Source organism: Motacilla alba, chromosome 15, assembly GCF_015832195.1.
Source record: "Motacilla alba alba isolate MOTALB_02 chromosome 15, Motacilla_alba_V1.0_pri, whole genome shotgun sequence".
Lineage (NCBI taxonomy): Eukaryota > Metazoa > Chordata > Aves > Passeriformes > Motacillidae > Motacilla > Motacilla alba.
This window is the reverse complement of record NC_052030.1, coordinates 185112-236267: the sequence shown is the minus strand read 5'-3', so window position 1 is coordinate 236267 and position 51156 is coordinate 185112. Positions and strand designations below refer to the sequence as shown.

At 59.4% G+C, this 51156-nt stretch overlaps 4 protein-coding genes across 10 annotated transcripts; 2 read left to right on the top strand and 2 right to left on the bottom strand.

The window, feature by feature from the left end:
* Window positions 1–6913: 6913 nt before the first annotated feature.
* PLA2G3 (phospholipase A2 group III) lies at window positions 6914–9640 on the top strand. 3 transcript variants are annotated; one of them, XM_038152788.1, is made up of 7 exons: window positions 6914–7355; window positions 7429–7561; window positions 7631–7765; window positions 7871–8331; window positions 8442–8571; window positions 8682–8816; window positions 8979–9640. In XM_038152788.1, the coding sequence occupies exons 1-7, from the start codon at window positions 6929–6931 to the stop codon at window positions 9175–9177; spliced, it is 1620 nt and encodes a 539-aa protein (XP_038008716.1). In that variant the 5' UTR covers window positions 6914–6928; the 3' UTR covers window positions 9178–9640. The 3 variants fall into 3 exon arrangements, with proteins under 3 accessions (XP_038008716.1, XP_038008715.1, XP_038008717.1); XM_038152787.1 differs by having other exon boundaries at window positions 8976–9640; XM_038152789.1 differs by lacking the exons at window positions 7871–8331; window positions 8442–8571 and having other exon boundaries at window positions 8976–9640.
* Window positions 9641–9729: 89 nt separating this feature from the next.
* Window positions 9730–17898, bottom strand: INPP5J (inositol polyphosphate-5-phosphatase J). 2 transcript variants are annotated; one of them, XM_038152785.1, is made up of 12 exons: window positions 17218–17898; window positions 16255–16365; window positions 14680–14788; window positions 13982–14098; window positions 13735–13910; window positions 13072–13183; window positions 12565–12674; window positions 12067–12256; window positions 11735–11872; window positions 11284–11376; window positions 10943–11047; window positions 9730–10807 (listed from the first exon to the last, which is right to left on the bottom strand). In XM_038152785.1, the coding sequence occupies exons 1-12, from the start codon at window positions 17823–17825 to the stop codon at window positions 10187–10189; spliced, it is 2490 nt and encodes an 829-aa protein (XP_038008713.1). In that variant the 5' UTR covers window positions 17826–17898; the 3' UTR covers window positions 9730–10186. The 2 variants fall into 2 exon arrangements, with proteins under 2 accessions (XP_038008713.1, XP_038008714.1); XM_038152786.1 differs by lacking the exon at window positions 11735–11872 and having other exon boundaries at window positions 17218–17897.
* An 8697-nt stretch (window positions 17899–26595) lies between these two features.
* SELENOM (selenoprotein M) lies at window positions 26596–28204 on the top strand. The gene is made up of 5 exons (XM_038152553.1): window positions 26596–26782; window positions 26854–26889; window positions 26973–27007; window positions 27436–27514; window positions 27604–28204. Exons 1-5 carry the CDS (start codon window positions 26660–26662, stop codon window positions 27814–27816), a joined length of 486 nt encoding a protein of 161 aa, XP_038008481.1. The 5' UTR covers window positions 26596–26659; the 3' UTR covers window positions 27817–28204.
* Window positions 28205–28823: 619 nt separating this feature from the next.
* On the bottom strand, window positions 28824–50791 carry SMTN (smoothelin). 4 transcript variants are annotated; one of them, XM_038152550.1, is made up of 22 exons: window positions 50631–50791; window positions 45531–45691; window positions 45194–45287; window positions 45007–45085; window positions 44630–44913; window positions 43078–43180; window positions 42661–42878; window positions 42473–42536; window positions 41173–41271; window positions 40294–40623; window positions 39243–39346; window positions 37059–37175; window positions 35903–36061; window positions 35736–35811; window positions 35299–35463; window positions 34696–34758; window positions 34468–34531; window positions 33968–34138; window positions 33749–33869; window positions 33526–33677; window positions 32019–32191; window positions 28824–29755 (listed from the first exon to the last, which is right to left on the bottom strand). In XM_038152550.1, exons 1-21 carry the CDS (start codon window positions 50679–50681, stop codon window positions 32047–32049), a joined length of 2820 nt encoding a protein of 939 aa, XP_038008478.1. In that variant the 5' UTR covers window positions 50682–50791; the 3' UTR covers window positions 28824–29755; window positions 32019–32046. The 4 variants fall into 4 exon arrangements, with proteins under 4 accessions (XP_038008478.1, XP_038008477.1, XP_038008479.1 ...); XM_038152549.1 differs by lacking the exon at window positions 32019–32191; XM_038152551.1 differs by lacking the exons at window positions 32019–32191; window positions 37059–37175.
* Window positions 50792–51156: the final 365 nt, after the last annotated feature.

The window sequence follows — 51156 nt, the reverse complement described above, 5'->3', positions numbered from 1 at the left end:
GCACTGGCTGCTGCTGCTACTCCTTCCTTTTGGGTTCTAGAACACTTTGGGTTCCAGTGGGAGCCCAGAGCTTCAGGGAAGCTGGCCTTTAACTTGTGACAAGTCTTGCCACAGCATACAAAGCGTCTCAAATAGACACTAACTTTGGTGCCTAATGACAGTCCCTTGACAGTGGCCCTGGTAGCTCCTCCCTTCCTCTCCCAAACTGCAATGATGTCAGCTTTGCCTGGTCTTGGTTTAGTTACCCTTCATTCAAAGATTCCCGGAGATTTTTTTCATTTGTCCACAATGCACACAGTGATTCCTGGAGGGCTGCAGAAATGCAACAGCAGCAGCAGCAGTCATCTCCTCTGGGGTTTTTAGAAGGAACACCCTCTCAGACAGCTGTTCTGAGCCTTCCTGCAGCCAGGTTTTACTCCTAAAAATGACACAACTGAAAAACTCCAATGATCAGTGACCTAGCTGAGCAGTGATCAAAAAAAGCAATGCTCTTTATCCCACTGAAGCCTAATAGTGATGTTTGTTGGAAAAAATAGCATCCCAATAAGTTCTCTTGTGCCAAATACAAAAGTTTTGCTACAAAAGAAGAAGCTTCTGATTAACCAAATAAAAATGTAAACAAGCAATGAGAGCAGACACTGCTCTGCTCTTGGGGCAGGAAGCCAGAATGTCCTTCTGCTCTGTAAAGGACATCCTTCTCACCCAAATGATCCTAGTTGATGCCTTCAGAAGCACACACCTAATGAGAAGATGCCAAGGGGACAGTGCTGGGTCCTTAGAGGTGCATGGTGATAGGACAAGTGTTGATGGGCACACAATAGAACATAGGGAATTCCAGCTGGGTGCAAGAGAAAAAGCTACCATGAGATAGCTCAAGTGCTGGAATAGGGCCCAGAGAGTCTGTGGGATCTCCATCCCTGGAGACACTAGAAGCTCAACTAGAGGAGAACCTGAGCAACCACTCCTACTGAAAGCTGTTTGGAGTGGGAGGCTGCTCTGGACACCTCTGAAATGGCTGAAAGTGCATGCATGAACAGAACAGCACAAAGAGTCACGTTTACAAAAAGCTTGTACCAGGTTAGAAAATGAAGTGGATTGGGCCCACTCATGCTCTTTTCTCTCCCTTTCTTTTTCACTTTCTGTGTCTCACAACCCCAGCTCTGGACCACCCATGTGGCAAGACCAAGATGGGATCTCCATACTGGTTGTAATCTTTGTTCTCTTTTTCCCTCTTCTGCGTTTATTCCTCTCCTGGGCAAAGCACACTCACCGTATGCCACCCCATACTCTGTACTGCACTTTGTTGCGCAGGTGGGAAGTTCATGGAAATGTTGTGGCTTGTTAGGCAGCACCCTTGGAAGGGTGTTATAAGAATTTACAGGCTTGTTGGCCAACACCCTTTGAGTCTAAGCAGTGGGCTGGTTGCCAGAGCTACAGTGACTGCACAATGAAACATAGGAGTTCCTGACATGTGGCCAGTGGCCTTGTTCAGCCTGGTGAGAATTTATGCTGAACATCATTCCCCTGAGCAGTGGGTCGTGGCAACAGCAGCACAGGCCCAGGCTGCCATCTTTGGCCAGGGGACAAGGAAGCCCCCAAGTCCCAGTTCCCATTTCCCTTGTGTCAGCAGCATGCCATGTCTCCAGGACTCACTCCATGGATTGCTGCTCTGTGTAACTGCCCTTATTTGTTACTGCTGACAACCTTTAACAGCCTGGGACACAGCTGCCCTCATCCTGCTGCTGGCCAACATCTGCAGAGGCTCTGTGGTGTGACTGTTCCTGAGGCTTGCCCTCCGTAGAAATTGCTGGAATTCCTGCCTTGTGTCTAGGCTGGACTACAAATGAGAGCCAGGATGGCAATTTCAGTGGACTGAGCCAGGAGAAGCCAGACTCAGCTGCACCAGACTCAGCTCCAGTGGGAAGGAGAAATTCACCGAGGCCCAAAGCTGCTTCCTTTACCAAAACCAGGGAAAATGGCTCTGCTGAGAGATGTGGGGAGTTCAAGGAGGAACCCTCATGTTTTTAGCTTGTCCTGCACTCACACCCCTTTGCTGAGCCATACAATGATGTGGACGTGGTGTAGGGGCTGCAGGCCAGGCTGCACGGGCTGCAGCCCTGCCAGTCCCCACGGGGTGCCCAGGTGGAGCTGGCTGTGGGCAGGGCCCTGCTCTGCCACCTGGCAGCAACAAGAACACACGTGCTGAGGCTTGCTCGCCTGACTTTGCAGTAAATGATTCACCCAGTGCCATGCACTCCTCCTGCTGCAGGCACCCAACATTCCCAGCATTGTCACAGGCAGAGCTCAGTCACATCTCTTGCACACAATGGGAAGGAAATCTGAAACATGTGGGAATTTTTTCTCTTGTCAAGCTGCTTTGGTCCACTCATTTCCAAAGAGATGATAATACCAGCCCACAGTTTTCCTTGGACATTGAAAGAAAAGCAAATGGGCTTTCCAGAAATGCCTCAACCCTATGAACTTTCATCTCCCCAGCGTGCCAGCCCGCAGCTCCTGCCAAGCCCCCACACATGCTGGGAAGGGGGTCCCTGCTCTGAGCTGCTGCTCCTCCTGCTCCTGGTAAACCCAGCTCCTGCTGATTCACCACTTACCCACTTACCTGACCTTCACCTGGAGTGCAGTGACATGCACCAGTCAGGTACTGCTCCTTGCAGAGCTGCTTCCTCCTGGGTGGTTCCCATAATTTGAAGGGATATGCTCACCAGGGTAGTAAAACCAGGTGCATTGATCACAGTGGCATGGGGAAATGCCTAGGGACTAAGGGAAAACAGAAAATGGTAGGAATTTCCTCCTACCATCAGTAGGAGGAGGAAAGTACCATCCCCTTACAAGGAACCTCTGTGCCTTGCGGTGGTTTTGGGGTGGTTTTCTTTGTGTTCCTTAAATCATGGGGCTTTCTGTATTTTCCTATAGACAAGGTGGTTATTTACTGCTGGAAGCAAGGCACCACTCCTTGCTGAGGGTGGAGGTTATCTAGTCCCTGGTTCAAGCAGAGTCACCCAGACAAGGCTGCCCAGGGCCTTCAGGGTGCTCTAGGACTCTTGGAAAAGAGCTTGAGGGGGCTGCAGCTGTGGCTGAGGACCCAGAGCAGGAGATGGCTCCCGTGAGCTGCAGGACCTGCAGAGTTGCAGAGCCTGACCACCTCCATCGTCCCTACAGCACAGCCTCACACTGAAAATAGCTGATGGAGCCAGCTCTGCTTCTGCAATGAGAATCTGGCAAGAGAGAAGAAAAGTCTGCCCCTGTAGTCCCTTCCCCTACAAAATTAGACAATATATCCTGGAGAGATGGCTCTTTCCTTGAAGAAGTCTGGGCAGATACTACATGATGACAACCAGCACAGCCTTCCCAGAGCCAGGCACATGGGCTGTCTTTGCCCAGGGTGGCCTGTGCACCCATGGGCCCCAGTGCCACCCCAGCCTAAACCAGAGCTCTCCCTAGAGCCAGGACTGCTGGGTGCAGGTGAGTTAAGCCCACCACCCTGGCCTCTGGCCCCACAGGGTAGCCAGGGCAGGCAAATGCCACGAAAGCAGCAAAAGAGCCTGACTCCCACCACATCCCAGTGCCCCCATGTCCATCAGGCTGATGGAAAGCCTGAGCAACCTGACACAGCAGGCTGGGGCACTTCTGGCTGCTGTGTGATGAGGGTCCCAAGCCGTGCAAGTGTGATAGCGTAGCTCTAGTGTGGAGTCCTGGTGCCAAAGGATGGGATCCAGATGGGACAAAGATGTCACATGGGGCCATGGTTTGACCCAGGCTCTCCTAGGCAGATAGGTGGTGGCTATGTTGGCTGCCAGGCTGGGGAGTGCCCACCAACCAGCATGGGACATGTGGGTGTATGCCAGAGTCTACACAGGAGCCCTCAAGGGTCTCCCTGGGTCTGCAAAGTACCTGAACTGATAATCTCAACTCAGGCGTGAAATAACTGCACCATTCCTTTGCTCATTCCGACTTGAATTTTGTCTTCCAACCTTCACAAGACATTTTCTCTCATGAAGTTGTTTCCCTGTTCTGCCTTTCATGTTCAGAGCCACGGATGCCCTGGATGCTCTATTGCTCCCTTCCGCAAAGCTGTTAAGTCCCAGTAAAAAGCAGAGAGGCTTGTATCCAGTGCTGCAGCAATTGCTTTTGCAGAAGGCAGAGCTGTGCATGTCCTCCAAGGGTGCTGTCCCCAGGTGACACAAGCAGGCCAGCAACATGCATGATGCACACACAATGGGAGCCAGTGCTGCTGCTGGCTGAGGCCAAGGGCAAGGCTGGACATGGGGACATCTGGGGGCATGTCAGCACTGAGACATGGATGAGCTCCGGGTCTGGCAGCCACTCACACAGTCTGTCCATCCAGCCGCTGCCTGCAGGATGTCTCCACAGGAGGCATCACCCCAACGCCCATGCTGGCCTGGGGAGTGCAAAAGGAGAAGAAATTAGTCCTGCCATGACTCAGAGTTCAGGGCAGATAAAGTCTGATTTATTCTCTTCTTCAGCCCAAGTAAGCCTAGCTTCAGTCCTGACCAGCTCAGCAGCCTTTACAAGCCCCACTCCAGTATGGGATCTTCCTTGTACTGGGGAGTCCCAAATGGAACACGACATGCAGAAGAAGGGGGAGAGAATTGCTTCCCCAGCCCATTTCTGCACTCTTGCTGACCAGGCTGGGACGCACTCCCTGCATGGACCATGACTGCTGGCATCTTCAGCAGAGCTCAGTGCTCCCCCAGTGCAGGCTCAGCCCCGAGTCCTTGGGAGCTGAGCCACAAGCTGGCCTTGTCTGCAGCCTTGAGCCACGTCAGCGGAGCTGGGTGCAGAGCTGGCAGTGCTGCCTGTTGAGTTGGGTAGCCCAGGGCTCAGGCCCACGTGCTCACTGCCCAGCCAGACACCAGCCTTGTGCCAGCAGTTGGCGGCAGGGCAGCAGCTGCATGATTACACTGTGGGGAGATCTGCTGCAGGGCCAGCCCTGTGAGCCGCTAGCTGCTTGGGCGGTGAAGGCCAGGGCATTAGGCGTCCCTCCTTATCCCCTGTTATCTTCCAGATAAACCCAAACTGGGTTTTCTGTCTCTCACCCAGTCATTCATTTGCAGCCAAGGCTGTCCTGTGCTGCCCCGTGGATCCCTCCTGTGGGGCCCCACAGGGCTGCCAGCACAGCCCAGGCACAGGGCAGCCCCAGGGCGCTGGGACAGGAGTGTGGCAGAGCCCGTGGCTGGAAGGCTCTGTGGATCCCTATGGGTGGAAAGCTGGTTCTCCCTCATCTGGGCTATCCCCGAGCAGAGCCCTTCCCCAGCCTTGGCATGCCAGTCCTGCCAGCCCCCGTCCAGCTTCATGAACACAGCTGCCAGGCCAGGGGAGGCCTTTGTGACATGTGTGTTGATGTCATGGGTGGCACACGGCAGCCCTATCATAGCCCTAGGGTGGACTCTGCCCTGTCTGCTGTGTATCGCTGTCAGGGAAATCCTGATAAGGTGAGATAAGCCTACACTGCCAAGCGCCATCCATCAGGCCCCAGTGTCTCCCAGTTAGGGTTAGGGCACGTGGGGATCCACAGACCACCTCCCCTGTCCCCCCCAGAACCCCAGCAGGGCAGAGCATCAGCCTGGACACAGACATGACTCCAGACTAGCCCTGGAAGAAAAAAGCACACCAGAGGAACCATCCTCCCTTCCCTTCCCTTCAGGCAGAGAAGTGCTTCTGGACCTCAGTGGGCCATTTCTCCTGAGCAGGGCCAGCATCCTTGAGGGATGCAGCAGTGATGCAGCAGGATTCTCAGACACGCTGGCCACCCTAAAGAACACTTCCCTGGGGCACTGGGGCGCTGGGATAGCTGGAGGGGTAAGCTCTGCCCCGCAGCCCAGCTGCCCTCCCAAGGTATTTGCAGGGTAGAGAGATCCTGATTCCCAGAGGGATATTGTACCAGCTAAGTTGTGCCACCAGTTGGAACGCAGCTCTGCAGGGATCCTTGGGCTCCTGCTGGGCACCAGCTGAGCAGAAGCCAGGGATGTGTCCTCATGGCAGCAGGCCAAGCCGGGCAGGGAGCACCAATGGTGTGTTCCAGCTGGGCAAGGCACAGACATGCTGGGTGAGTCCAGCAAAGTGCCGTGATGGTGGTGGAGTGACTGGAGCACCTGTGCTGTGTGAGGTGGCTGCAGGAGCAGGGTCTGCTGAGGCTGGAGCAGAGGAATTCTGAGGGATCCTGCTAATACACAGGCAGGGAGGGTGCAAGGAGAGTTCGTCTCCTCCCAGCAATGTCCAGTAGTGGAACAAAATGCAATAAGCACAAACTGGGACATGGCAGGTTCCTTTGAATATCAAGAAACACCTTTGTACTGTGAGAGGCCGGCCTCAGTACAGGTCACAGCAGGAGTTGCCCTGGGGCTGTGATGGCTCCATCCTCAGGTATCCCTCAAACAGGTCCTGGGCCATGGCGGCTTCTGCCGGGGCTGCACAGGACAGTGCTCTGTGTCCTGGCTGCACACAGGGGAAACTTGAGCAGGGACACGGCTGCAGCCGGTGCGGGGCACACACAGGGCTGGGCACGCACGGCACACGGGCACACACTCACGCTCATGTGTACGGTGTGCGGCAGGTGAGCGTCCGGGCACCTGCGCACACCTGCGCACACCTGCGCACAGAGTCGTGCACGCGGGAGCACACCGGTGAGTGCGCAGGGAGAGCGCGGGGGTGGGCTGCGTGTGGCAGGGGGTGCCGGGGATGGGGGTGCCGGGGATGGCGGTGCCGGGGATGGGGGTGCATGGCGGGTGCCCCAGACGGGGCCGGGAGCCGGGGTGAGGAGCCGGGGTCGGGGTCCCGGTGAGTCCCCGCCCCGCGGGGCGGGGCCTGCGCGGCGCGGGCCAATCAGCGCGGTGCTCGCGGGCGGGCGCGGGGTTAAAGCCGGGCGCGGCACGGCGCGGCGCGCGGGATGTGGGCGCGCGCGGTGCTGGCGGGCGCGGCGCTGTGCGCGTGCGTGCGCGCGTGGCCGGGCGGGCCGGTGTGCGCGCGGGAGGCGGCGGGCGCGGGCGGCGCGCGGTACGTGGCGTTCCTGAGCGCCGGGCCCGCCGGGGCCGCGCTGCTCGAGAGCGTCTGGGCCGCCCCCGGCCGCCTCCGCGCCTGCTGGGCCCGCCGCGACCCGCGCCTCGTCCGCGCCTTCCGCGCCGCCTGCGCGCAACGCCCGCCCGCCGCGCCCGGGGCCGCGCTGCGCCGGGCCCTGGCCGCGCTGTGGCGGCGTCGTGCCGCCTGCACCGACCCCGCGCCGCCGGGACCGCAACGCCGCCGCCGCCGGGGCTGGACGCTGCCGGGAACGCTGTGGTGCGGCGCGGGGAACTCGGCGGGGAACTGGAGCGAGCTGGGTACGGAGCGGCGGGGGGCGGCGGGAGCGCCCGGTGTCCCCCCGCGAGGCCGCGCTCACCGGCGCCTCCGCAGGGCTCTTCCGCGGCCCCGACCGCTGCTGTCGCGAGCACGACCAGTGCTGGGCGCAGATCACGGCGCTGCAGTTCAACTACGGCATCCGCAACTACCGCCTGCACACCGTGTCCCACTGCGACTGCGACGCCAGGTGAGCGCGGACCGTGGGGAAACGGGGCGTTCGGGGAGCCCGCCCTCCTCATCGGCCCGCCGCCCGCAGGTTCCGGCGGTGCCTGCTCGCCATCAACGACACCGTCTCCAATATCATCGGCGTCACATTCTTCAACCTGTTGGAGGTGCCGTGCTTCGTGCTGGAAGAGAGCGAGAAGTGCATCCAGTGGCACTGGTGGAGTGGGTGAGTTCCCGGGGGTGCCCCGGCCCTCAGCGTTTCCTGCCCGGCTGTCTCCTCGGGCACTGGCTCGGTTGGTGTGCAGGATCTCACAGCCCGTGGTGTCCCCAGGTGTGAGCGCTACGGAGTAGTGCCTCTGGCCAGGATGGTGCAGCAGAGTCAGTACCACCCCAGCCTACCAGCAGAGGAGAGGGGCCGCCCCACTGTGCAGCCACTGGGCCAGGGAAGGAGTTTCTCTAGAACAGGGCGTAAGCGGTTTCGACAGGGACTGAGGGCAAAGCCTGGGCGCCGCAAGGCAAGGAGACCTAAGACAGCCCAGCAGCCACAGGGCCCAGGTACCCCTGCGTCGGCCAGGGTCAAGGCTGAGCTCACAACCAGGCACCCGGCAGTGCAGTGGGGGCTAGAGCCTGGCTGTGCAACAGCACTGACAGTGTCAGGACAGGATTTGGTTGGAGCAGAGCAAGGAGCTGGAATCTCAGCACGTCCTCGGCATGGCAGCCTTGGACCCAGCCCAGCCACAGCGCAGTGTGGAGCCACCCCCGTACCAGCTGTGCAGGGGCTCAGGCAGCAGGGTGAGCTGGTGCTGTGGGCAGCATGCGCACACCGCAGCTGGGGCGGCCCAAGGCCTCAGGCTGGTGGGGTCATGTGCTGGGTGTGCCCATTACCTCCCCACTCTCCTCAGGCCCGGGCAGGGGGTGTAGGTGCAACAAGCACCTGGCTAAGTGTGAGCACCAGATCGCACCCCATGAGGTAAGGTACCAGCTACACAACGTGGACAGCCGGACGCTCTTCCACTGCAACTGCACGCGCAGGTGTGAGTCCAGGAGGAAAAGGGCACTGTGTGCATACAGCTGGGCATCAGAGGAGGTGGGATGCTTGCCCTGGCCAGCACCTGGTGACACGTGCGCTCCTGTGCCTGCAGGCTGGCACGGTGCCTCCACAGGGCAAGGGACTGCAGTGACATGGACTTGGCTGTCCTGGGTGACCGCATCACCACGGACTGCTTTGTGCTAGAGCTGCCTGCTGCCTGCAGCCCAGGCAGCGGGTCACAGCGCAGGTAAGTGGGGAAGGCAAGAGGCCACGGCCTGGATGGGGAGGGAACCAGTAGTGCAAGCGTTGGCCCCTGCTCTGCCATGCCACAACCAGGCTGCAGGGCAGGGACAGTGGATGTTGGTGCTGCAGGGTTACAGTGATGCTCACAGCTTTGCTTTTCCAGCAGCTGTACCATGGTGACCAGGGCTGTGCTTGTACCTGCACAGCAGCTCAAAAAGGTTCTAAGACGCTGGGGCCCTCTGCGTGTGAGCTCCAAGGCCAAGCATCTACACGGGAAGACACATGCCAGGGGAGGCACCCTCTGTGAGCAGTGCCAGCATCTGGCTGTAGAGCAGACACCAGCTTGGCCCCACGCAGTGCTTTGATGACACCCAAGCAGCGCTGCCTTGGGGAAGAAGGGGAGGAAGATGTGCTGTGCAGCAGCTGCAGTTGGGACCTGCTTGGGGTCTGGTCCTCAAGTCAAAGGATGGCACTGAGCATGGCTGTTAGCATAACAGCATGGAGCTGGGGACGACAGCCAGAGCAGGCAGAGGGGCTGAGAAGCCTCTCAAGGAGCTGTGGCTGCCATCCATGAGTATCAAAAGCAAGGGGAAAGAAATAGGAGGGCTCAGGAAAGAGGAAACCCATTGTCCTTCCCTGGTGTGCTCTGGGGCAGGGGGGATGGCAGGGCACCCCACCCCTAAATTGGTGACCCTTCAAGTGGGGGGCCTGGGCAGTGAGGTGTAATCCTGACCCTCTTGCCCAGGCAGGGTAGGAGGGCTGAGGTCAGTACCTGAATGCAGCAGAAAAAATAAAGGGTGGGTGGTCAGAGCATGGTGTATGGTACAAGAGTTGAGCCTGCTGTCCCCTCTTTGATGCTGTGACCCCCCACCCCAGGGCTGATCCTGCCCCCAGCAGTGAGCACAGTGCAGCTGGGGTGGGCAGGATCATTTATTTTGTCACTTGCACTATGTTCAGGCTGAGGCACAGTAGTAGAGCAGGGAAGGAGCAAGCTTTGATCTCCAGGGTACCCTGTGGTGGTCCTTGCTCTGTGCCTATCACCATTCCTGCCAGAGCCCTGCCCTGGCCTTTTGTGCCACCTCAGGTGTGAGGCCAGCACTCCTCCCATGGGACAAGAGTCCTGCACTTGGAAGTTCATGAGAGGTTCCCCAAACTGCATTAGACAACTTTGCCCACCCTCCCTGGTGTGGTCCCCTCACAGCCCAGGGCAGGAGCTTGGGCTGGGGGCAGCAAGGGGGGGGCCTCTACCTGCCAGGCACACAACAGGGGTGAGGAGTCACTGCAATAAATAAGGGAGGGAGTGTCTCAGCAGGGAAGTGGCAGAGGAAAGCACACAGCAAGCGCACTATAGGCAGGAGGAAGAGAGCCACTGTCTCAGCGGCCCATGGCACAGCTCTGTCTGTCCAGTTCCTGGGGGCTGTGCCCCTCCTTTGGGGAGGGGCTGCAGCCAGGGGGGCTGGTGGGGCTCGTTCTCTGGCAAGGATGGTAGCCCTGATCTGCGCTGTCCCGCCGCCGGCCCAGGGCCTGCTCAATCATCTCCAGGCGCAGAGCAGGCAGCAGGCCCAGGCTCCGGGGGTCAGCCCTGGGCAGGGAGCTGTCAGCAGAGACACGCCACAGGCCACTCTGCTCCTGCGCAGTCTGGTAGAACGAGCTGCCATCTGGGCTCTCAGCTGCCTGTCCCAGCTCCTTGCTCTTGACTTCACGGTGCCCCAGCTCCTCACGGGGCAGATGGATGGTGGGGATATTCCTGGGGAGGCTGCAGCGGCTCTGGGGCGAGGGACTGCGGCTTGTACCCCTGTCCCGGCTTGTTGGCCGCAGGATGAGGCCCTGGAACTTGGCCAGGCTGGGGCTTCGGCTCCGGTGACGTTTCATCTTGCCCGGGCTGGGACTACGGGATTTGGGAGCCAGGAGGACAAGTGTACTGTCATCCTCTTCTGAGCTGCTGCCTGAGCTGTCTGTAGAGCTGCTGCCCTCCTCTGACCTGGGTAGGGAAATCTGCACCCCTGCATCAGCACTGGTAGCTGACCCTCACAGGGGACTGTAGGGTACCACACCAGCTGGCCTCCCCCATCCAGAGACACACCCCCCCACCACCACAGCCATCCCCCCTTACCTCTTGGGTGTGCTCACCTGGAAGGGCTCAGTCACACCCGCGATGCTGCTGGAGGTGTTGCTGTAGTATCCAAGGATGTACTCTCCATTCCCCTTGGGCAGTGCTTCCTCAGAGAACATCACCTGCAGCCCAGAGACACCTGATGGGCACTGAGCTTGGCACAGGGGTGCCCCCCCCGCCACCTCCAACCCCGGCCAAAAGCACAAATCTCTGCTGCCAATACCATGAGCCTGCCCCATACTTGGCAAAAAGCAATAACAAGGTGCCTGCCTCTCCCACCCAGGGGCACAAAGGGGCGAATGTCCCCCCACTGAGGGGCAGAAGTGCCAGCGGGACAGCAGGGCTGGCCCCAGCTCACCTGTGCACACAGCTGCTTCTCCAGGCAGCGCTCCCCATCATCACTCCTGGCCCAGACATAGGACACGTAGTCTTTAGGGTGCCGAAACCCCACCTGTGCTCAATACATGGGACAATACAAGTGAGTGGGGACAATGTGAGCCCCACTTGCCACAGTCACTCTTCTGTCTCCTGTTGCTCAGCCCGCTCTGCTCACACAGGGTGACCCAAAGCTGCCTTGCACCCCCCTGCAGGTGTGCCCTGGGGCCCTGTGGGGCCCACAGAGCAGGGGGAAGGAGGAACTGCTGGACCAGAGCCTCCTGAAGCAGGACCATATCATGATGCCAGGGGAAGGGAGGGCACAGCTCCATGCCCTCACCATGTTCACTGGTGAGGTGTAGCTCAGAAGGGACCCCACAGTGCTGTGCAGTGCTCCCCACTCCCTCCAGCCCCAGCAGCCCCCAAGCCCCTACCCGGTAGAGTCCTATCCAGTCCCAGGAGCTCCGGTGGAAGCCAACAGCCATCTTGTACCTGACAACTGCTTGCTCAGGCCTGCTCCACTCGTCAGCCACATAAATCTCAACCAGGGGCTTCTCCACCTTGGAAGCAAACTGCCAGAGAAAGGGCATGGCAAAGAGCTGCCTCCGCTGCCCAGGGACCCCCGGCATATACCCACAGCAGCCCCCAGTAAGAGGCAAGGCAGCTGAGCTTGCCAAACCGAAGTAAGCTCCCCCCACACACAAGGCTGGACATTCCATCCCTGCAGCTCCTGCCTGTGTTCCCAGCAGCCCTGGACAGTGCTCACCTGCACGGCAAAGATGGCAGCTACTGGCTTGTGGTCGCTGACTGTGTATTCCATGTGACTGCAGTAGCACAGTTGGCTCACTGACAGCACACCCTGGCTGGGCCGGTGCCCGCCTGTGCCCAGCCCCTTGCTGGGAGGTTTTATCTTCCACAGGATGCGGTCAGTCCAGGCAGGTTTTCGCTTCTTGGCACTGCAGGGCACAGAGGGGCATCTCTTACCTGGCAGGGGCAGTGGGTTCTGACCCAAACTGCCTCCCCCTGGCACTATGGCACACCTGGGCAGAGGATGCAGCTCAGCACCCTCTCATCTTGGTGCTCAGCACAGCTGCAGGGACAGACCTGTGCTGGCACCAGCACTGCCATCCCATCACAGTCCAGCCTGTGCCCACCCCAGCAGGGCTGCTCTCCCCACCCATCCACACCAGCACCTGCACTGGCTCTGAGTCCCACAGCTCCTGCATCTCTCAGCCCCACCTCATGCCCAGCTCTGCTCTCCTACCTGCTGTCATACTTGTTGGTGCCCACATCAAACTTGAAAGTGGGTGGGAAGTTCAGGGGTCCCTCCTGGAAGCCTCTGAGAACAGGCCACGTACTTTTGGCAATGTTCAGCTGTGGGGAAGAGAGCACATCAAGGAGCACCGCAACCCCCATGGCCAGACCTCTCTGCAAATCCTGCCAAAATGTCTCCACCCTCACACACTGTGACATCCCAGTCCCATTCCTGCCAGCTCCCACAGCTCTCAGTTTGCCCATCTTTGCCAGCAGCTAGTCTGCAGACTCAATGCCTCAGCTCTTCTTCACACCCTCATGAGGGAAGCGTGCCCAGCTCCATCCAGACTGACCTGGGATTCTGCTGTCCCTCCCCCAGAGACATGAGACCCAGGGCTCTTTGTGTCCTACAGGTTGCAAGAGGACATGCCCTGTCCCACAGCTGCATGGGCAGTTTTGGGGAGAGTCAATCACTGCTAGGGGTCCAGTGTAGGCTGGCAGCACACCCATCCCTCACCTGATCCTTCTCCCAGAGCTGGCTCAGGACATTGCTGTCAATGGCATACTTCACAAAACAGATGTCCAGGCTCTCAATGCGGAAATTGAGGTCCCCAAACCAGAACACGAGGCTGTGGATGGTAGCAAGAGCAACGGGCTGAAAGGGCTGAGGCTACCAGAGCCAGGGACAGCAGGGGTAAAGTGTCCCCAGCCTGGGGGCAGCCTTAGCCCACAGCACAGGTGCTCTTGGCACAAGTCACTGCTCAGCCAGCAGCCTGGCCAGCTGCCAGGATTCTGTAGGTAGGACCAAGCACCATTGGCCAAATGGGCCAGACTTCCCCAAGCTGAAACCAAGGGTGGAAATTTCCACAGTGAGGCACCCACTGGATTCAGACCGCAAAGCCAGGACACAGGGACAGAGCTGGGCCCTCCAACTGGTCCCAAACCCCAACAGTGCTAGTCAGGCACGAGTTGTACCAGCCCTGAATGTGGTGAGACCAAGATCCCTCTATAAACACCTACCCCACCATGCTGAGTCCATGCTGGGCCAGCTCTGCAGGCAAGACCTAATCTCCAAGCTGTGCTGGGATGCAGGGGAGACCCCAGACCCTACATGGAGGTGGTCAAGGACTGGGACTGGCACTAGAGCCCAGACTGGGAAGCAAAGTGGTGGGGTACGCACTCGTGGTCCAGGATGCCGTTGGCCACAGGCCCCTCAAACTGCTGCATGTGCAGTATGGTGGCAAAGTCCTCCTTGCGCTGCTCCGCCTTTTCCAGGTGTGCTGGCAGGTGGCAGTTCAGGAAGCAGACCATGTGGCCGAAGATGGAGAGACGAACACTCACCCCACCCTTGTTGCCCTGCACCAAGAGGATCCCATGACTCCTTAGGAAGCCAGCCCCTTGCAATCTCCCCCCAGGGCCACACTCACCCAGTATCCCCCCAGTCCTGTCCTGGTGCAGTCTGTCTGGATGTCCTGAAGGAAGGGCAGGTGGTAGTACTTGGCAAACACCAGCAGGATCACACCTTGCATCCGCACTGTGCTGACCTGGAATTGGAGCAACGGCTGGAGTGGGATGGTGGAGAGCCTGGGGACAGGGGGACAACTCCCCGCACTCCAGGCCATGGGGCAGCACCTCCACCCTTCGTGTGCCCCTCCATCCCACAGGTGACTAACAGCACAATTGCTTCAGAGATCTGTGTGTAGCCTCCTGAGCGCAGCCTCCTGAGCCTCAGTGATGCTGGTCTTACGTATGCTCTGAGGCAAATGCCTTGGAGGGGCTGAACCTGTCTGGGGGAGCTGAGCTTGCCCTGAGTCTCGCAGGCTGTTGCCAGCGGCACCAGCCAGTTCCCACATTTACCCCCTCACCCTGGTTCAATGCAGGGCCAACATAAAGTCACCCCAAAGCACCAGAGGGGAAGCATAAACACAGGAAAGGCAGCTGGGTGGCACAAGCCAAACAACTTGCTGGGTGATATGCAGCAGCAGTTCCTGCTGCCTGGATGGCTGCAGGTTGTCCCTCCAGCCAGCTCTCCCACTGCACCTCCCTCCCAGCCTTCTGTTCCTGTGTCCCACATGCCTGGCAGGCAGAGAAAGCACCAGCAGCCAACTCCTTCAGGACTCCTTACCAGGATGAAGTGGAAGGGGCTCAGCACATCCATGAAGAGTTCACTCCACTGATCTGTGAAGAGGGCATCCTTCAAGCGCTTGTTTATCTTGGAGTTTACCTCCTGCAGCCTGAGAGGAAATGTACAGGTCCTTCAGCCACACCAGGAAACTCTCTGTGTCCCAGTTAGTGAGAACTTGGGAGAGGTGCCAAAGCCCAATGCTGGGCAGCTGCAGGGTGGGAAGGGCAGTTCAAGGGAAGACACTGATTTTGGAGCACAAACCAGACATGTCCTTGCTCCAGCAATTCTGGGCCATGTGGTGGCAGGAGGCCCAAGTGGCCCTGAATCCAGGAGGCTGTGGCCCTTTCTAAGGCAGAAGCAGTTAAGCTGCACAGGGTTGAGCAGAAGCCTAAAGCCCATCTCGGTGTGCAAGAGGGGCTTACGGGGCCTTTCAGTCTCTACAGAGAAGTCATGTCCCAACAGCACAAAGTGTCCAGATGTATTTGAGCTGCGTAGCTCAGAGCAGCAGCAACCAGAAAGCTAAAACAGTGCTCCTCCCAGCTTGGCAATTAATGAAGAGAAGGAAAAATGTCCACAGAGAACAGCACAATCAGGAAATGTCTTGCCCAAAAATATCGAGCGCTTAGAGCACAAAGACACAGGTCAGAGGAAGGACACAGCCAGGCAGAGATGCCAGGAAGCGAGCAGTAGCAGGACACCCTGCCCTGGCCAGAGCATGGTCCCAGCAGGTCCCTCACTATCAGCTACACCCCTCACCCCATCCATCCAGCTCAGGTTGACCTCTGCCAGCCACACAGACCTCTTCCACTGGCCTGTAAGGCTGAGGGGACTGAGAGGCTGGCTCCAACATAGCTTCAGCAGTGTCAGCCTTTACACCGCTATGCCCCTGCAGCTGGGAGCTCGGGGGCAGTCCTGGAAACAGATCCAGCTTTTCCACCTCATACCTATAGGCAGAGGCTGCTTCCTGCTCCCTGTGCAAAGACAGCACATCCCTGGGCTTAGCAGGAATTCATACACCACTGCAGTCCTCTAGGGACAGCCACCCTCACCTCACCAGCTTCACCACAGTGCTGTGGTACTGCCCTGTCAGCACGTCTGTGTACCAGGGGCATGGAGCCAATCCAGCCTCAGGAGAACAACAGATCTATGCCCTTGACACCTGCATACCACATGCAAAAGCACAGAGGAGGAGAATGCTCCCAGAGGACTTGGCGAGGTGAGTCAAATGCCTTGACAGACCTGACCCAAAGACTGCCACAGCTCACAGCAAGAACAGGGCTTACTTGGTCCAGCAGAGCCAACCTCAGGCTCGATGAATATCCAAGTCTAATCAGTACTCAAAGGTTTCCATTCCTCTCAGTACTCCCATTTTACCAAGAACTGATTCTCCATCACCTTTTCTGACATGCTATCATTTGTGACGCACACCCCTCCCTGCTCCCCATGCCCCAAGGGAGGCTGGGGCTGCAGCTCTTCCATTCCTTGTCCCCCAGGGGTTTGGGGATTCCCCAAAAAGGGGATTTGCCAGAGGGGGGGAGGGGAAGGAAAACGAGAAGCTGCCCCTCATCTTCTTACCCAATGGCGATCATGTCCACGTCGTTTGTCTCGCCCGTGTTGAGGTGCAGCAGGGACGTCACATCATTTGGGGGCATGGCTGTACCTACGTTCCAGGTGACCACTGTGATGCTTGGGAGGACAAAGGAAGAACAGGCTAACATGAAGGCTCAGAGGGGTTCCTTGTGACCCTGTTCAACCCCTAGATCCACCAAGGAAGCTTTTTGCTGGCAACAGAAGCAGCCAAGGCTAAAGCTTAGTCATGGGATATACACCAAGTCCTTAACTCCCATATGAGGGAGACAGATCCCTGCCTCCAAGATCCCCCAGGATGTGCACCTGAAATTCTAGAACACAAAGAGCCCTCGTCTTCCTCACCACCAGCTGACACAGGCAGGCTATGAGACAGGGTGTCTCTGGAAAACCGCTTCCCCCCCTTCCCCAGGAAGGCTCAGGCTCCTGGGGAAAAGGACCCGGATTTCAGCTCCCAGCCCCTGCCAGCCACAAAGGCCAGGGCAGCGCATGTGACAGCAGTGCTGCAACCCCCCAGCGGTGTCCTTCACCAACGCAAAGCCACATCCGTCACAACACATTAATGCCACTGCGCAACGGGGCACCAGCAAAGGGCCCGCAGGCTCCTTTGGTAGCGACAGGAGCCTCGGGCACAGGCTATGATTCAATAGGGAAAGAGAGCAGCGCCACGCTAGCCCCAGTGCTCAGGGACAGTCGGGGCAGGTAGCACTCACTCCACAGTCGGTGTCTCTATCACGATATCCCGCACGAACAGTGCGCGCCATACATCCTCCCCGCCGGGAGCTTGCCTGCAGCCCCGCACCCCAATCCTGCTGAATCCGCCACAGCGGGAAGAAGGGACACAGCGGGAAGAAGGAAGGGGCACGGCGGGAAGAAGGAAGGGGCACTGCGGGTGCTGCTCCCGCGGCACTGCGAGCCCCGTCCCCGCAAGCGCCCCGCGGCGCCACTCACCGGAACGCGCCATCCTCCGGGGCTCGTCCCGGGCAGTCCGGCAGCACATCGCAGACGTCGCTGGGGCCGAGACGGCCGAGGGGCCGGGCGAGGACGGGCAGCTCGCCCGACTCCGCTCGGGGGGTCAGGCCCGCCCACCCGCCGGCGAGGAACTCGCTGGACACGGCCTTGGGCAGCGAGGGGGCGCGGGGCACGGCGGGGCCCGCCCAGGCCGCGATGTGGTCGCTGGACTCCGCTTTGGGCAGCATCTCCCGCCGCTCCGGCGGGGCCGGCGCGGGGAAGGTGACCCGACCGGGCGCTGCAGGGGACGGGGGGCCGCCCGGGCCGGGGGACAGCAAGGCCGGCAGCGGGAGAGCCTCGGGCGGGGTCTGGGCCTGGGGCCGCTCCTCGGTTCCTGCGCGCCGCGGGCAGCCGTGCCCGAAGCCGTGTCCGTCCGGTCGGGAGCTCCTACGGCCGCCCGGGACGCCGCCGCCGAGGAAAGGCGCCGCCGAAACCGCAGCGTCGGGCGGGAGCCGAGCTGCGCTACCGGGACCGCGCGGGGGGCCGGGTCGAGACCCCGCGCCGGAGGCCGAGCCCCGGTCGGCGCTGCCGCGCCGGGCCGGCTCCATCGGCGGCAGCAGACCGGAGCGGCCCCGGCGCCGGCCCCGCCCCGGCCCCGCCCCGCGTACCTTGCGGCCCCGCCCCGTGACGTAGCCACACAGTGACGTCAACGCCCACCACCTGCGCGGCGCATTAAAGGCGCAGGAGCGGCCCCGCCCCTCGCTCACCTGCGGCCCCGTCCCGCTCACGTGAGGGCGCGTGCCTAGCGCTGTCCGCCGAAAGCCTCTCCTGGCGCGTGCCCCTGCCCCGTCACCTGCCCCTGAGTGTACACACCTGTCCTTGTGTGTGCACACCTGCCCTTGTGTGTGCACACCTGTCCCTGAGTGTACACACCTGCCCTTGTGTGTACACACCTGCCCTTGAGTGTGCACACCTGTCCCTGAGTGTGCACACCTGTCCCTGAGTGTACACACCTGCCCCTGAGTGTGCACACCTGTCCCTGAGTGTACACACCTGTCCCTGAGTGTACACACCTGCCCTTGTGTGTGCACACCTGTCCCTGAGTGTACACACCTGTCCCTGAGTGTACACACCTGCCCCTGAGTGTACACACCTGCCCTTGTGTGTGCACACCTGTCCCTGAGTGTACACACCTGTCCCTGAGTGTACACACCTGCCCTTGTGTGTACACACCTGCCCCTGAGTGTACACACCTGTCCCTGAGTATACACACCTGCCCCTGAGTGTACACACCTGCCCTTGAGTGTACATACCTGTCCCTGAGTGTACACACCTGCCCTTGAGTATACACACCTGTCCTCATGCGTGGGCACACCTGCCCTTGAGTGTACATACCTGTCCCTGAGTGTACACACCTGCCCTTGCATGTACACACCTGTCCTTGCATGTGCCCCTGCCCCATCACACCTGCCCTTGAGTGTACATACTTGTCCTCGTGCGTGAACATTTGTCCTGGTGCCTGAACACCTGTCCTTGCACACCTGTCCTTGCAAATGCACATCTGTCCATGCTCATGCGCATCTGCCCGTGCAAATGAATGCCTGCCCTGGTGCATTACTGTGTGTATGACTGTTCACCACTGCAGCTATTGTGTCAGCTTCTGCCAGATATGTCTGTGGTCTGCTGCAGTGTTTGCATTGTTGGTGAGCACACACACTCTCGTGCAGCTGTGAGTGTGTTTGTGTGTGTGTGTGGTTGTGTCTGGCTGTGTGTGCATTTACACATGGGCTGTGTGTGCTGCATGTGCATCTCTGTGTGTGTACTGGTCTGTGTGTGCAGCTGTGTGTGCAGCTGGGGATGTGTGTGTCTGTGTGTGCAGCTCTGTGTGTGTGTCTGTGTGTGCAGCTGGGAATGTGTGTGTGTCTGTGTGTGCAGCTCTGTGTGTGTGTCTGTGTGTGCAGCTGTGTGTGCAGCTGGGGATGTGTGTGTCTGTGTGTGCAGCTCTGTGTGTGTCTGTGTGTGCAGCTCTGTGTGTGTGTCTGTGTGTGCAGCTCTGTGTGTGCAGCTGTGAGTGTGCAGCTGGGAATGTGTGTGTGTCTGTGTGTGCAGCTCTGTGTGTTTCTGTGTGTGCAGCTCTGTGTGTGCAGCTGGGGATGTGTGTGTTTGTGTGTGCAGCTGTGTGTGTTTGTGTGTGCAGCTGTGTGTGTCTGTGTGTGCAGCTGTGTCTGTGTGTGCAGCTGTGTGTGTGTGCAGCTGTGTGTGTGTTTGTGTGTGCAGCTCTGTGTGTGTGCAGCTGTGTGTGTTTGTGTGTGCAGCTGTGTGTGTGTGTGTGTGCAGCTGTGTGTGTCTGTGTGTGCAGCTGTGTGTGTGTGCAGCTGTGTGTGTGTGCAGCTGTGTGTGTGTTTGTGTGTGCAGCTGTGTGTGTGTGCAGCTGTGTGCAGCTGTGTGTGTGCAGCTGTGTGTGTCTGTGTGTGCAGCTGTGTGTGTGTGCAGCTGTGTGTGTGTTTGTGTGTGCAGCTGTGTGTGTGTGCAGCTGTGTGTGTTTGTGTGTGCAGCTGTGTGTGTTTGTGTGTGCAGCTGTGTGTGTCTGTGTGTGCAGCTGTGTGTGTTTGTGTGTGCAGCTGTGTGTGTGTGTGTGTGCAGCTGTGTGTGTTTGTGTGTGCAGCTGTGTGTGTCTGTGTGTGCAGCTGTGTGTGTGTGGTTTTGTGCTTAGCTGCTGCTGTACCTGTGTGTGGCAGTGTCCATGTGCTCCAGTGAAGCAGTTTGTACAGCAGGTCTGAACACCTGCACTCAGGGTGCACACATACACAGGAGTCTGGGTGACAGGTCCATCCTTCTCCCGTGCCTGCTACAGTGTCTGGGGAAGGCTGGAGCTTGAGGAGGAGGAAGACCCTGGTGAATTAAGGAGTGAGGCAGAGGAGGATAGTGGTCAGAGAGTATAGGATCCCTGGGTCCTCATGGGACTCAGTCAGGAGCCAAAGGAACTGTGGGAAGTCCCTGCCATCGTGGAGGGCCACTTGCAATAATTTGTGATCAGTAGTGGCAATTGGGAAAGGACTGAGGAGAGTCAATGCCACTGCTCTGCACTGGACACAGCACTCCAGGGGTGGCCTCATAGGAGCCTCCATGACCTCCTGTGGCCTGCCGACAACACCCCCCAGAGCAGCTCAGGATGTCATTCACCTGCTTTGCCCTGAGGAGATGGTGAGCTCATGGTCAATGAGGGTCAGGGTGTGCAGGGTTGTGTGTGTGGGGGGGTGTGTGTGTTGGTGTGTGCTGTTGCTCTGTGTGTGGTGCTGTTGGTCCCCGTGTGTCGGTCTGTGCACGGTTGGTGTTGCTGTGTGTGTGGTGCTGTTGGTCTGTGTGATGCCGATCTGTGCAGAGTGTGTGTGAGTTGGTGCTGTTGGTCTGTGTGGTGCCGATCTGTGCACGGTTGGTGTGTGTTGCTCTGTGTGTGTTGCTCTGTATGTGTGTTGCTCTGTGTGTGTGGTGCTGTTGGTCTCTGTGTGTCGGTCTGTGCACGGTTGGTGTGTGTTGCTCTGTGTGTGGTGCTGTGTGTCTGGTGCTGTTGGTCTCCGTGTCTGTGCACAGTTGGTGTGTGTTGCTCTGTGCGTGTGTGTTGCCATGTGTGTCTTGTGCTGTTGGTCTGTGTGGTGCCGATCTGTGCACGGTGGGTGTGGTGAGTTTCAGTGCTGGCTAAATGCCAGGGCACTTATCAGAATATACTTATTCATTTCCTGCTTTGACGTCGGATTAGGAGGAAGGCAAAGCAGGCTTAAATTGGAAAAGGATATAAAGAAAAATTTATTAATAGTAACTAAAAGAAAGAATAATAAGAATGATAATAAAATTTGTAGAACACTTCTACCCCCTATAACCTTTTCTTTCTCTCTAACAACGTACAGAAACAATTCAGTCAGTTTATTACTTTTAGAGTAGTCTTTCTTCAGTTTATTTAGGGAGAGAAATCTCTCTTGGTAATTTATGGAGACTGCTCTATAAGAAAACAGTTCTCTCCTGACTTTGAATTTCTATGAATAGTAGCCCCCAGGAAAATCTGCAATTGTGAAGTCCTTCCCATTTTCCACAGCTTTTCCCACAGCTGTGTTTATGGGCCATGCCAACTTATGGGGTACTGTTTTAAAGATGAGCTGTTTAAGAGCAAAGGTTCTCTTTATCTATCTTTGAAATAATAATTTCTGGGAATAGAGGTCTTCTTTTCTCCCTGGGGGCACAGGGTCTTCATCATTCTTTTCTCTCTCTCTGTATAAATTTCTTATGGGATCACAGCCACTTTAACATCTGCTTACTTTGGAACACAGGCCTTTGCTAGGTATCTACATTTGAACGATTCACCTCCCCATACTTTTCAATGCATTACAGGGAAAAAGAGCCTGAGGGTATCAATTATATTCTTCTCCATATCTTTATAAGAGAATTTTCAGCCTAAAACTAAAGGCATCTCTTCATCCCTCCCATCTGGGACTTGACTTCTTCTTCACTGACCTCAGTGTCTTCATGCTGTTCTGCTACATGTTTGCACTTTGTCCTTTTCTCTCACTCGAGGGAGGATTGAAGCACTGAAAGAGTTAGTATCTCACCCAGGGCCCCTGGCCAGGCTCTGTAGCTTGCAGCCAGAGCTGCGGCTGGGCTGGGGGGGAAAGCAGTGAGGATCTCGGCAGCCAGGCCTTATCGCAACAAAGGCAACTCCGACGAGGGGAGAGAGAATGATGAGGAAGACTCCATCTTATCAGAAGGCTAATTAAGTACTTTATTACACTATATTATTCTAAACATCTAAAGCTGAATCTGCCATGCACTCACTCTTGCTCACAACTGCACACAACTGCACTCATCATCTGATTGCCCCATGACTGTCAGCAGACAGTCCCGACACAGACACACTCTTGGCCCTGATAGGCCAAGGGAACAAAACATCCTCACTTTGGGTAAACAATCTCCATATTGCACTCTATTTTGGCACAACACAGGCACAGCAAGCAAGATAAGAATTGTGTTTTCTTTCTCTGATGTTCAGAGAATGTGAATCCCAGAAATATTCTGGGAAAAATTGTGCCTTGCTTTTCTCCGTGAGGAGAAATGTGGCTACAAGGCCAGAACACAGCAGCAGCACACCAGGGGCTGATGGCTTCTCCTCCCCCTGCCCGCTGGGTGCATATGAACCTCAGGAGCAGAAGAATCGTGGCAGAGCAGCCCAGCCCCGGCTGCTCCTGGGGCCCAGCGGACCCAGCTCGGCCTGGGCTGGTGGCAGGGCAGGGCTCAGCAGCACCAAGATGTCAGCAGCCGCAGCCGCGGCCGGACCTTGGCCCCGCGGCCTCCCCGCTCCCGGCCCGGCAGCCGCTGGGGCCCGCTGGGCTCCCCGGGAAGGGCCGGATCCCGCGGCCTCCCCACTCCCAGCCCGGCCCGGCCCGCCTGAGACAGCTCCGGGCCGGCCAGAAGGGGGAAAGACCCTCCCGTCTTTTTTGTCCTTAACGCGTATCTTCCCAGAGGTGTGTACAGTTTCCTTAGTAGTTTAAGAAAATGTCAATTCTCAAACTAATTACTGATTGACCTTTTTGTCAGACATAGGGGAAACTGCTAACAGCCTCTTTTAAAAAGTCACTTCTGTGACTGCCTCCAATATAAAACCGTGTCAGTTGGTCTGTGTATTGCTGTGTGTTTTGCTGGGTTGCTGTGTGTGTGTGTGCATGTGTGTTGCAGTCTGTTGCTGTATGTTTCTGTGTGATGCCCTGTGTGTTGCTATCTCGGTGTTGCTGTGTTTCTGTGTGTCGCTGTGTGTCTGTGTGTCTGTCGCTGTGTGTCTCTGTTGCTCTGTGTTGCTCTGTGTGTGTCTCTGTCTGTCTGTCTGTCGCTGTGTGTGTGTCTCTGTCGATGTATGTCTGTGTGTCTGTCTGTCTGTCGCTGTGTGTGTGTCTCTGTCGCTGTGTGTCTGTGTGTCTGTCTGTCTGTCACTGTGTGTCTCTGTCTGTCGCTGTATGTATGTGTCTGTCTGTCAGTCGCTGTGTGTCTCCGTCTGTCGCTGTGTGTCTGTGTGTCTGTCTGTCTGTCGCTGTGTGTCTCTGTCTGTCGCTGTGTGTCTGTGTGTCTGTCTGTCTGTCGCTGTGTGTCTCTGTCTGTCGCTGTGTGTCTGTCTGTCTGTCTGTTGCTGTGTGTCTCTGTCTGTCGCTGTGTGTCTGTGTGTCTGTCTGTCTGTCGCTGTGTGTCTCTGTCTGCCGCTGTGTGTCTGTGTGTCTGTCTGTCTGTCGCTGTGTGTCTCTGTCTGTCACTGTGTGTCTGTGTGTCTGTCTGTCGCTGTGTGTCTGTGTGTCTGTCTGTCTGTCACTGTGTGTCTCTGTCTGTCGCTGTGTGTCTGTCTGTCTGTCTGTTGCTGTGTGTCTCTGTCTGTCGCTGTGTGTCTGTCTGTCTGTCGCTGTGTGTCTGTCTGTCTGTCTGTCGCTGTGTGTCTCTGTCTGTCGCTGTGTGTCTGTGTGTCTGTCTGTCGCTGTGTGTCTGTGTGTCTGTCTGTCTGTCACTGTGTGTCTCTGTCTGTCACTGTGTGTCTGTGTGTCTGTCTGTCGCTGTGTGTCTCTGTCTGTCACTGTGTGTCTGTGTGTCTGTCTGTCTGTCGCTGTGTGTCTGTGTGTCTATCTGTCGCTGTGTGTCTCTGTCTGTCGCTGTGTGTCTGTGTGTCTGTCTGTCGCTGTGTGTCTCTGTCTGTCGCTGTGTGTCTGTCTGTCTGTCTGTCTGTCCCTGTGTGTCTCTGTCTGTCGCTGTGTGTCCGTGTGTCTGTCTGTCTGTCGCTGTGTGTCTCTGTCTGTCGCTGTGTGTCTGTGTGTCTGTCTGTCTGTCGCTGTATCTGTCGCTGTGTGTCTCTGTCTGTCGCTGTGTGTCTCTGTCTGTCGCTGTGTGTCTGTCTGTCTGTCTGTCTGTCTGTGTATCTCTGTCTGTGTGTCTGTCTGTGTGTCTGTCTGTCTGTCGCTGTGTGTCTCTGTCTGTCGCTGTGTTTCTGTCTGTCTGTCTGTCGCTGTGTGTCTGTCTGTCTGTCGCTGTGTGTCTCTGTCTGTCGCTGTGTGTCTGTGTGTCTGTCTGTGTCTGTCTGTCTGTCGTCTGTGTGTCTCTGTCTGTCGCTGTGTGTCTGTGTGTCTGTCTGTCTGTCGCTGTATGTCTGTGTGTCTCTGTCTGTCGCTGTGTGTCTGTCTGTCTGTCGCTGTGTGTCTGTGTGTCTGTCTGTCTGTCGCTGTGTGTCTGTGTGTCTGTCTGTCTGTCCCTGTGTGTCTCTGTCTGTCGCTGTGTGTCTGTCTGTCTGTCTGTCTGTCGCTGTGTGTCTGTCTGTCTGTCGCTGTGTGTCTCTGTCGCTGTGTGTCTCTGTCTGTCGCTGTGTGTCTGTGTGTCTGTCTGTCTGTCGCTGTGTGTCTCCGTCTGTCGCTGTCTGTCTGTGTGTCTGTCTGTCTGTCGCTGTGTATCTCTGTCTGTCGCTGTCTGTCTGTGTGTCTGTCTGTCTGTCGCTGTGTGTCTCTGTCTGTCGCTGTGTTTCTGTCTGTCTGTCTGTCGCTGTGTGTCTGTCTGTCTGTCGCTGTGTGTCTCTGTCTGTCGCTGTGTGTCTGTGTGTCTGTGTGTCTGTCTGTCTGTCGCTGTGTGTCTCTGTCTGTCGCTGTGTGTCTGTGTGTCTGTCTGTCTGTCCCTGTGTGTCTCTGTCTGTCGCTGTGTGTCTGTCTGTCTGTCGCTGTGTGTCTGTGTGTCTGTCTGTCTGTCGCTGTGTGTCTGTGTGTCTGTCTGTCTGTCCCTGTGTGTCTCTGTCTGTCGCTGTGTGTCTGTCTGTCTGTCTGTCTGTCGCTGTGTGTCTGTCTGTCTGTCGCTGTGTGTCTCTGTCGCTGTGTGTCTGTCTGTCTGTCTGTCGCTGTGTGTCTGTGTGTCTGTCTGTCTGTCGCTGTGTGTCTCTGTCTGTCACTGTGTGTCTGTGTGTCTGTCTGTCTGTCGCTGTGTGTCTGTGTGTCTGTCTGTCGCTGTGTGTTTCTGTCTGTCTGTGTGTCTGTGTGTCTGTCTGTCGTGTGTCTCTGTCTGTCGCTGTGTGTCTGTCTGTCTGTCTGTCACTGTGTGTCTCTGTCTGTCTTTGTGTCTGTGTGTCTGTCTGTCTGTCGCTGTGTGTCTCTATCACTGTGTGTCTGTGTGTCTGTCTGTCTGTCGCTGTGTGTCTGTCTGTCTGTCTGTGTGTCTCTGTCTGTCGCTGTGTGTCTGTCTGTCTGTCTGTTGCTGTGTGTCTCTGTCTGTCGCTGTGTGTCTGTGTGTCTGTCTGTCGTTGTGTGTCTCTGTCTGTCGCTGTGTGTCTGTCTGTCTGTTGTCTGTCGCTGTGTGTCTCTGTCTGTCGCTGTACTGTGTGTCTCTGTCTGTCTTTGTGTCTGTGTGTCTGTCTGTCTGTCGCTGTGTGTCTCTATCACTGTGTGTCTGTGTGTCTGTCTGTCTGTCGCTGTGTGTCTGTGTGTCTGTCTGTCGCTGTGTGTCTCTGTCTGTCGCTGTGTGTCTGTCTGTCTGTCTGTTGCTGTGTGTCTCTGTCTGTCGCTGTGTGTCTGTGTGTCTGTCTGTCGTTGTGTGTCTCTGTCTGTCGCTGTGTGTCTGTCTGTCTGTTGCTGTGTGTCTCTGTCTGTCGCTGTGTGTCCGTGTGTCTGTCTGTCTGTCGCTGTGTGTCTGTCTGTCTGTCGCTGTGTGTCTCTGTCTGTCGCTGTGTGTCTGTGTGTCTGTCTGTCTGTCGCTGTGTGTCTCTGTCTGTCGCTGTATGTCCGTGTGTCTGTCTGTCTGTCGCTGTGTGTCTGTCTGTCTGTCGCTGTGTGTCTGTGTGTCTGTCTTTGTGTCGCTGTGTGTCTGTCTGTCTGTCGCTGTGTGTCTGTGTGTCTGTCTGTCGCTGTGTGTCTCTGTCTGTCGCTGTGTGTCTGTGTGTCTGTCTGTCTGTCGCTGTGTGTCTGTGTGTCTGTCTGTCACTGTGTGTCTCTGTCTGTCAGTGTGTCTGTGTGTCTGTCTGTCTGTCGCTGTGTGTCTCTATCACTGTGTGTCTGTGTGTCTGTCTTTGTGTCGCTGTGTGTCTGTCTGTCTGTCGCTGTGTGTCTGTGTGTCTGTCGCTGTGTGTCTGTCTGTCTGTCGCTGTGTGTCTGTCTTTGTGTCGCTGTGTGTCTGTGTGTCTGTCGCTGTGTGTCTGTCTGTCTGTCGCTGTGTGTCTGTCTGTCTGTCGCTGTGTGTTGCTGTCGGGTCTGTGCACGGGGAGCGCTCGCGGCTCTCTCGCGCCATTCGCTCCGTGCGCACGCGTGCACGCCCGCCCCTCTGTTTGCGTTCGCGCGTACGCGCGTGTCTCTTTCTGCGGTCGCGCGCGCGCGTGTTTTGCGCGCGAGTCGCGGCGCATGCGCGGCGCCGTGCGCGTGCCCGCGGCGCTCCGGACGTGGCAGCGGCGGGAGCGATGCGGGCGGTGCCGCCGGGGCTGTGGCTGCTGCTGACGGCGGCGCTGGCGGCGGGCAGCGCCTCGGAACGCCCCCGGCTCCGCGAGACCGTGCTGCGGGACCTGGCCCGCGGCAAGGTGGAGGTGAGCGCGGGTGGGGACCGCGGTCCGCGCCGGGGGTGAACTGGTGCCTGACGGGGCGTCCTCTCCCGCAGACGTGCGGCGGGTGACGGCTGAACCGCCTCAGGGAGGTACGTACCGGGGCCAGGCCGGGCCGGGCCGGCAGTCGGGGCTTCCCGACGCTGAGCCGGGCCCGACCGGCCACTCTCCGCAGGTGAAGGCGTTCGTCACCCAGGACATCCCGTTGTAGTACCTGCCGGCAGCGGCTGCAGCGCTGGGGTCCGGACGGGACGGGACGGGACGGAATGGGATAGGATGCAAGGGAATGAAGTATGGGAGGGGATGGGCTGAGGGACAGGATGGGGTTTTGTGAGGAATGAAGGACAGGTTTTGGTGAGGAGTGGACAATGGGTAGTTGGGGAATGTGATAAAAGGACAGGATGGTATTACATGGGAAACAGGATGGGATGGTATGCAGTGAAGGATGGGATGACGGACAGAATAGATGGGATGGAAGGCAATAGGATATGAGAGAAGATGGGTTGGGATGGAGGATGGTACAGGATAGACAGGAATGGGATGTGATGGAGGACAGAAGGGGATGTGATGAAGGATGGGATGGGATAAGGGTTGCATGGGCCTGATCAGTGCTGCCCACTCCTTGACACATTGCCCAGCCATAACCTGGAGATGAAACACCTGCCTGGTGCTGACCCTGAGCTTGTGCTCCTCAGCCTCCGGTATGAGGAGCTGGAGGTGAGTGGGCAGTGCGGCACCGGCTGCCACAGGGCCTGGGGTGCTCGGTGCCCCACAGGTGCCAGGCTACAGCCCCTGTCTGGGTGCAGAGAATTCCCCTGAGCGACATGACCCAGGAGGAGATCAACCAGCTGGTGCAGGAGTTGGGCTTCTACCGCAAGGAGACGCCTGATGCCCCTGTGCCAGAGGAGTTCCAGTTTGCCCCTGCCAAGTCTCTGCCAATACTGCTGCCCCGCCAAGCACCCACTGCCGATGGCAAGACCCCACCCAAACGTGACAAGGAAGAACACCCAGACCTCTAGCAAGGAGACCCCTTTGGACAGGGTCCTGCAGCCAGTCCCCAGTGCAGGGAATGAGGGTGTTATGGCAGCTGGACATGGTGTCACAGGGTGGCAAAGGTTTTCCCCTCACTCTTGTTTGTGTGCTGGGTGATGCCCTCCTGTCCTTGGAGCCCATCATCCTTGGCCAGTCAGGAGGAGCAGCATTTCTTGCAGTCTCTTGCTGCTCCCAGCACTGGGCGCAGTATCCTGCCTGCATGGGACAGGATGAAACCCTTAGCAGAAAGCGCCAGGTGCTAAGGGTAGATGTGCTGAGTCCCAAAGGTGGGAGAGCTGTCCCAAGAAGGGGGCTTTACCCCCCAGCAGGGTTTATGTCATATCCAGCTCCTAGTAAAGCTTTTATTTGCAGTCATCTGCACTGTGTCATCTTTTCAGAGGGAGCTCAGTGGTGTGCATCCCAAACTGCTCTGTTCCAAGGACAGCTGGGTACCCCAGAGCTTCTCACAGAGGTAGGAGAGGATGGCACAGTCAGTCACTGCTGGTGAACCACATACCAACCTACTGACCAAGTGTGCTGTTCCTGTGCGACCCCTCCCCAGCATGATAGAGGGGTGAGGGTGGTGGGCACTGTGGCATGGGATGAGCTGTTCTCACAGGGTGCAGGGGGATGGGCACGAGCCTGTGAGTGAGTCCTGCAGTGTGGAACCAAAGCCCCATGGCTGCGCTGGCCCAGTGGGGACATCCGGCCCTCGGCTAGGGAAGGCAGTGGGGCACAGCTGCACTTGACCAGAGTCTTGCTGGCCACGTGGGATCCTTTCCTTGTGCCAAGCCTGGGGCAATAGGGGGCAGTGACCCCTGGTCAGGGTGGCTCAGCTATGGACATCACCAATGAGGTGAGGAGCCAGTGTCCCTCTGGACTGGGTAAGCAGTTGAGTTGCAGGTAGAGGGGCCTGCAGCAGCTGGACTGCCAGCGTTCCCCAAGCACTGTGGCGTGCAATATGCCACTGGCAGAAGGACCTGAGCCAGAGGCATTGCCCTAGATAAACCTTTATTATCTGGCTGGTGTTGGTACACGTGTCAGCGCGGGTGTAGAGATGTGACAGAGGGGCGAGCAGCGCTGAGCACATGGGTGGCCTGAGCTGGAGAGGAGAGTGGGGGCGGTTGTCCCAGCTTGCACCGTTCACCTTGCACACCCCTGGGACCCCTTGCTGCTCCCCCTCCCCAGCCCACAGGTGCCCCTAACGTGGAAGTGCCCCAGGTGCACGTGGAGGTGGGAAGCAAGGAGTTGGTACGGTTGTGGAGGTGTCCCCAAGGAGGTGACACCAAGCAGGGCCTGCAGTGGGCAGACAGGCTTCCTTGCAGGGGGCCAAGGGAACCACTGACAGGTGCTGCCTGCAGGATGTACCGTGACCCTGGCTGAACTGCACAGCCCTGCTCAGCCACGGACTCGTGAGGTGGCCCGAGTCTGAGGGCACAGCCGTGCCCGTGCCACCCCAGGGACACAGGGATGGTACCTGCAGGGCAAATAATTCCTGGAGAACAAATAACTTAAAAGGCTGGAGCATGGGGGGCAAGCCAAGGTGGGAGCATCCTCAGAAGCGCCCACCTGGCTCTACCCACAGGATCAGCCCACAGCTGGCCGAAGCAGAAGCAGCTCTGCCAAGGCAGAGGTGTGGGGGTGCCCTGGTGGAAGAGTTCTCCTTGTCCCCAGTGCCAGACCCATGGCCCCCCCCGACCCTCCCAGGCAAGTAGCTCCCTTGCCCGCAGGCAGCTCTGGGGTGAGGGCAGCAGTGGGGGTGGAAAGGGCAGGCTCTAGCACTCTTTCTGCCGCATGCGCAACTCGTGGCGACGCAGGTGGTTATAGAGGGACTGCACGTAGGTGAAGACGCACTTGGCGTCAGGCTTCTTCCCCATGATCATCATGTCTTCAACCTCCACCAGCGGCACGCAGTCCACCAGCGTCCTGCAGAGATGAAGCCTTCAGCATGGCCTCAAGCAGGCTGCCCCATGTGGGGGCTGGGATGGGCACCCCACACTGCCCAGGGCCTGCTGGTGTGGGCACTGCTGCCCTCAGACCTGCTGAGCTCCTTTCACACACCCCCCACCCCACCCTGGTACCACAGTCCATCTGCTCCTGACACTGGGAAAAGCATGTGCTATCTGCCCTGGGAGGTGCCTGCCCCAGGGCAGAGGTTGCCCAATTGTCTGCACCCCTGGCTCCCCAGATGCTCTCCGTCCCACTTCTTGGTGCTGGCAATCACCCCCTGCTAAAGCCGTGCCCACCCTCCTCCTGTTGCCCCTCCAGCTGATGCTGATGTCCTCTAGGGAGAGCCCAGGCTGGCTGCAGGTGTCTGCTGTGCCCTTGCCTCAAACCCTACCAAGTGGTTCAGGGAAAGCAGGGGGTGGGCCTTGGTTATGTGCTGCCCCTTACTCCTGCCTCAAGCCCCGGCCCTGCTCTTTTGCCTTCCCTAAGCCCTGCCAACCTGGCTCCCTTCCTTGCCCTGGACTGGAGCCCAGGGGCTACCTGCACCAGGCCCAGCACACCCTGCTGCTGGAGTGGGAACTGCCCTGCCTCAGCTCACTCAGCCCTGGCCTATCTCCTCTCCCTGTCCCACACAGTGCAGGGTCCCTGCAGAACCTGGCTCCAGGAGCTACCAGTCTTGTGGCGCCCTGGAAGATCAGCCGTGGTTGTGTCCCCATCCCCATAGTAGCCTTGGGGCTCTGCCGCTGCCCTTTTGGTGGGGTGGCCCACTCTGCCTTGCTACCCATCCAGTTCCCTGGGCTATGTTTCTGCCCAAGTTGGGGCTCCCTGGGCGCTTGAAGGGACTGACAACACGATTAGGAGTCATGATGACAACCAGGAAGGGCACGGAGGGGATCTGACCACCTCGTCCTCTCCTTTCTACAGGGAGAGAAGGGGTGGGGTGCACAGAAGCAACCCCACCACTGCTGCCAACCCTCCTGGCCCTGCCCAGGCCCCACAGCAGGCACTGTTTCCCCTTCAGGCTGCTGCTGCTGCTGGAGCAAGAGCTGCGTTGGCACTGGGGGCAGTGCTGGCACAAACTGGCAGCACCTGCTGCTGCCATGGCTGGTTCAGCTGCTTTGGCCTGGGCCGCTCGAGGTTCTGCCCCAAGGCTCTGGGTGCACAAGGAGGATCTCCCAAGGCAGGGCTCTGCCCCCAAAGACAGGGCACAAAAGGAGGGTCTGAACCCTATGCTTGCCACCCACCACAAAAACACCCTCAACCCCCAGGCCCTGAACCTCCCCTCTCCCCTCCTGCAGTAGCCCCACTGCACACAGTGGCCCCCCAGAAGGGCCCACCCTAAGGAGCGACCCCAGCCAGTGCCAGCCCCTGGGGGTTGGGGGGGCAGGGCCCAGGAGAGCCCCCCACCCTGGGTCCCATGGCCCCAGCCATTGCATTAGGTCTCTGCTGCCTGCTCAGTGGACTCCGAGCCCACAGCCTGGCTGGCACCAGCCCCACCTCCTGATTTGGCCACTGTGAGGATGGGGGGGACGATGCTTGGGGCCTTGGGAAAGCCCTTGCCACTGCCAGCCTGGCTCATGGGGTAGTGGTGGAGCAATGGCAGTGCACAGAGAGTGACTCTGCCCTTATAAAGCCATTGTTTGGGCCCTGGTGTGCCAGCACTGTGCAGAGCCAGGGGAGCCACAGCTCTAGCACCAACCAGGATGTCCTGAGACAGGCACAAACACTGCAGGACCTGAGCCTTGAGTCACACTTTCCAGGCTCCTGCTTCTGCCCATATATGAGCAGGCAGCCTCTTGGAGCTGGGCATGCACCCTGGGGCAGGGGAATGAGGCAGCAAGTGGAAGCAGTCATGCTGCAGCATCCTGAGGGCCACCCACACTCAGACAGCACCATTCAGAACACCTTGAGTGACATCCCCAGCAGCTGACCCCTGGGTCATGCTCAGCCATGGGGGCACGGCTCTGTTCTAACTACTGCCCTCCCCACAGCCGGAGAGCAAACAGCACTCCAGGGTAAAACAGTCCCCCCTGCCCAAACCCCCACAGGTGCTATTTCAGAAGGCTGGAGCCCAGCCAGCTGTCTCTGCCAATCTCCTGCTGGGCCCTGTCTGGCACCGCCAGGACTTGCCCCTCACCCATCAGCATCCCCCAGCCTCATCCACAGCCGAGGCAGTCAGTTCCCTGCCAAGCCCTGGTGGTGGTGGGCACATGGGCAGGTCCTTGGAGGGGAAGGTTCTCACCATCAGTCCTGGGGGGGCTGACAATGGGCTACGACTTTTTGGTTTTTACCAGCCCCTTCTGGACCAGGCAGCGATAGAATTCCTGAATGTATGTGTACACACACTTCCAATCTGGCTCGCGCATCCGGACCATGTCCTCCACGTCCAGCAACTGCGGACAGTCCGCGTGCTTCCTGGGTGCAGGGAGAGAGAGGGGCAAGCCAGTGACCGCAGCCCAGTCAGGGAGGGGAGGAAGAGAAAACAAGAGACACAGATCAGTGCAGTTCCCATCCCATTGGCAGCTGCTCCGCTCTGGCATGCTCTGGGGATGCATGATGCAGGGCAGGAGGGCTCCAGGCACCCCATGCCAAGGCCATTCAGTGATACTGGGCGGGGGCACAAGCAAGAGGGAGAGGGGCAGGTGAGTGGCGTGGAGAGGCGTGAAGTCCAGAGGGAAAGACAGACGGAAGAGGAGGAGGAGGAGGAGGAGGAGGAGGAGGAGGACGAGTGAGGTGTTCTGGCACGCCAGGTGCTCGGGGTGCGGGTTCCAGAGTGGAGCGGCGCTCTATACAGCTCCTGTATAGAACCGCTGGGAGGATGGCGGGGGGCAAGCCCAGCCCTCCTGCCCAGCTCCACTTGGAACCGCGCGGCACAGCCCTGGTGCAGGAAGCTCAGGAAAGGACGCTCACAAGAGCTGGAGGAGGAGGAAGGACGAGAGGCCACCTGGCTTCCAGGCCGGAGAGATCGATGGCTCTCTCAAGTCCGCGCACCAGTTTCCCAATTAAGGCAAAAAATCCATTAACAGGAGCGCCAAGAGCCAGGCCCACAGCCCCCTTCTCGCTCCACCAAACAGCACCATGGCACCCTGGGAGCTTGTGGGAGTCCCCATCTCACCCTGCCACCTTGGACATCAGCAGGATGGGACCCCCACCCCCAGCCCTGCCCCCTGGCAGGGTGCTGGAGGAGAAGAGTGGGTGGGTGGGAGAGAGACAGAAGGAAGGAGAGAGGGGCTGGCTGCCAGCCCTTCAGCTAGGTGCACTCCCATCTCTCAGCACCCAGGAAAACCAGAAGCAAAAGGGAAAAGGAAGAGACTGGAGAAGGTGCAATGGTGTTTGAGCCCCTACAACTGTGAAAGAAGGAACCTGGCACAGGCCAACCCTGCTCCCCCCACAGGCTGCAGTCCCACACCTGGTACCCCAGGATGGAAAGTACTGCCTGAAGCCAGATGGGCTCATGGGGCTGCTGCTCTGCCTTTGGGTGCTCTGCCCCACTTTCAGGAAACCAGACCCCCATACCCACCCTTGCCACACCAGACTGGGCTGCACTGGCCTCTTGTGACTCTGCCCATACCAGCTGCTGTTTGCCCCCACAGCACCTAACCTTGTTGCATTGCATGGGGGGAGTGACACCTACAGGCACCCACCTCCAGCACCATCAACTCCACATGTCCCCCCTCGCCCCAGCAGCGAGCCACCCCAAGCTGCTCCAAGCCATCCCAAGTCCATATGATGGCAAGAGAGGTACGTACTCTGCAGAAGAGAAGGCCACCTCGAAGTTTTGGCGGCGGTTCTGGGGCGTCAGCTTACTGTAGTCAAATGCATCAGGGAAGAAATTGTGGACCAAGGCACAGAAGGCCATGCCATCACTCCAGCTGGATGAGAAGTTCTGGATGTCCACGTGCTGAGAGAGCAACAAAGTTACCAAGGGACAGAGTGACTGGCTTTGGGACAGGAAGAGGAGGTGGCACCCACCTCATAGCCCCGGGTCTTGGCTCTGCACCAGTCCAGCAACATCTGCTTGATATTGTTGGCGTTAGGCACGCCAAAGCTGGAGGAGCGCTGCACAGTGGTCTGTGATGCTGCAGGGTTTGAACTGTGGCAGGAGACATGGGGTGTTATCCATAGCTGCAGGGTGTTGTTATTTGTGCAGCAGTTACTGCCCCGGCCAGCCTGCCCCAGGCCCAGCCTCACCTTCCACTCTCCTTCTGCAGCTTCTCCATCATGGCCTTGCGTGCCTGTGAGGCCGATGTCTTGGGCAGGCTCTGAGCCTTCATCAGTTCCTTCTTCTTCTCTGCCTGACGCCGCTCCAGTGCGGCCAGGCTGCTCTGCCGAGAAGCGCTCTCATCTTCACGGTCAAAAATGCTGGGAGAGAGACAGGCAATGCTAAAGGGGCTGTGGGCAGCCCAGAGGAGGGCAAGCAGTGGTCTCAGCCCATGGCCAGCCCTGGAACTCCAGAGACCTCCATGTCCCTGGGATACAAGAGAGGTGGCTTAAGGTCCTCAGCTGGCAGACCTATCTCCATGCCCAAGGAAGGACCCATGAGAACTTCTGAACACAGTGGATGTACCTCAGGGACCAGGAGGCTTTGGAGTCACATTTGCATGGGGACACTGTAAGCTGGGCAGAAGGTTTGTGCAAGCAGATAAGTGACAGGGATATGTGGGGCTCTCCCCACAGGCACTTCTGCTCACCTGCCTGTCTTTTTGGATGAGGAGCTGTAGGATGATTTAGTTTGAACAAAAGTGCTGTTGCCATCTGCAGAGAGAAAGGAAGGAAAGAAGCCCTGGGCAGGGGCTGAGGGCAGCTGTTCCAGGAAGGCAGGACTCTGCCTGCACCAGGGCACTGACAGCTCAGCAGCAGTGATGCCCCAGGGTTACACCCTGAGGATGCTATGGGGAAAGGGCAGGAAAAACTCTTACTGTCTGATCTCTTCACGTAACTTGACTCCATGGTTGTAGTACGGGACGTCTTGGTGCCATCACCTGCAGGGACAAAGCAACGGGAACTGCTGGGCTGGGAGGAGCAGCACCCACAGACACCTGCTGCTGCCAAGCATTCACATCCCCTCACTGCAACAGGGAGAAGTCCCAGGTGGTAGAGCCATGGGCATGGCAGGCAGAGGGAGGACAGAGGGCATGTGCCCCCCCAGGCAGAGAACAAAGTGCAAAGCAGCAGGGAGCTGGGGCATTCCTCAGCCCCTGCAGCCACTCAGTTTGAGGTATCCAGGGACTGGGAGAGCAGGGATATAGGAGACAAGACACAGGCCAAAGATGCAGATGAGGCCCTGCCATCCTGACAGGGTTGGGGATTCAGAGGAAAGTCACCAGAGCAAAACCCTTAATTATCCCCAGGCAGGCTCTGGGCAAGCCAGAGACTCAGCTCTGAAACACTGTCCTGCTCCCAGGACAGTCTAGCCAGACCCAGGACAGGCAGTGAATGGCAAAGTGTGGTGGCGGAACACTGGGAAGGATTCTGCAAGGCCCCCAAAGGGCTGGCACAGCCCCTCCTGGCCCAGCCCATACTAGACTGGATGAGACGCTCAGTCTTGGTGACGGTGCTGCGTGCCGAGCCATCGGCTGACTGAGTGCTCTGCGTGGTGGTGGTCTCTGTGGCATGGCCAGCCCTTCCTGTCACAGACTGGCTCCTAGCCTCCTGCAGCCGCTGGTCCCGCTCCTTCTCCCGCTGGTCTGCAAACATGAGTGGGAGATAGCATCAGCAGGGAAGTGGGGTGGTGGGCACGGTTCCTGCCACACCAGGAGTCCTGCAGCTGCTGCTGGCCCACAACTGGTTTGTGGGAAGGATAATGTCCTTTGCGTCGCAAAGCCAAGGGGGCAACAGAGAAACCAGCACACACTGGTTCCTACTGCTTCCCCCGTGGCTGGACAGCCACACTTCAGTGGTCTATACTGCCACCACCACCACCACTCTGACCCCAGCAGGGATCACCATCCCCAAGTACCTCGCTTGCGCTGGCGCAGCTCCCGCATGGCATTTCGAATCAGCCGTCGTTCCTCAAAGTCTGTTGTCCGATCCAACTGCAGGAGGGGGAAGTCATCATTAGTCTTCTGCCATCAGCTTGAGGTCCCTTTACCTTCTTGCAGGAGCCCAAACCAGAGAAAGAAGTACCATCTTATCCAGAACATCCTCATCCTCAATCTTGCTCAGCTCCTCAACATTCAGCTTGCTCCTTCTCTCCACCTCCCTCACTTGCACCTTCTCCATGCCATTGGGCAGCTCTGGTTCTCGCCTTGTTGCCTGCTGCTGCTCCACCACCTCTGGCTCCATCTGCAAGGACATCACCATGCAGCTGAGCCCCCTGCCAGCTTGGCCATGCCCCCACCTCTTCTCAGGGTCCAGGCCCTCATCACCCTGACACCCGCCCAGTGGTACAGGCAGTGAGAGCCCTAGAGAGGATGTGCCACATGGGGCCTGAGCGCTCTCAGCTGGTGGGTGCCACAAGCATCTGCAGCGCCCAAGGCAGGCAGGGGAACATGACAATCTGCAGCACCTCATGCCCCAGGAAGGCCCAGCAGTCCCTCTCTTCCTTCCAGTCTGGCTGCCATAATATCTCCAAATCCTTCCTGCTCCTTGGTAAGAGGTGGCTGGGTCCCCCAGCAGGCAGGAGTTGTGCACAGCTCTGGGCTGGGCAGTGGGCAAGGTGTTGGCAAGGCCAGTGTACACCATTAGCAGCACAGGGATTTCCATGGAATTAAGGGACTTAGTGTAGAGAAGAGCTTGTGCAGGAGGTCAAGAGCCTTCCTCTGCATCCCTGCCAGGATCTAGGCCAGTTCGGCCCCTGCCTGAGCACAGCCAGGACGCCAAGTCCCTTTCAGCACAACCCCCCAGCAATGCATAGCAGGCAGTGGGCCAGGCCCAGAATAGGGCACAGGGCACCAGAGATGACAGAGTGGGGCCAGAGCAGCCATGCACACACCTGGCCCCATCCTGCATCTTGCGACCTGGTAAACCGATCCGTGGCAAAGCCATCAGCCGGAGCTGACACTGGCCACATGTGCCCATGCCACCACCTGTGCCTGGTGCTGTGGTGGAGGCAAGACTGCTGCCTGGGGCCTCCCACCTGGCACACTGGGAATGCAAAACAGGTGGGTGTACAGTCCCGCCACAGTGAGCCCAAGGAGTGGCAGATCCCCATGGTGCCGTGTCCCCGTGCACGACTGCCACAGTCACGCCTTGTGTCAGGGCTACAGATACCCCCAAGAGCCCTGGGGGCTGGTGACCCCCTCCCTTCCCCCTGTCATGGGGCAGGGCTGCCCACACTCACGCTGCTGTTGCTTCGGGAGAGATGCAGGGTCGATTGCTGGCGCGTACTGGAGAAAGTGGGTGGATGGGCCACAGGGCCACTAGGCTCCTCAATGCCCTCAAAGTGAGCGCAAGGGTCCTGTGCTTCCAGAAAGAGGGTGCTGATGTCCTCCCCGGGGGGCATCTGCAGCCCTGGTGCCAGCAGATCGAGGCGGCGGCCCAGGCACCCCAGCTCTGCCCGTAACTCCAGGTGCTCCTGTTCCAATGTCTGCAGTGCCTGCGCCAGCGCCTTCACTCGCTGCAGAGCCTGCTCCAGTTGCCCCTCTGCTGCCCCCCGGAACGCCACCAGCTCCTGCCGCAGCTCCGCCAGCTCAGCCACCCCAGCCTGCGCCAGCCCCTCCAAGCTGAGCCCTGGCATGGTGGCGGTGCAGGCGCTGCAGCGAGCCTCGCTCAGCTGTCCTGCTGCCCTTTATAGGGGCCCAGGCACCCCCCCCCCGGCTGGAGGCTGGCCCTCTCCCTGCCTGAGGGCTATTCTGGTCCCAGCAGCCGGGGGTCCCGTGCAGGGGTGCTGAGCCAGGCGCCACACTTGGCAGCACATCCGGCTGTGGGACCAGGTGGCTCGGCAAGGGGAGCCCTGCAAGTGGCCCCCCCGCCCCTGGAGGCTTCCAGGGCCAGATACCAGCCTAGGGGCTGGTGGGGCCCAGCCCTGATCACGGCAGTGCTGGGTGAATGAAAAAGCCAACCACTGCTCTGTTCTTCTGTCCAAGCACCTTCCCACTCTGGGCCAGCATCACCCACAGTACAACATCTCCAGCCCCAGGCTGGCATTGGTGCAAGGGCCTTGATTTTAAGTCTTCATAGCTGCATGCTCCCCAGCGCCTGCCCCAGGGGGAGCAGGTCCCTGCACAGGTACAGGCAGCACCCCACCAACGAGGAGACATGCCACCATGGCTACTCCCCCCAGGTCCCTACAGCCTGCTGGTCCTCCAACCAAGCCCTACGTGGCAGGGCTGCCAGCACCACTGCCTCCTCCTCCTTGCTGCCCACCGGGAGCATACCTGAAGGCTGCATCTCCTGCCAGGCAGCTGATGGGTCTCAGGCCCCCCACTTCACCGGACAGACCCGCTAATACCTCAATGAGAGCTGACAAGTGCTCGGGCCAAGCATGCCCAAGCGCATTAGCACAGGGAAGTCACCCACTGCAGCCAGCTGCCCACAGGCAGGACCTGCTGGCAGGTGTGGGCAGCACCTGTGGGCACTGCCTGCCTCATGCTGGCAAGGGCTGGGCTGAGGATGGGCTGAAGCCAGTGGTACCACAGCCACCAGTATGCCCCAGGTCACGGCTGGTACCACAGCCACTGGCAGTGACACAGGCCACACACAGCGCTGTTCCTGCAGAGGCAGCCAGGCGTGCACAGCGCCATGAGTGAAACAGAGCCACGTTTGACATCCTGGCTCCTGCCAAGGCGGCACACGGGCGCCTTACATTACCCTAGATGGGCAGGAGCAGATTAAAGCACTTGAAGGGCTGTCTCCTGTGAGCACCCAGCCCCAGGATGGCCACAGCCTGCTCTCCCCGCAAAGACACAGCAGAGGGTTTGTTTTTTCAGGTTTTTTTTTTTTTCTCCAGTTGCACCCAAGAATCCCTCCTCAGCAGGCTGGGACTTTGGGCACTCTCCACTCAGGATGGCATTAGCAGAAACATGAAAGACCCCAACTCACAGCTCCAGGGTACTTTAGAGACCTTTGAGGAGTAGCCCCCCCTCCAAGGCAGGCTCCCCAGACACATGGCCAGGGTCCATCCCCACGAGGAACAGAGGGGTGGTTGGCAATGGGTTTTTCCCTGAGCTGCTGCCACCCTTAAAGGTATTTAAAACAAAGCGAGACCCACAAAAGATTCCTTGTCCCCCTCTGCCCACCTCCCCAAGTGTCCGAGTACATGGTGGCACAGTCCAGAGTGCAGGGGGCTCATCTGGGGCTGTGCAACCATGCACAAAGTCCAGGGTCTCTTGATTAAAACAAAACAAACAAAACAAAAACAAAAACAAAAGCACCCTGTCAAGCAAAAGCACCAACCAAAACCACACAGAGCCTCTGGAGCATGCTGCCTACACTAACTCCTTGGTCCTTGGTCTCCATCCCAAGCCCTGGAGCTGCCAGGCAATGGCCAGGTGGGGCACAGCCCCACAGGCCCCCGGGCACTCACCTTAGTGACATTGCTGCTGACACTGCTGATGTTGCAGATGCTGCTGATGCTGCTGGGGAGGGTGGTGACACGGATGGGGGTGTTCCGCAGATCTAGAGTCACCTCTGCAAGGGGAGCAAGAGGCATGTGGGGTCTGACCCAGCCCTCAGGCTCAGCCCCACAGCTGGGGCATGGCTGGGCTATCTGCCTGCCCCACACTTCCTGCCCTGGCAGTGAGCACTGAGCTCTGGCACAGGGAAAGGGCTTTGTGGGCAAGCAAGAGATGGGGCAATCAAGACCCCTCGCTGCTCTGGCTTATCATCTTCCCCAAGGAAGGGTGCTTTCTGCAGTGTTTCAGCTGGAGCCAAGGCCCCCCGGTGAGAGGGATGGCCACAGGAGCATCCTGAGCCAGCCACATCTGCAGGCAAGCAGGGGTGGGGCAGGGCTAGAACAGACACGGTGCAGCCGTGGGATGGGACACAGCAGGATCGCGTGGGCTCCCCTGAACCAGCAGGTCAGTGGGGAGAGGATGGGGCCAGGCTGCAGGGCCAGGGCAGGGACTGGGAAATGACCCCAAACATAAACACGGCAAGACAGTGGGGCTGGGGACAGGCTGCTGGGCCAGATGGTCTCCCTGAACTGAGATGCTCCAAGCATGATGAAAGTGCATGCCAAAGGATGAGGGCTACCAGGCATGCTTTGTTCTTCTGGCAGCACCCAAATGCCCCTGCTGTCGATCAGCACCCACCTGGCCTGGCTCAGCCAGCCCGCCTCCACCTGCCCATTTGTGCCCACCAAATGTCAGTGCCCGGCTGCCCACTGGCACCCACCTGCTCCACTGCCCAGCCGCACACATTGTCGTACTAGGAGCACACTCCTGTGCTGCTTAGAGCCTGATGGATGCCCATTCCCCTGCGGTGCCCACCTTCCTGAGAGATCCGCACCTTCCCCAGTCCCACCTCCCTGCATGACTCCCCCCCATGCCCATCACCCCTACAGCGTCAAGCCTCATGCCAGATGCCATCTGCCCACTGGAGCTGTCCTGCACACCCCGTACCCCACCAGTGCCCACCTGCCCGCTGGCTGCCGGGCGCGGCCGTGATGCGGGGCGCCAGGGGCTGCACGCGCCCATCCTTGATCTCGATGGTGAAGAAGGTCTTCATGGCGTCGAGGCGGGAGCCGGCGGGGCGCGGGGCCGGGCGCTGCTCTGCGCCGCCGCTGCCCCGCTCGTTTTGAGCGGGCGCCGGCGGGGCCGTGCGGGGCCCCCGCTGCCATTGGGCGGCCCCGGCCCCGGCCCCGGCCCGCCCCCCCGCGCCGCCCGCCCCCGCCGGCCCGAACCGCTGCGCGCGCTCCCGCACCGAGCCGGCGGCGGGGGAAGGCGGGGGAGCCGCGGGGCGCGGCGCTGCGGGGACGGGCGCGGGGTCACCGCACTGTGGCCGCCCGCGCGTGTCCCCGCCGGGGCTCGGCCCCGCACCGTGCGCGCAGCGCCCCGCGGTGCCCCCTGCGACTCACAGTGCCATACATCCCGGGCTGCCCCCTGCGATGCATGCCGGCCCCGCCCCGGGATGCCGCGCCGTGCACGCAGCCCCCCCAGGACACCCGCACAATGCCCCCGGGGTGCCTGACCATGCATGCGATCCCTCACGTGCTCACGGGAGGTACTGCCGTCCCCCAGAGATCCCAACACACAGCCAACATTTCCCAGCGTGGCCGTAGCCCCTCAAAGCCTCTGCTCCCTCCCCCCACTGGTGCCGGATGCTTGTGCACATGCATAGGAGGGAGGGAGGGAGGGAGGGAGGGATTCTGGGCAGGAAGCAAAAGGGCAGGTGGGCAGCCAGCAGCATCCTTCGGCATCCTGGCACTGCGGAGCTTCACACCTGCCCAGGCTCCACCAGGGACACTCCGCCACCGGGAAGCAGAGAAAGGAGGCAGCCACCACTAGGGATCTTACCCGTGGGGCCAGCCGGGCAAAGGGAAGAGGGCACCAGCTCCCACCGGTGAGTATTCAGGCGAGCCGGGGTCCCCATGATCTCCTGGGTGGGCACTGATTCTTGGAAAGAGACAGGCCAGGGAAGGAATGACACAAAGGGGGCAGAGGGTGAGCACGGCACAGGTGCTGCTGGCATCCTCCCACCCCAGCACAGCACCCTGCAGTCTCCCTCCCCATCACTCCACACTACCCAGAGCTTAGTGCTAAAATCCATCAGCACTTGTGGGCTGCCCTGCACCCCAGGCATGGGCTCTGTCCTGCAAAGCAAAACCACATTGCAGAGGGTAGGCTCTGTGCCCAGCAGCGCAGTGGTGGTTCCTGCGATCTGTGTTGAAAGGTTGGGATCACCCCTGTCCTCACCAGGCCCTGGCATACCATTGCCTCTGGAGAGACGTTGAAGGAGCCAGGTGGCTCAGCCTTCAAGGGTGCAGGCAGAGCTCTGCCCTTGGGCTGGAGTCACTGATGCCCATGGAGGGAGGGGGCTCAGCTTCTCCTCAGAATACATGTTTGAGCCCACTGTGAGGCAAGGTGGCGGGGGGGGGGTGGTCAGATCCTGCACACTTGCCTCTACCCCAGGGCTGTGCTGTGCTGCAACCCATCAACCCTAGCATGTTCCCAGGGCTTCTCCTTCCCAGGAGCCAGCAGCCTCCAGGGGCTCCTCAGAAGGACAGCAACCTCCCCCTGTCAGGGCAGCACCCCTGACCCTGGAAGCAGAGAGCTGCTTTTTGGTTTTTCCCCATTTCCTCTTGGCACAGCCATGGGGATGGTTTTCCCAGCAGTAGGAAGAGGGTAACTGCTGGCCACTGGAATCCCTCAGGGCTGTGGGGAGGCCCTGCAGGGTGCTGAGCCCAGGGTGGGGGTGGTCAGAGCCAGCCGTGCACAGCTCCCAGCCTTATTGGGACAAAGAATGCAAAAGGCCAGGGTTTGCTACGGGCACCGATTCCCTTTCATGGTCCTGCAGTAACCCGGCCAGAGTGGGAGCCCCAGTAAACAGCCCGCCTGGCACCCAGTTCCCTGGCTGGGCTGGGCATTGCCACCACTTGGCTAGGCAGCAGTTGGCCCCCAGCTAGGGGTGGCCTTTGGCCTGGCCAGTGTCCTGCACTCACATTCTTGGCCCAGCACACGTGGGCTGGAGTCATGTCCCCAGGGCTGCCTGGGATGTACATGCTGCAGGACAGGGGAGCGGGGGAGCCTTGGGATGGCACTGCCCAGCTGGCAGGGGGCCACAGCTCTCATGTCACCCCCTCAAGGCTACACTTACCCACTGATGGCCTCTCGTGTCTCCCACCTGGCCCCAGCACCTGGCAGTGTACCCCAACATGAAGCTGTGGGAGTAGAGGGGCAGAGCACTCAGCTGGGGGTTACATGCAGTCCACCCATCAAGCTGGCTTCACCCACAGACTGCCAGCCTTGGGCAAGGAGGAGCGGCAGCTGCCACCAGTTTTGCACCTGGCTGCCAGCACTGGGCTGGCCCGGGATGAGCTGCTCCCCTCCGGGGCTTTGTGCCACACTGGGCTCCGGGGTGGTGGCAGGGCTGCCCAGGCTCCCTTCCTTCCAGGCTGCCTGGGGCTGACCCTGCTGCAGGTCCTCACCACCATCCTCAGGCTCTGGACTGGGCTCTGGGGCTGGCTGCAGCTCCAGGAGCACGAGGGTCCCCGAAACCACAGCTGTGGGTGAGAAGAGACTTCACTCAGGTGGCCTGCAGCTGCCTGCAATGCATCCTGCAGCCCCTCCAGGCACCCGGCTGCCCTGCCCACCGTTGGGAGATAGTATGCCCTCCACCGTCCTGCAGCTGGCCAGGCACAGCTCTGGCCGCAGGCATGCAACCCAGACAGGATTTTGCCATGGACATTTGTGGGGACTCACCCTGAGCACTGGGTTTCTGGGGGTCTCCCGCTTGCTGGCTGCACAGCTCCTGCACCCCGGCTGGGACATGCTCCTGCTCCACCACATCCTCTTGCTTGCCGGCCTGGGGGAGTAGAACCAGCCTCACTCCAGTCTCTCACTGGGCCACCACGGCCCATTCCAGCCAGAGATGCATAGGCTGTGGACTCTTCCCATGCTATCCAGGTCCCTGCCTGCATGCTGCTGGGAATTGAAAAGCCAGTCCCTGCACAGGGGTTACAACAAAAGGCTCACAGGGGGACAAATGACCCCACACCCTGCTGCATCCTGTGGGCAGGGAGAGACAGTGTCTAGTGAAGGGGGACCCCAAACCTGCCCCATGCCTCCAGGCACTCCAGGGCTCCGTGATGCAGGGAACATCCAGTTTTACAATACCCTGTCCCTGTCCATAGCACCTCCAGCTTTGCTTGGCAAATGATGAAATATTCTGAACATAGGACCACACACAGGTGACAGATCTGTCTCTGACATAAGTCTGAGCAGGGCTAGGGTGTCCTGGTGTCAGCTAGGGAACAAGGTGCCAGTCCTGGCTGTGCCAGTGCCTCTAGAAGCACCATGACTCCAGGGCAGAGGGAGATGAAGAGGGGCCTGTACCCTGAGGGGGCACAGGAGAGCCAGTCCCCAAGCCTAGGAATGGAAATGGCCAGATCCAAATCAGCCAGATTGAGCAGAACAGCCCTCTCAGCTGCTCAGTGATGTTCCAGCCCAGCCAGGGCTTGGGGGCAGCATGCCAGCACATCCAGACGAGGAGGCAGACAGTGCTGAAAGCTGGCACAAGGCTACATGCCTTTGGCAGTCTCCTGCTACAGCCCTGGGGCAGGCGGAGGAAGAAGCAGGGCTGGACCGAGGCAGATGGAGAACCCACGCCTTCTTACCTGTCTGCGGGTGTACCCATTGCTTCTCCTTTTCCCACCCTCGCCCTCAAAGGGCAACCCCACAGGGTTGGATGCAGAGATCTCCTACCACCAGTCTCTGCAGTGGCATCCCTGCTGCACTGAAAACCCCAGTTTGTGCTCATTCCTTGCAGCTCTGCCTACCAGTTTATCCCTCCCTCATCCAGAAAGCTCCTAGCAGCAGCCTCAGTCCAGAATGAGCCCTGGCCCCTCGAAGGCTAGCAGGAACAGCCATCATGAGAAGGGGGACAGGGAATCGAGGTTTCTACCCACGCAGGGGAACTGCTGCAGGAGAGATGAATAGCTGTTGCCTCCAAAGAGCCCCATCCCCAAGAACTGGAGCAGAGATGGGTGCACCACACGCACCAAGGGGCTCCCAGATCCCCATGGTACCCTGGCCTGAAGACCCAGCCCCAGCTCACCACTGCTGGGGCCATGCTGGCACAGCCCAGCTGTGTTTCCCCTGTCTCCAAAGACCCTAGCCCTACCTGTCTCAATCCCTTCGGGCAGGCAACCACAGCTTGCCCAGGGCTCTGTGCTCCAGACAGGCTGGCATAGGAATCCCAGTAAAAGGTGAAATCTTGAACAGTCCCACCCCCTGCAGTACTCTACACACTCACCGCTGAGCCTTTGGGCTGCTGGGCAGGGGCCTCCTTCACAGCCTCCCCGTACCCACTCTCTTCTGGCCCAGCCAGTGCTGGGTCTGCATCGTCCTGCTGGCTGCTCTCCCCACTCTTGTCTGTGCCTGGAGGCTTGGTGCTGCCCTCACCACAGCTTTCTTCACTCCCAGTAAGGGCTGGTGTTTCGGCATTGTCCCTCTGGAAAACTTTCATTTCCCCAGGCACAGTGGGGGGCTTGCTGCCATCCCTTCGGCTACTCTGCACATTCCCAGCCAGGGTCGCAGCTGGGTGGAAGCAAAGATGGTGGTCAGGAAGGAGCTGTCCACATCTCACACTTTCCAGGGCTTCCCCCCCAGAACATGGGAATGGTGCCTCACCTTCAATCTCCTCAGCCCGCAGCTTTCGGATGGCAGCTCGGATCAGCTTGCGCTCCTCATACTCACCTGCTGCCCGCAGCTGCAAGAGGCAAGGACTCAGGAAAGCCCCAGCACAGGGTGACCCATGGTCAGCCCCAGCACAAATTCCAGCCCAGCAAACAGTCTGCCCCGGCACACGGTAGCTCACCAGTTTTGTCAGTTCCTCCACGCTGGTGATGGCTTCGAGCTGCTCAGACAAGGCAGCCAGGGCTTCCTGCTGCTCCTCTTCCAGGCGCCGGGACCTGAGCAGGGTGAGAGGGGTGGCCATCTGGAAGCTGCCGCGGGCACTTGCGAGCAAAGTCCCCTTGTGGGCAGCTGGCAGATCCAGGCAACAGGCCCCACCATGCGCCAAGCTGCTCTGTGCCACGCTGCTCCCACCCTCACGTTCACTCAAATCTGTCCCAGCCATAGTGGGGCTAGGTACCGCAGCCCCCCACGTCCCAGGGCACAGGCAGGGAATGACCCCAGCTCATAACAGGACTCACTGTGGCCAATTCTCCTTGTTGTCATGTCGGTGGCTGCTGCGTTCTGGGCGGAAGCGCTTGGATGCCAACATCTCCTCATCCCGCTCCAGCTCCTGCCGCTGCAGCTCCCGGATAGCCGAGCGGATGCGGCGCCGCTCAGCCAGGTCCAGTGTGGCCTCCAGCTGGGTGCATGGGGCAGGGCTCAGCACTGGCTATGGCCACTGAGTCCCCATCTCGGCCCTGGTGCTGCCCTCTCCCACATTGCCACGAGCTGCCCATGGTCTGGACAAAGGCGCTGTCTGTGTGTGGCACCCACGCGCCCAGTGCAAGCTGCCCGGCACTGCCAGGCCCTGCAGGAAGTGGGCACGGCCCCCCCCGGGACAGGATGCTGGAACCAGCCATAGTGAGGAGGGGCTGTCATGGTGACACCGAGACCTCTGGGCACGTAAAGGTCAAAGAGATAAGCGTGGGAAATGAACACCCACCAGGGGTCCTGCTGCCTGCAAGGGTTGGTGCCCTGCAGCTCTGCCCCTCCCAGTACCACCAGCTCTGGAGTCCTCCTACCCACGCCAGCCCCTCCAGCAGTGAAGGGACAGGAGAGCCCATTCTCTTCTCATCCCATGTTCCCCAGGAGGTGCTGGTTGAAAGGACCCCAGCATCCCACCAAGGAGTCATCTTGTCTACCCTGCAGCCCTCCCCACCCTCATTCACTGCTAGCAGATGGCAGGTGGCTCTTGGAACCAAATCCATCAGTGGGATCTGTCCTAAAATCCAAGTCCAACCCTTTATGTGTGGGAAGCATAGCCACAACTTCCCCACAAATGCCCCTCTCTCATCTCACAGGCACTCCAAGTGCTCCTCAACCCACCCAAGGCCAGCACCTGGCATGGCCATGCAGATCTGGTCCCCCTCTTCCAGATCAGGTCAGCCCCACTACCAGCTCCAGTTTTTCCAGAGTGCTATGAACACACTTCCTGATGTTCAATGGGCAGAAGGCAGCCAGATCTGCAGTGAAAGGCCAGTCAGGCCAGGCTTGGCCCCACTATCCTCACACTGTCCTGCTGTAGGACATCAACACTGCCCTGACATCAAGAACCCGGGAGGTGATTTCCCATGGAGCTTGTTAAAAATAAACCCAGTGACCAACAGCAGCTGCTGTCAGCATCAAGCCCCATCATGCTGGGAGAAGCCATGGCTGTGCCACAGGACAAGCGCATCAGTCCCTTCCCTTCCTATCCCACGGGCCACTCCACCGGCCACCCATGCAGGCTGCAGCAGGGATCCAGGGTTAGTCCCTTGACTGGACCTGAATTGAGCCATACCGGGGACCCCACACCACTACCTGTATGCAGACTTCTCTGCAGAGAAGCTATCTCTCCGAGAGAAGCTATCGCCCTTTGCCCTCTCTGCTTGGAGTTTGGTGATATGGGAGGCTATTCCCATCTTAGTGAAGCCAGCAAGCACAGAGCAGGCACAGAGATGCCATGTGCCATCAGCAGCAGCCAAAACTGTTGTCCTCCAACCCTTGCCAGCCACAAAGCCTAATAGGGAGCATTATTCTTCCCCAACTGGGAAGATACTGGTGGCCAGGACTACCAAACCCTAGGGCAAACCAACTCTAAAAACACACATAACCTTTGGGTGAGCTGCCTGGAGCCAGGGTGCTCTTTCCTTCCCACCCCAGCAGCCCCCACCACGCCAGCAGGCAGTACCATCCCTTCCAGCAGCCTGGCTAGACCTGAGGCCTGAAGCCCACTCTGGGCTTTTATCCAGAGCAGGCACCTCTGCCACCACAAGGCCAAGGAAGCGGCTGGGAAGAGCAGGAGCCACGGCACTGCCAGAGCCGTGGAGAGTGTTGGAGAGAAAACCAGTGCCTCCATCCTCACGGGCCTCTCGTTTCCCTCTGCCCTAGATGGCTGCTGGCATCCCAAGGATGCCACTGCAGTGGGGACAACTACCATCAGGACAAAGGCATGGTCCAGCAGCAATGGTGGCCAGCCAGGAAGCCTGGCTCCCTGCAAACAGGGCAGCAGGGAAGTGGTGGAATTTGGTTCAGCTCAAAATGAGGGGCTGGAGGCAGAGCTTTGTGGTAAGGACAGTTTTCCCTGCAGCCATTCAAAGGCTTTGAGGACAGGAAAACAGTCCTCAACTGCATATTGGGTGGCCAAGACCTTGGCCCTTCCCTAAATAAGCTACTGGTAGTGAGTGGCTTGGCCCCAGCAGCTGGGTTAGGGTAGTGGGGAAGAGAGGAGAAAGGGTGTGTGCACAGCAGCTGCAAAAGTCATGAGTGCCAGGAAAGGAGGACACAATGGGACACCAGCCCTGTAGACCCTGGTGCAGAAAACATGCTGGCACCAGTGTGTGTGCTATGTGGCACCCACCTGCCAGCTCTGGGGTCTGCCCAACCCAGGAGGCTCCAGCTGGGACCTGACATGCACCCAGGTCCTGGAAGGCTTCGCCCCACAGGAGAAATGGCAGGGCAGAAGAAAATGCCTTATTCCAAGCCTACGTCAGCAGGGAGCTGGGATGAGGCAAATGAGCAGCTTTGGAAGCTCCGTAGCCAGTAGCAGGGGAAAGCACGACGGAAATCACAACAGCTGCGAAGAACCAAGGGGCCCAACCCTGCCAGCACAGGAAGGCTCAGGGATCGGCATATGCTGGGGCCCCATGGGCCCTGCCCAGCTGCCAGCAAATTAATGGTTCCAAGCAAACACCCTCCTTGGCACACAGAGTGCCTTTGTGAAAGAGCACTGGCACAGCACCCATGGGCTGCTTCCCCACTGGTGCCCAACACAGCAGTGCTCAGAGCCCTGGTGCAGTGGGCAGCTCCTTCAGGAGGGCTGCAATTAGCCTGGCATCCACTGGCTCTTTGGAGTGCTGCAGCACACAGCAATTTGGAGGCTGGAGCCTGGCCACAGGGAAACCACTTTGGGACATCAGATGAGCCTGGCTTGAGCACCTCCTACAGCCCAAAGCTTCACTGTCACCTTTGGAAAGAGCCATGGGGAGCATGGCTGCCCCTCGGGCAGAGGAAAGCAGGAAGGATGCTGGATGACAGGGATATGGCAGGGATGCAGTGCTTCTCAGGGCCACTGAAGATTTACCAAAGGCTACTGGGTATAAGAAGAAGGGGATCTCATGGCAGCAACTTTCCTAGCTCAAGCCTGCTGTGCCTCCGTCTCCAAAGGTATTTATATCCTCCTTAGTTAACCAGAATAAGAGCTGGAGGGGCTGGGAGAGGGAAGCATTCCCCAGCCCAAAGCTGTCAGACCTCAGCCTGGAGCTCAGTACAGCTGTGAGCACTCAAACAATCACTTGCTTCCGAACATCCACCTAAGGGCCACCCTGCAGTACTACCCACCCCATCCCCCACAACTCCCTCCTCCAGCTTCTCCAAGCCCTTGGTCATCTTTATGCTGCACCATTGGTACACCACAACTGGCCTCCCTGGGACTGGGATACCAGTGGGCAGCTGGGGAGGGAATCATACGGATGCCTTTGGCAGGAGCTGCAGGGCAGAGGCTTCCTGGCAGCTCCCAGCGCAGCCAGCACAGGAGTGAGGGGGCTGCAGGGACCTCCTCAAGTCCCCCAGCCTCCTTCTTTCAGTTTCCCTGGGGACATCAGATGCTGCTGCCCAGGTGTCACTTGATAGAAACAAGGAGAAGCAAGGCAGAGTGGAGAGCTGGGGAGAGCAGAGAAGAAGGGAGGAAGCAGTGGGAGAGGCAGTTTTCCCTTATATGGACTAATCCTCTTCCAGCTGAGTGGAGCCAAAAACCTAACCAGAAGAAAAATAATTCCCTCCCTGTCTCACGCCAGCTCAGATGAGGCTTTCCCCAGCCTGTGCCACACAGCACAGGGAAATGTGGGTCACAAGCACAGTGCTCTGGGGAGGCGAAGCCTCAGCATGTCAATGAAAAAGCATCCATAGAAGCAGTGCGTGCTGCAGGATGAGACCCACCTCCCTGGGCTGGCCAGACACCAGGAACCCACTGCTCTTGGGGCTCCATCTCAGATCAGAGACCTCAGCTGGAACATGGCAGAGCTGGAGCACTGGCAAGATGGGAAGATACCCTGACCACCCATCCCCATGCCTCTGGATGGATGGTCCACCGGCCCCGACATCACCCCACGAGAAGCAAGTGGGCTCCTCAGCTCGAACCACGGGCAGGTCTGCGTGTCATCTCTCAGAGCTGGCTGAGAGCTGCAGGACAGAAAGCTCAGCCAGGGGCAGCCCTCGTGCGGACCCAACTGCACAGCCCTTACTTCCCGCCGGCATCCTGACTCTTTCCTGTTCCAGCAGACCTGCCTTCCCGGCTGACTCAGCTTCCTGCTGTGACTATTCCCCACCGCTGGCCCGGGCCACGCTGGCTCAACCCCCGGGACAGCCAGCACAGCCCTAGCCCCGGGCCGGGGGTCCCCGGGGTTGCCCAAAGCCGGGTACTTGTAGGGGCTTCCCGGGACACCACACCCGGCTGAGTATCCTGAGCCCGTCTTCGGAACGGAGGCCCCCGCCCTGCAGAGCCCACCGGCCGCGGCAGCCCTCGCTCGTGGGGCAGGGCTCCGGCGGTGCCCCAGAAGCCGCCGCGCAGGAGGGGATGGGATGCAAAGCCATTCAGGCAGAGCCCGGGAAGTGCGCCTGGCACCGCGCCAGCGCCCGGCAGCGCGGGAGCCCGCAAGAGGAGAGCGGGGAGCAGGGAACTGTGCCAGCATCGGGGAACGATTCCCCGGGATCCGCCGGCCGAGAAGATGGAGCCGGGACAGGCGGTACGGCCAGGCGCGGTCGCGAGCAAAGGGCCAAAAGCGGCCAGAGCCCTCGGAATCACCAGGGCTCGTGCTGGAGCTCACCCCGGCCCAGAGCCCGACCCGGCCAGTGCGGGTCCCTCCAGGTGCTGCCGCCTGGCACCAGCGCTGGGTCTCCAGCGCAACATCCGCTCCCAGACATAGCTCCAGAATCCCTCGGCCGAGCAACAGACCCGAGGCCCGCCCGGTCCCATTCTGCCCGCGCCTGGGACAGCAGCCCCCGGCCCGCGGGGGTTCAAGGGACCTCCAGGCACGGTCCAGCCCCGGAACCGCCGCGGGCGCGCACCGTACCCCGAGACCCGGAGCAGCCTGGGGACTCACCAGCTTCCGCAGCGCTCCCTCGTCCATCCCGAGGAGACTCTCCTGAGACATCCTGCCCGCTGGGCCCGCGCTGCTGCGGCCGGGACCCGGTGGCGGCCGAGACAACAAAGCGCGGCCGGGGCGGCGCGGCCCTGCGCTGGGCTCGACCGCGCTCCCGCCCTGCCCCGCCCCGCTCCCCCCCTTCCCCGGCTCCGCTCCGCTCCCGTTCGTGCTCCCAATAGCGCCGCAGGGCCACCGCTTCCACCGCCCCGCCGCTTCCCATCGCCCCGCCTCGCCTCGCCGCCGCCAGCCCGGCCCGGCGCCGCCCCGCCGGACCTGCGAGTCCTGTATCCTGGTGCCCAGCCCTGTCCCGGCACCGTGCACCAGCAGCCGTGCCGTGCCGTGCCGTGCCGTGCCGTGCCGTGCCGTGCCGCGCCGCTCCGGACTGACTCCCGTCCCGGACCCCACGCCGGTGCCGGTGTGGCGGAACTCGGGCCTGGCCCCCTTGGGGTAGCACCCCAGGGTGTATCGCTGCCCGCAGTGTCCC

Bases quoted from the DNA above. Each gene is read 5' to 3' on its own strand.
- PLA2G3 (XM_038152787.1), top strand. From the start codon at position 6,929: ATGTGGGCGCGCGCGGTGCTGGCGGGCGCGGCGCTGTGCGCGTGCGTG. The intron at 7,562-7,630 runs GTGAGCGCGGAC...CGCCGCCCGCAG, and splicing joins CACTGCGACTGCGACGCCAG to GTTCCGGCGGTGCCTGCTCG. The intron at 8,332-8,441 runs GTGAGCTGGTGC...CACTCTCCTCAG, and splicing joins GCAGGGGCTCAGGCAGCAGG to GCCCGGGCAGGGGGTGTAGG.
- INPP5J (XM_038152785.1), bottom strand. From the start codon at position 17,825: ATGGAGCCGGCCCGGCGCGGCAGCGCCGACCGGGGCTCGGCCTCCGGC. The intron at 14,099-14,679 runs GTAAGGAGTCCT...CTCCAATTCCAG, and splicing joins GCCCCTTCCACTTCATCCTG to GTCAGCACAGTGCGGATGCA. The intron at 11,377-11,734 runs GTAGGGGCTTGG...TATTGAGCACAG, and splicing joins ACTGGATAGGACTCTACCGG to GTGGGGTTTCGGCACCCTAA.
- SMTN (XM_038152549.1), bottom strand. From the start codon at position 50,681: ATGTCTCAGGAGAGTCTCCTCGGGATGGACGAGGGAGCGCTGCGGAAG. The intron at 45,288-45,530 runs GTGAGTCCTGTT...CACCCTGCTCAG, and splicing joins AACAAGGAGAATTGGCCACA to GTCCCGGCGCCTGGAAGAGG. The intron at 43,181-44,629 runs GTGAGTGTGTAG...CTACTCCCCCAG, and splicing joins AGCAGCCCAAAGGCTCAGCG to GCCGGCAAGCAAGAGGATGT.